Raw genomic sequence first — 54,338 nt, forward strand, 5'->3', positions numbered from 1 at the left:
TATTAGTGTTTAATCCAGTGTCACCAAACTGATATTACCACTCTGCAGTGCAAATTGCTGTGGTTTAAACAACGACTTTGAGCCCAATGAGGTTCAACAATTAGATGTTGTTAACAAGCATATTGATCAGGGAATTCCTGAAGAAGGGCTTATGCCTGAAACGTCGATTCTCCTGCTCCTTGGATGCTGCCTGACCTGCTGCGCTTTTCCAGCAACACATTTTTCAGCTCATATTGGTCAGGGAATTGAGTACATGAGTCAGGATGTTATGCTGCAGTTTTACAAGACTTTGGTTAGGCTACACTTAGAATATTGCATTTATTTATGCTTTCTACATTATAGGAAAGATGTGGAGGCTTTGGAGAGAGTGCACAAGAGATATACCTGGATGCTGCCTAGCTTAGAGGGCATAATCAATATGGAGAGGCTAGGAAAAACTCTGGTTGTTTTCTTTGGAGCAGCAAAAGCTGAGGGGAGACTTGCTAGAAGCCTATAAAATTACGAAATGCATGGATTGAGTTGATGGTCAGAATTTGTTTTACCATTGATAAGATGTCAAATACTAGATGGCATGCATTTAAAGTTGGGGGCGGGAGGTTCAAAGGAGATGAGGGGCAAGTTATTTTACACAAATGGAGAGAAACACATAGCAACATCAAGATCTCTCCCTGATACAAAATGGTCATTTATAGTCTTAGTTCTTGCATTTCATCACAATGTTTGTTTTTACAATAAGCTTCAATCTGCAATTTGAAAAGGAGAGGGTACAATCAGTAGTGACAATATTTCACTTGAATAAAGAGAACTATGGAGCTATGAGGGAGGAGCTGGCCAAAGTTCAATGGTGTAATACCTTAGCAGTGGAGGAACAATGGCAGATATTTCTGGGTATAATGCAGAAGATGCAGGATCAGTTCATTCCAAAAAAGAAGAAAGATCCTATGAGGAGGCAGGGGTGGCCGTGGCTGACGAGGGAAGTTAAGAAACATAAAGTCAAAAGAGAAAAAGTATAACGTAGCAAAGATCAGTGGGAAAACTGAGGACTGGGAAGCTTTTAAAGAACAACAGAGGATTACTAAGAAGGAAATGCGCAGAGAAATAAATGAGATACGAAGGTAAACTGGCCAAAAATATAAAGGAGCATAGTAAAAGCTTTTTTAGGTATGTGAAAGGGGAAAAAAAATGGTTAAGACTAAAATTAGGCCCTTGAAGACAAAAACAGGGGAATATATTACATGGAACAAAGAAATGGCAGAAGAGTTGAATTGGTACTTCAGATCTGTGTTCACTGGGGAAGACACAAGCAATCTCCCAGAGGTAACAGTGGCTGAAGGACCTGAACTGAAGGGAATTTATATTTGCCAGGAATTGGTGTTGGAGACTGTTAGGTCTGAAGGTTAATAAGTCCCTGGGGCCTGATGGTCTACATCCCAGGGTACTGAAGGAGGTGGCTCTAGAAATCGTGGATGCGTTGGGGATTATTTTCCAGGGTTCGATAGATTCAGGATCAGTTCCTGCAGATTGAAGGGTTGCTAATGGTGTACCACTTTTTAAGAAAGGAGCGAGAGAGAAAGCAGGAAATTATAGACCGGTTAGTCTGACCTCAGCGGTGGGAAAGATGCTGGAGTCTATTGTAAAGGATGAAATTATGACACATCTGGATAGTAGTAACAAGTTAGGTCAGAGTCAGCCTGAATTTATGAAGGGGAAATCATGCTTGACTAATCTTCTGGAATTTTTTGAGGATATAACTCTGAAGATGGACAAGGGAGATCCAGTGGATGTAGTGTATCTGGACTTTCAGAAAGCCTTTGATAAAGTCCCACATAGGAGGTTAGTGAGCAAAATTAGGGCGCATGGTATTGGGGGCAAAGTATTGACTTGGATGGAAAATTGGTTGACTGACAGGAAACAGAGTAGTGATAAACGGCTCCCTTTCGGAATGGCAGGCGGTGACCAGTGGGGTACCGCAGGGATCAGTGCTGGGACTGCAGCTTTTTACAATATATAAATGATATAGAAGATGGTATTAATAGTAACATTAGCAAATTTGCTGATGATACAAAGCTGGATGGCAGGGTGAAATGTGAGGAGGATGTTAGGAGATTACAGGGTGACCTGGACAGGTTAGGTGAGTGGACAGATGCATGGCAGGTGCAGTTTTAATGTGGATAAATGTATGGTTAGCCACTTTGGTGGGAAGAACAGGAAGGCAGATTACTACCTAAATGGAGTAAAAAGTGAGGTCTGCAGATGCTGGATATCAGAGCTGAAAATGTGTTGCTGGTTAAAGCACAGCAGGTTAGGCAGCATCCAAGGAACAGGAAATTCGACGTTTCAGGCCAGAGCCCTTCATCAGGATGAAGAAGGGCTCTGGCCCGAAACGTCGAATTTCCTGTTCCTTGGATGCTGCCTAACCTGCTGTGCTGTAACTACCTAATTGGAGTCAAGTTAGGTAAAAGGGCAGTACAAAGAGATCTGGGTGTTCTTGTACACCAGTCAATGAAGGCAAGCATGCAGGTAGTGAAGAAAGCTAATAGCAACAAGAGAGATTGAATATAGAAGCAAAGAGGTTCTTCTGCAACTGTACAGGGCCTTGGTGAGACCGCACCTGGAATATTGTGTGCAGTTCTGGTCTCCAAATTTGAGGAAAGACGTTCTGGCTATTGAGGGAGTTTAGGTTCATGAGGTCAATTCCTGGAATGGCGGGACTATCTTATGTTGAAAGAATGGAGCAACTGGGCTTGTATACCCTTGAGTTTAGAAGACTGTAAGGGGATCTGATTGAGATATATAAGATTATTAAAGGATTGGACACTCTGGAGGCAGAAAACATGTTTCCGCTGATGGGGGAGTCCCGAACCAGAGGACACAGCTTAAAAATAAGGGGTAGGCCATTTAGGACAGAGATGAGGAGAAACTTCTTCACCCAGAGTGGTGGGTGTGGGGAATGCTCTGCCCAAGAAGGCAGTAGAGGCCCAGTCCCTGGATTTGTTTAAGAAAGAGTTGGATAGAGCTCTCAAGGATAGTGGAATCAAGGGTTATGGAGATAAGGCAGGAACAGGATACTGATTGAGGATGATCAGCCATGATCATATTGAATGGTGCAGGCTCGAAGGGCAGAATGGCCTACTCCTGCACCTATTGTCTACTTCTAGCCACAATCCAATTGTCATTTTTTTAGCATTTGTATTATATATCTTTAGCAATAAACACATTTGCAAGTGTTCCTTTCATCTCAATCTTGGAATGTGTGTTAACAATGTGAGATTGTTCTGTTCTCTTATTGCCCTAAGATAATTGTAAGCCATGAAGGTCATTAAGTTCGCTTGTCATTTGCTCCTCAGGACTGTAATGTTGTCAGGAGCTGAGTGGCTCTGATAGAATACAAACTAGGCGTCAGTGAGCAGGGTGTTGCTAAGCAGTACTATTAATAACAATTTCCATCAGTAGTCTGATGGGCCAGTAATTGGCTGTGTGAACTTATCCTGCTTTGTACAGGACATAGCTGGGCAATTTTCTATATTGTCAGGTAGATGCCAATGTTGTAACTGTATTGGAGCACCTTGGCTAGGGCACTGCTGATTTTTTGAAGCACAAGTCTTCAGTATTATTGTCAGTGTGTTATCAGAATCCATATCTCTTGTAGTTTCCAGTTCTCCATCCATGTGTTGACATCATTTAGAGTGAATTTAAATAGATGAACACTGGTATCTTTGATGCTGGGAACCACTGGAGGAGGCAAAGTTCTGGCTGAAGACCGGCACTGCTAGCTGAAAGTTGTGGAGAATCCTTCAGCCCCTAGAGTTTGCACTTGTGTTGGGCTCTTCCATCATTTAGGAAAGGGAACTTTGTGCAATCTCCTCTTCTGTGGCATAGCTTAGATCTGATCCATTGTTTGTGGGATCACTTAGCTCTCGTCTTTCACTTGATGCTTTTGCTGCTTGGCATGCAAAGAGTCCTGTTTAACATGCCATTCTGCACTCTTTTTGAACCAGGGTTGATCCCCTGATTTGAAGATTACGGTTGAATGGAGGATTAGGTTGTAGATTGTGCTGGAGTACAAATCAGCTGCTGTTGATTGTCCGTAATGTCTCCTGGTGCCCAGTGAGTTGCTAGATCTGTTCAAAATCTAGATTTTGATAGTGTCATATATCACAATGGTGACTCTTCTCACTGTGAAGGCAAGACTTCATACCTTCAAGACAGTGACCACTGCATTGTCCTTGGATACATCATCTGCAAGGGCAGATTAGTAAGGATGAGGTCAAGCATATTTTTTCCCTCTCTTGTTGGTTTGCTCATCACCTGCTGCAGACCCAGTCTAGTAGCTATGTCTTTTGAACCCAATTAGCTCAATCAGTAATGCTGCTGCTGAGCCACTCTTGGTGATAAACATTGAAATCCCTCACCCAGAATACATTTTGTGCCCTTGCCACTCTTGGTACTTCCTCCAAGCGTTGTTCAAAATGGAGGAATACTAATTTATCAGCTGAGGGAGGACTGAGGTTTCCTTGCCCATGTTTAACGTGAAGCCATTAGACTTCATGGGGTCCTGAGCCTATATTGAAGACTCCTAGGGCAATTCCTCAATGGATGCCACTGTGTTGCTACCTCAGCTGGGTCTGTCGTCCTGGTGGGACAGGACATTTTCAGGTCTAGTGATGTCTGGGGCATTGTTAGTAAGATATAATTTTAAGAGTATAACTGTCAGTCTGTTGCTTGATTAAACAGTAAAACAACTTTCTCAATTTTGGCACTAGCCCTCATATTAGTAAGGAGGAATTTGCAGGGTTTATGGGTCTGTTTATGTTGTCTTTTCTAGTGCCTAAGTCTAACTTCATTTCTTTGGGACTTTGTAGCAATTGATCCAACTAAGTGGCTGGCTAGGCCATCTCAGAGGGCTGTTGAAAGGCCAAGCAGTCTGTGAGGAACTACAGATAGTCACCTTTCCCACAGATGTAGATGTCAGGGACATTTAACTTCTCCTTGATCTCTTACATCTCATAGGAAGAGCATAACACTCCACTAATTGCCCTCTTGTAACCATTAGATTGAAAGAAGACCTTATTTTGCCACATCTTAATGCTATAAACTGTTCTTTGATACCAGGTCCTCAGCGATCCTCTTTTCAGTTGTGATGAGTGAGTCGATATCTCCGAGAATCCTCCAGTCACCTGCCCTCATTCACAAATTTGATTCAGTTGTCTCACAAATGTAATTAGGTTTTTTTGACAGAGAGGTGACAAAAATGATTGAGGGTAGGGTAGTGAACGTTGTCCATATGGACTTCATAAAGCATTTGACAAGGCCCCTCAAAGTAGGCTGGTCCAGAATCTTAAGTCACATGGGACTGGTGGTGAGATGCACACAATTTATTGGTCATAGAAGGCAGAAGGTAGTTGTGGAGGGGTGTTTTTCTACTGGAGGTCTGTAACAAGCAGTGTTCTGCAAAGATCAGACGTTTTGTTTTGTAACATATGTAAATGATTTGGACAAAAATGTAGGTGGTATGATTAGTAAGATTGTAGATATAATAATGAGGGAGGTTGTCAAAAAGATACAGTAGGTTATAGATCAGTTGGGCAGAGGATTGGGCAGTTGTGAGGAAGGATCACTCGACCTGAAATGTTAATTCCGATTCTCTTCTCAGATGTTGCCAAATCTGAACTTTTCTAGCAATTTCTATTTTGTCTCTGATTTACAGCATCCAGAGTTCATTGAACATAAAATTTGGCAAGTCATGTCACTGTATAAAACTTCAGTTAGGCTATATTTGAATTATTGTGTGCAGTTATGCTCACCACATTATAGGATGTAAAGACTTGATTTACCAGGAAGTTGTCTGGATTGGAGTGTAGTAGCTATAAGGAATGGTTGGACATATTGGGATTGCTTTTGCTATAGTACAGCAGCTAAGGGATGACTTGATTAAAGTATATAAAATTATGAGGGGCATATATAAAGTGGATAGTCAGTCCTTTTCCCAGGATGGAAATGTCAAATGTGAGGGGGCATAGGTTTAAGTTGAGGTGGAAAGTTTAAAGAAAATGAGACAAGTTTTTTTTTAAACACAGGATAGTGATGCCTGGAATATGCTGCCAGGGGAAACACGATTACAGCATTTAAGAGGCATTTAGACACATACAGGCAGGGAATAGAGATATGGACCATGTGTAGGCATTAGTTTAAATGCTTTCATTTAGAATGGTATCATGGTCAGCACAGACACGGTGGGCTAAAGGGCATGTTGCTGTACTTTATTGATCAATGAGAGTCAACTATATTAGTGTGACTGTGGAGTCACATGTAGTCTTGACCAGGTGATGATGGCACATTTCCTTCCCTGGAGGGCATTAGTGAACTAGATGGACTTAGAAGAGGCTACTTGATTGAAACTACAAAACATGCTGAAGAATCTTGACCGGGTAGCTGGGGAGATAATATTTCCCCTCACGGAAAATTAGAACTGGAAGTTGCTGTTTAAAAATCAGAGATCATCTATTTAAAACAGTTGAGGCAGAAGTTCTTCTCAGAGGGTCATGTCTTTTTGGATCACTCTTCCTGAAAAGATGGTGGAAACAAAGGCCTTGGATATTTTTAAGGCAGAGGTAGATTGATTCTGAAAGTTCAGGATAGTTGGGAATGTAGATTTGAGGTTACAATCAGATCAGGCATGATGACCCAGTTGTGCTCTTGATTTACATCTGTATTTGAATGTGCCAAACTGGTCTGTTCACAACATTGGTTTCATGTTGACCCAGAGATGATCTCAATCTCAGATATGTGCCAACATTGTAATGACCTATTTCCACCTCTAATATTTCCCAGCTTTGCGCATCTCAGGTGAAATCCTCATTTCATACTTTTATTACCTGTAGAACTAACTGATCCAATGCACAGCTGACTGATGTTTCACTTTCTAACCTCCATAAACATGAACTCATCCAAACTTCATCAATCTATATCTTAATTCCAAGTCCTGTTCACTTATCATCCATGTTAGCTGACATTCACTGGCTCCTCAACAAGTAACATCTTGTTTCTAATCACTCCATGGGCACACAGTTTCATTTCTTTGTAATCTTTTTCCACCTAGCATTTTTAATTGTTTTATTATTGGTGCTCTTGCCATCAATTGCTATGCTTCTTACCTCTGCAATACACTTCTCTTTCCAACCTTAAGAATATGCCCTAAACCTACTCCTTTGATCAAGGTTGTGGTCATGTGATTTAATTGCTGCATTGTTGGTTCTGAATCAGATTTGGTTTCGTGGTGCTCTTTTGAAGCATCTTGGGGGCACAGATTTAATTTGCTGTGTGGAATCATTGTGAACAAGCCCAATATTCCCAAATTCTTATGCTGAGAACGCTTTTACTTGTATGAAATGTTTAATTTAAAAGCTGTGTAAAAATACCTCTCCGTTAACATGCTGGGCTGGGAAAGGAGGTGTGAACTAATGCAGGTTCACAAACAGATTTTCAGTAATTTTAATTCCAATCAACTTGAAAGGATGAACAAGGAGTATAATATTCAGCTCTTCTCACCTTCTCCTTTTGAATAAAGAGCATGCTGATCTATATCTTAACTCCATTCACATAAATGGTCTCTCAATTCTTTACCAGGAGAACTGGATTCACAAGGTTTGCAAAGAATTTAAGGTAGAACCTATTTGGCAGAATACTTGTATCATTGGTGACATAAAAGGAATGGTAGATATATAAAAAATGAACAGTAAACAGAATGGGAGAAAGTTGGAGGAGATCACAAAAAGATTGAGTGTGGATTTAACTTGTGTAAGTGAATAAAGAGGTCAGTAATGGGACAAGGTACCTGATGACATTAAAAGCAAAAAAGTACAAAATATGCAGTATTTGGTTATAATCATATGATCAAATCCTTTGTGTTCAATGCCATTCATTTTATACGTTTATTCACAAAAATTCTGTATTCTGGAAGTTTAATATAAATACGCTCAAATTACAAATGTGAGAATAATCTTAAATTATGCATTAATTTATAATTCAGTTTATTTTAAGAGAAAAGCATTTAATCAGGCAGTGAGAATATATCATTAATTAGAATAACAATATAAACAATATAAATTAGTTTTAAAGGTCTAAAATAGACTAGATTTTTACTTGTTATCTGAAAACTGAAAAGAAAGAGGATCTGAATGGACTGTTGACAAGGTGAGTTGGGGTCCTTTGGGGGAGATAAGCTTTACTTTTAGGTCCATTTGGGTTAAACAAAGTTCCCCCTCCCCCGCCCAAGGTCCTGAACAGACCTAGATAATAGTTAGATGCAGTCATCACAGGAGGTAATAACCATTATTTAACTGTTTCATTAAGCAAGGTGACAAAAATTTCCTAACACAATTAGCAGAATTCAACAGATCCCAAACATTTGAGATTTTACTTTAACCCTATTTGCTGAGTTAGAACAAGTGATCAAAACTGTGCAAATCTATTTAAACCTTATATTCAAAAATAAAAATATCCTTTGTCTGAAAAACAGTTGGTCCCAAGGTTTTCAGATAAAAGATACCTGACCAGTACTAAATCTAGAGAACTTTATATTATGATATTTCTAATATCTTATTAGAATTCCAATATTAGTGATTCAGGGAAGAACACACTACGTGGCATTTTCACTTCTGTGCTCTCTGACCCACATTTTTCCTTACATTCACTAATAGATGAAAACTTGCAAGCTGAAATATGTTGAAGAATAAAATTTAAGCCAGTGGTTAATAGTTGGGCATTGTAACCTGCACAGACCAGCACTCGAAGTGCACTTATTATTCACAGGAAATTTCTAATTTTAACAGAAATCTTGCTGACAGGGTCACCATGCTATTGTATGACTCTACAATGATTTGAAAGTATACCACAACACTAACTTAGGGAAGACATTTAAAATCACAGAAACATAGAAAATAGGTGGAGTATGCCATTCAGCCCTTTGAGCCTGTACTAACATCCAATACATGATCAGACATGATTATAATTTCAGTATCCCTTTCCCACTTGCTCTCCATGCCCCTTGATCCCTTTGCCTGCAATGGCAACGTCCATATCCCTCTTGAATATATCTATTGAAATGGCCCCAAATGCTGCTTGTCAGAAAGAATTCCACAAGTTCACGACTGAGTTAGGAAATTCTTCCACAACTCAATCATCAAGCTTAACCCTAGTTTTGGGGGTCAGGAACGTTCTTCCCGCATCTAGCCTGTCCAGTCCCATCAGGTTTTTATATGTTTCTAAGACTCCCCCTGCCTTATTCTTCTAAATTCTAGCGAGTACAAGCTAGAATTAGGGGCAGCACGGTGCCACAGTGGTTAGCACTGTTGCCTGTCAGCGCCAGAGACCCGGGTTCAATTCCCGCCTCAGGCGACTGTGTGTGGAGTTTGCACATTCTCCCTGTGTCTGTGTGAATTTGCTCCGGTTTCCTCCCACAGTCCAAAAATGTGCAGGTTAGGTAAATTGGCCATGCTAAATTGCCCGTAGTGTTAGGTGAAAGGATAAATGTAGGGAAATGGGTCTGGGTGGGTTGTGCTTCGGCGGGTCGGTGTGGATTTGTTGGGCCAAAGGGCCTGTTTCCACACTAATCTAATCTACATGCTCAGTCCTGCCTTCTCAGGAATCAGTTTGGCCAGAGTAGGGAAACTGCAACAATACCAGTGAATGAAATGTGTATAAGCTGATAATACTGCAAATTGTTTTAATGGACAAATAGTTTAGGTAATTTTTTCAAGTACTAAATCTGAAACAGTATATCTAATGTGCAGGAAGTCACATGTCCAATATTTTGTAGAACCCAAATATTTGTACTATGTGGTCAATACTAAAATAAAAGCATCACAGTGAGTGAACACTTTTATCCATAGGCTGTGATTGTTACTCAGTAGCTCAGCATTTGTTATCATCCCTAATTACCCATAGAGCAGTTAAGAGTCCACCATATTATTGTTGGTCTGGAATCACACATAGGCCTGACCTGGTAAGGATTGTAGCATTTCCTTACTAAAGGACATTAGTGAATCAAATGTATTTTTGACAATCATTTTGTTTTATATGAAATCAAATTTCACCATCTGCCATGGAGAGATATGAACCCATGTCATAAGAATATTAGACTGGGCTCTGGATTACTAGTCTACGCTACTATCACTAATCACAACTCAGAATTTCCTCGAAGCAAAAAAAGTAACATGCAGCAGTTTACGCACTGAAAGAAACTGCATCCCTTCGGTTAATGTTCTGCACTATTATTCTGACGTCAGACAAATTAGGAGAAAAACAATGACATCAGTGAACAGTAACCCAAGTTCCAGTTTTGTTTTAAAATTATGAAAAATGCAGCCATCAGGAGGTCACAACATAAGTGGAACAGAATCAGACCTTTACAATTCAGTGAACTGTGTAATATGGTGTATTGAAAGTACAAACTGAATTTAAATGTCATTCTCATTGCCTTCAATAACATCAAAGCAGCAGGAGATTGATTGGCTCTTTGTCCGTTACTGTGTGCAGAGATGCTGACTCTTTGAAGTAGCGTCCAGTTCTGAGGCAGCTTTTGTTCTTGCTCCTGTACATCAAGCACATCGCCAGTCAGCTTTAAGCAGAATTGCTTATTTACAATGACGAGCCCTGTCACATTTTATTAGTGCCACGAGGGTCAGGCTTTGTGATGTGCAAATTGTCGAGTGAATGTTTACAGATTGACTCTCTTCTGATTATATTTTCCTACTGTTTTCAAGCAGGCATTTGTGAAGAATTTGGTGTTGGTTTCTTACCTTTGCATTACTGAGGTATAAGAGACCTTAATGAAAGGAGAGAGAGTTATTGCTACTAATAATTTGTAATCATGTTCAGTAATATTACATGGTGCTATAGTATTAAAAATATAACTTGAGATACTAAACAGGTATGCAAGCAATAACATGATGAATTTTAATCTTTGGACACCTGCAAATGTAAAAATAATCCAACTATAAAATACAGTGCCACTTCATTTCAAACTTGAATTTGTTATATCCAAGTGATTAAAATGTGCAAAAACATATCATGTTTAAAAATGTATATTAATAATGTGAACAAAACTAATATTTTTAGAGAAGTACTGTTAGCTCTTCATTTTCTTTCAGACATAATTCCTTCCCTTGATTTAAAAAGTTTTACCTGAGGAAATAAATATTCTGCTGAACTCAGTTCATAAGTAAATATATTTCTCCCCTAACTACACCTCTGCCACCCCAAATGAATCATAGTTGTTGTGTTGAGAGATTAACAGCTTTACTTTGATCGTATCTCTTCTACTAGTCAGATTTATAACAAGTTTTCAACTATATGAGAGTGATGGAATGGATTTTAATCAGGAACTAATTTGTGTAATTCTGACAGCAACTTCTGACATTCATACATGTACAGCTAAACGTAGAAATTTGGAAGCTGTAGTCAATGATAGCCCACACCATCTGAGAATTTACCACTGCAATGTTTATAAACTCAATCAGCAGTAAATAAATTATTTGATGTGAACTTTAACATGAGAATCATGCATAAAACGTTTCAGCCATTAATAAAGTGAATGAGTTTTTCTGAGTTTTTCAATGGTGTTCTAAATTGTAATTACAATTGGACAAACAGATTATTAATTTTTTTTCACAGCTTACTTTCAATATTTCAACTTCAGACTTAATTACATAGTCATAGAGATGTACAGCATGGAAACAGACCCTTCAATCCAACTCATTCCTGCCGACCAGATATCTCAATTAAATCTAATCCCATTTGGCACATATCCCTCCAAACCCTTCCTATTCATGCCTTTTAAATGTTGTAATTGTACCAATCTCCACCACTACTTCTGGCAGCTCATTCCTTACATGTACCACCCTCTTTGCCCTGTAGGTCCCTTTTAGTCTTTCCCCTTTCACATGTGCCCTCTGATTTTGGACTCCCCCACTCCAGGGAAAAGACTTTGGCTATTTACCCTATTTGTGCCCCTCATAATTTATAAACCTCTATAAAGTACTCCCTCAGCCTCAGGTGGTCCAGGGAAATCAGCTTATTCAGCCTTTCCCTATAGCTCAAATCTTCCAAATCCTGGCAAAAATCCTTGTAAATCTTTTCTGAAACCTTTCAAGTTTCACAACATCTTTCATGTAAGAGTTGCATCCAATATTCCAAAAAAGTGGCCTAACCAATGTCCTGTACAGCCGCAACATGACCTCACAACTCCTATAATTCAATACACTGTGCAATAAAGGCAAGCATACCAAACGCCGCTTTCACTATCCTGTCCACCTACAACTCCACTTTCAAGGAACTATGAACCTGCATTCCGAGGTCCCTTAGTTCAGTACACCCCCGAAGACCTGCCCTAATATGCCTTTCCAAAATGCAGTACTTCACACTTACCTAAGCCCTGATTTTTATTTCACACTGAAATAATTAAACAGTGAAGAGCAACTAGGAATAGACGAGAAATACTGGCCTCGCTAGTGATACCCATTTCCCATGAAGGAATCTTTTTTTTTATAAATCAGTACCATTGTTGGTGAGAATTCTTCAATGCGATTAAAATTATTGTGGAGGATGAGCAGCTAGTATTCCACTTTTTAAAATTAATTGATCCAAAGTTAAGTAGATTTTTTTCCACTCCAATCTCAAGCTCATGTGAGCACACAAACATAGGAGTCCAGTACTGCATTTAAAACAAAGTTAAACGACTTGTGACAAACCCTTATGTCAAATGGCAGACTCCTAACTGCCACATTGAGAATGGTCCTTACTGAACAGGTCATGTCAAATCCAGGCCCCTGTGCAGCCAGCCTCCATGGCTGGGCCTCTTATGCACTTGAGGAGACACACAAACAATGCCCAACTTATATGCCATCCCAGCATCCACTGAAAGAGTGGAAGCAGATGTACCTCAATCTCAAGCAAATGTCCAAGAAGAACAGCACTTTCAGAGAAACTCACTCTGTATGCCGGTTTAATATTTTGTTGACTGCCCCCTCTCTATAGGTACCATCTGCCTCTCTATTATCAATTTATTCTTCAGAAACAAAACAAACCCTGAATCCTTTTAAGTCCTATACCATCTTAGGCCTCCTCTCCAGTCCTTCAGCATTTGACACCTTCCCCCAATTCAGGAGATTGATAAATTATTGCTCCTTCTCCTTCTCTATCTCAACCTCTTTGAAACTTTTGATATTGTTGACCACACCATTCTGTCCTAATACCATAATTCTACTAACAACAAGGGTGGAACTACACTCTCTTGGTTCTATTCCTATCCATTGACACAGCCAAAGAATCGCATGAAACAGCTTTTGCACCATTACCACTGGAATGCTCCATGAATCTATCTTGGCACCCTCTCTTTCTCACCACTCAAGCATATCAGAGTTCACATCTCTGCTGATGACAGCCGTTCTACCTCATTCCCAACTGCCTCAACCCCTTCACCATCTCTGCTTTTTCCCGTCCAGTATTGGTTGAGATTAAATTCCCTTTAGTACTGGGAAAACCTAATTCATTATCTTCTACCCCATCACAAGTTCTGTTCTATAACCACTGATTCCATGTCTGTCCCTGGCCGCCACCTGTGGCTGCGTCAGACTATTTGCAACCATAGTAACTTGTAAGATGCTAAGCTCAGCTTCTGGTCCGATAGACTCTCATTGCAGTATTTTACTTCACCCCTATAATATCTCAAAACAACCTCGATTATCCAAATGAGACAGGTGGGGAGTATTTTGTTCAGATAACTGATAACGTTTTTATGGTACCTTTTGAGATCTTGTTTGGATAATTGACATTCGGATAACTGAGGTTGTTCTTACTACTATTTTCAGTTCATCTGCTGCAGGAAAACTTCACCTCCTTTTCTAGATTCAACTGCTTAAAAGCCACCTTTTACCCTCTTCAATTCTAGGTTATCCAAAATTCTGCTGCTCCTACCCACACACTCACCAGTCCACTTTCCTGCTGTCATGGATCACAGTCCTCAAAATCATTCCTTTCATCAAATCATTGTTCACCAGTGCAAATATCTACTTATGTGGCTTGGTGTCAAATTCTGTTTGATAATTGCTCCCGTGAAATGTCTGAGATGTTTTACTCTTATAGGTGCAGTACAAATGCAAGTTACTATATGGTTGTGAAACAGAAACTGGTCAAAAACAATTTTAAACCATGCAACTTAGATAGTAATTTCAAGTCTAATCTCATGAGAAAATTGAAACTAAAGCAAGAAGCATATACAACATATTCTATTTGAACAAAATGCAAACTGTGTTGTGAAGATTTTGACTAAATTAAAATTTTGAGCTACAGTGAGCCCTTCAGGTGGAAGTGTGTTATTACCAGCACAGGCAAACACATGGAATTTGGGAAAAGTGGCATCAAAATCAAAGCTAGCTCTTGGTTTTCATTTCAACTACCCATGTCAAAATATAGATGAGAATTTTGTTTTTCTAACCATTTTTCTTCAATTTTACATGTTGAAAATGAGTTTTGAACAATATTTGTGGTTTTAATTTGAGGTAAGTCACACTGGGGAAGAAAAAGTTATTAATTTAAAACCCAACAGAATTATGATCAACAGTTTATCAAAATAATAAGACCTGACTGTGTAACATAAATGAATTGCACAAACCTAGCCTTCAATGAATGATCTGCAATATAGGAGTCTGGCTTTAGTTATTTCTCTATAGCATTTAATGATAACATAGGTTCATGATACTGAAGGGTGGAAAGAGAGTGGAGCTGGAAAAAGCACAACAGGTCAAACAGCATCAGAGGAGAAGGGGAGTGGACATTTCAGGTCGGAGCCTTTCATCCTGATGAAAGATTCTGACCCGAAATATTGATTTCCCTCTTCTTTGCTGCTGTGCTTTTTCTAGCTCAATTCTCTATCCACTCTGACTCTCCAACATTTGCAGTACCTTCATGCTAATGAATACTTTTAATTAACATGTGATTTCGTTGAACAGGGACACTGTGGACCAGCATACATTGAAGTACGTGCTTTCTGTTAAGTTTAAATGAACAACCACTGGTCTGTGTTCTATTAATTTTCTTTTACCATAATGAGCGCTTTGTTAGAGCACAATTTTACTTCCCAGATTGCCAATGCAGAAATTTATCAGGAGCAAAACTACTATTGGAAAGCTATGTCAGATATTGGCCTGGTCAAGTCCAAAATGTAGTTCGGCAACCTTCACACTTTTACACCTTCCCTAATATGTATATTTGGCTTAAGAAAAGATTTATCATTACCTCATTGATTGTTTGTCCTAAGTTCTCCTGAGACTGGAATGGCTTCCTAAATAGAACAACAAACATTATTTAATGTGGGATCATTTGTTCTTTAATGTTCTTTCATATACTGATATGATTCAAATAAAGATTTAATAACGTATGCACTGATTTTAAATTAACCCCACCAGCAAATCTTTCTCAGCCTTCCTTAGTCAATTAAATACGTATTTGTTCCACATTATGAATTATTTCCTTAATATCTTTCGTAAGGGGTAAGATTCTTTTAGCAAACTGCAATTCTCTTTATTTAAGTTTAAAAAAAACTAGTTTCAGACCCATGTTCCTCATTCTGAAACTGATGTGATATGTGTTATGAATACTGGAAGATCCTGTACTGTGACATTAATAAATTCAATTTCATTATTACAATATCTAAAGTAACCTGTTCCCTTGCTCATTCCAGTTCATTGGTCTAAAATTCTCCCAAATATATGCGATATATTCATTCTCAAGGCAAACTTTGCCAATTTGATTTGTTCAAACTATATAATGATTAAAATTACGCACCATTATTGCAGAACCTTTCTATAACCATGTTATTTGTTGATTCACACTTTGTACGACGATAACCAATGGAGATGGGGAGCAGTGGAGAATGTCTGTCTATAATTAACTCCTACCAGTGACTTCTTTACTTAGTATTTATTATTGCCACCCAAAGTGATGCTATATCTATATCTTCATCTTACAAACCAATATCATTTTTACTAGTGCAATGAACTATCCCAATGGTTTTTCCTTATCTTCCTAAAATATTAAATATCCTCAAATAGATGGCACTATGTCTAGTAGAACCCAAAATTCAATGTTTGAATCTTGTTAACCCACTGACAATCAACAGCACTGATTATAATTAACAAATTGTGTCAACAATGAAAGAAAATACAAAGAAATGTAATTGCCAATCATAAATTTATATAGTGTTGTTACATTTTAATGGTATTTTTGTAACATTTATTAAAATATGTATTTCAATCTAAAACAAGGCTTTAAGGCACTTGGGTACACTTGTTTTAGATTGTGCTTGTCAGAAACCAAAAACTGATCAGTTAATGACACTGCAAATCAAATCAAAAAATTTGTATCTAATAAAGTTAATAAGTAGCTCTTTCCCCACCTGTCTATTTTGGTTTCTACAGTGACTGTAAATTGTGCCTCACTGTTGGGCAGGTATGTAGAAGGAATGATCTCATAATTTCCTGTTGGGAGAGTGCAAAGTTGAGTCATTTCTTGTATGTAACGATGAGGCACACAAGCCACCACAGGCTCTAGAAGTTGGGGGGATGCCTGATTCAAATTTTTACCATGTACCTGTGTGAAACAAGTAAAATATCCATGAATAGTTAAGTTCAAGAATTCAGTAAGGTACAGCTTCTTAGAACAGAGAGAGCAGAGATGAATTCTTCCCTAGCTATCAAGATACCATCACCGTGATGGGGATCAGTGGTACATAATTCTATTGGAAATAAGTGATAATGCTGCAAGTTGTCGTTATGAGTTACTGGACCTTTGTACTTCCATTGTAAATTCTGGTCTTACCAGTTAGTTGGTTTTTAGTTTATGACTTTAGATTATTGCTCCTGTTAGAAAATTCACCAGTTAGCACTTAGAGTTGAATGATTTGGTACATTTCAAATTCAACATTTTCAATCCAGGTCAACCAAAAGTACTCCAATTCAGGACCAAGACTCTTATTCAGAGATTTTCAGCATCACTAAACACTTTAGATTACCTGATAAATATGGAATCCTATTGGAAGGAACTGTCCATCAACACTTTCCTGGCACAGAGTGATCCGAACATTGCCGATACCAGTTTCAGAGAGGATTGAGAATGGCAAATGTGGATTAGTACTGTATGTTGGAAAGTTCCTGCTTCCACCTGCACTTTTTCCATTGATCCATGAATCTGTAAACTGCATTATCTCCCATTCCCCTTCAGAATTTTCCTCCAACTGTGTAAATGGATGAGTTGCTTTCACTACACTGAGGGCATAAGAATATTTAATATTTATAGAATCCATCATGAACAATGTTTCATAATACTTGGCGCAAAACATTAAAGGAGGAAAGTGACTGGATTAATTACAAATCCTATATTGATTTTAATATTTTATTTTAAAAGATCTTATTTAAATAGTCACTTATAGAAGCATTTAACCATTGTGTGCTGCAGCATAACAGTCTGTTGAAACTTGTGAAAGCTAAGGTCATACTTGTTTCTCATTAACTATACTAAATGGAGCTATTAAAATGCTTGATAAATTTTGCACACTAATTCCAATAAAACAGCATTAATCCCTAAAATTTTCTAGTGCTAAATTAGATTCCTCATCTTTGTGCATTTATGTTTCTGAAATTTACTCAAAAGCAATTTCTTGACCTCATTTATTTCACATCTTCAAGTCAGATTCGCTCTGTTCATGTTGTCCAAGCCAATAGTTTTGAAAGGGTTATGCTAGAGACTGCAAACTCCATCTAACTTGATGTCATGCAGCCTTGAGTGGGCATATGGGAGAACAGCTTAGGATCTTAGAGTGAAGACCTACATCCTAGCGCTCCCAAAAATATTAGCACCAATATCTATATTACTAATATAACTTGCACCTCTTAAACAAGATGTAGCTTATTGCTTGGTACTAACAGCTTCTTCTTGTTATGACTTGGTAGCAGTACACGACTCCTATCACGTGCTCGAACAGCTGCCAATGCAACAGGTGAGTGGTCAGCATCAATACTTAATGTAACAAGGGAAAATAAGTAAGAATTCTAGTCAACCCAGGAGCAGTACACCCAACAGGCTATGGACTGTAGCAGTTAAGAAGGCAGCTCACCATCACCTACTCAAGGGCAGCTTGGGATGGGCAATAAATGCTGATCCAGCGAGTGAAACCTCTATCCTTTTGAATGAATAAAAGTACTGGATGTTTGCAGATTTAAACATGTACATTTTTAAGAAACTACTCATAGTCGGTTAGCAGCTGAACTGTGAAACTTCTGGAGAAACAGTCTTTTACTTGAGCCATGGGAGGAGGTGCAGAAGCAAGGTTGAATTGAAAGCTCATCACACCTAGCAGTTCAGATTTCACTGGGAAGTGACAATCTGTAGCAGTCCTGATTAGAGTTTCAACTAAGAATAAAACAGGCATCAGAGATTCATATGTAAAGTTAAAAATTCCTGATGGGCAAGGAGACAACTTTAACTTAATGGTGCAGATTGGACTGAGAAAGCTAGAAGACAAAAAAAGGGAGTACTTTCAACTCTGTGAATGTTGCTGCTATAACTAGTGCCCATCACAGGCCTTAGCTACAATAAGCAAATCCAGGGCAACAGAAGTAATTTAAACTGAGGTCACAGCCCCGGAGACATTGCAAAGCCAGAATTGAGATTACAAAAGGGCAATTTAAAAGCTTAAGCAGAGAGTCTAATAAACAAAATCAGTAAGACACTATTGGTGCTCCTGAAGAGCAGAAGATCCATAAATTAAGTTGTGGTTCAGATGGGAAGAATTTATCAAGGCAACCAGGTTTGATTTGGGTAAGTCATGGAAAAGGGTGGGCATTGTTAATTAGGTTGTGATAGGTGGAAAATTGTCCAATCTGCCTCCAAAAAAAGGAAAATCTCTATTTGCTAGTGAAAAAGCTGGAAATGTCTATTTTGGTTGCAGAAGATTGGAATGCTCCCTTTTGACTGCAAAAACCCCTTAGTAAACAGTAAGTACTAAGACATGTCATTGCTACGTTACACAATTTAAAGCTTTAAAAGGAAAATAAGCAAGCATTGCTACTAAGTAAATTTAAAGTCCATCAGACAAAGAGAGTAAAGCAATAATCCTCAAGTAACATAACTGAGGATGAGAGCACAACTGGCTTCTTAGAGACAAATGTATGTCATTTTAAGTTTCAAACAGATGAACTCCAGTGGTGAGTAAGAAAAGTTAATGTTCTTCCAGCTTTTTATTTAAGTGATCAATTCTTCCCAAGTAGTTGTTGACTTTTAGACAGCAAAAGGTCAAAAAGGGAAAGGGATAAAGTGATGACTGTAAATAAAACCATTGTAAATCTCAAGTCTTTTACTTCCTAATTCCACATATGAATTTCAGTGTGTGAAATATGGTTCACTAGTAAGGCAACTACTGATGGTGAACATTTAACCTAATTACAAGTTACATTCTTCAACACTGATTTCATTCACAGAATAGAGAATAAAGATTTGGATAAACAGATTAAATGTGATCCATATACAGTTCAAGGGGAACTAACACTGAGGTGGGATGAACAACATCCATAGATTCTGGACAGGATCAAAAATAAATTGTCTGTCTCAGAAATCAAGGATACTTTAAAAAAAAGCTTTGCTTCACAGACTATTTGCTCCCAATGTTCAGAACTCATGAAATTAAGGTCCCTTGGAGTGTCAAGGGGCAACTAACTGATTTAGCAGGGTAGACATCCACTGTGATAAAATTCAGGAGATTAAGGGTCCACCCAAAGAAGGTAATAAAACTATCTAACTGGTTTAGTAGAAACCTATCCAGAGTAAATGACATGCAAGAGATAAAAGGTTCTCCACTATAAGGAGACTTTACAGATCACACAGGGCCAATAACAGAATCAAAGTCAACAGTTCTCAAGCAAAAGACCAACCAATCTTCTAAGGCCCAAAAGAAATGCAATCTAGAAGAAATATGAAACCTCCAGATTGCCTGAATGTTTGAAGTCAGAAACTTTGTAGATGGAGTAATGGTAAATATGCTTATACACATGAATACATAAAATGCTAACCATGGAAAAAAATGCTTAGTAGGTGAAGTTGTTGCAGAAGGTAATAATTCTGAAAGGAGTCAGACTGCATCATGCTCCACTTAATCTGATGATGCCATGCAAACTCCGGTGAAGATAAGGTAGAACAGCTTAGGACCTTGTTAGGTAGACAGTCTTAGTAATAAGGTAGATTTTACTCAAGTAACTTGTACCAGATTACTATCATGCAATAAATGACATCTTTTAAATGAGCCTCTTCTCGTTAAGACTCCTCAGGTGGAAGTGAACTACTCACATCACAAGCAGGGTGGTGGTGATGGGCACCTCAAAACAAATACAACAGTCCTTACCTCAATGATATTTTAGATGTTGAAAAAGCACGTAGTAGAAAATGTCCATCTTCGTCTTTCATGAATGTACTGGGGATGACAAGATAGTAGCCAGGTGTTAGATCACAGTGCAGTTTCACTTCCCTGTCATATGTATGGCATTCTGTTGAAATGGTTGGTGTTTTGGCAACAGTTTTCTGCAAATTAAATCGTTTCTTCTCTACCTAAAATTTCATACAGGAAACAGAAGGTGGATTGGTTTAAAGGCAAAATCTAAACTGAATTATTCATTCTCTTTTTTAAAAAGAGGTAATAATCAAGGCCCAAAACAACATCATACTACATATCTGAAGGTCATCTTTTAACTGGATCAGATTTACTTTTTTCTAGTTTCAGGAAGTAATGGAAGATGTTTCTATTCATAAGACTAAATTCTACATGCAAGTATTTCCAATTTACAAGATTACAAGTTTAGGGTCTTAGATATTTTCTCAAGTACAGAGGTGTTTTTCACTCCAATTGCAAGTAAAATGACACATAGAAACAAATTAATAGACTTGATGTTATTATACTTCAACACACACTAAATATTTAATTCCTGCCTAAGCCATTTGATTTGAGCTAACTGTACCTTCCATACATGTAGTCCTATTGCTCGATAGCGTTTCTGTTGGCGGACATCAGTGGTGAGGTCTTCTTCAATATTTTGACAATGCATAACAGCTTTCTCTGACCAACAAGCCTGGTCATTTCTGTTGCTGGAATCATGTTTTTTTTGTAATATTGTGAGAACTACTTCACCTGGATCCAGAATTCTCAACCAGAATTTAGGATTGGCACAGAAACTACTGTTGTTGCGGCAACCACCTGCAGATAGACCTTTAACCCATTGTCCTGAAAGTTGTAATGTATTTCGCAAACTTTTACCTAAACGATAAATGCAAAAATTCTAAATACTAACATTATTACCTGCACATTACATAACAAATAAAGAGAAACCTTTCATAATTTTACCAGTTGGGTTCATCATGACACAATACATACAGTCTGTTCTGCTGTAACGCAGTGGTTCTGTTCTTGTGCAACCCCATATTATAAGAAATTTGCGTAATAGCAGCACCATTTAAAGTAATGGAGTTAGAATCATGTTATAATCAATACATGCTTTAAAAGTTCATGTTATAAAAACTGCGTCCCCCAATTCTTCAATCTTGTTATAGCAACTTCACATTAATGAAATCCATGTTATAGCAGAATGATCTGTAGTTTGTTCAGTAGCAGCCACTGCTGACCAGACATCACTACTGGCGATCTCAATTGCTGAGTACAACAATGGACATTTAGAAAGTGCATTATAGTATCTACACAGACAATGCATGACTAACTATTTGGTGATGATTTAAAATTTCGTAACACTAACACAAACTTCTGGGAAAAAAAGTACTTATGCAGAAAACAATATAAGTAAATTGAGAACTTGCATTTTATGTAAGGATTTAGTTTACATTATATATTAAATCAAAAATCACTTCCTTAAAAATGTGCAAAGCATTTTGCATATAATGGTTTACTTCTGAAATACACTCACATATGCAGGCAAGCATAAAAAAAAATCAAGCAGCAAATGGAAGAATGACTAAATAATATGTTTTGATGTTGATATTGGACAAATGAATGTCAGTCAACCGTCCCAGTTTCTTAATTCACTCTTTCCTCAAAGTCTATATGGCATTACTGGATTAAATTAAATAGCCAGGATGCTAGGACTATGGTGGCTACTGGCCAAATCTGGTGCAGTTCCAAAAGCTGGCAATGGGGATGGTAAAAGTTGCAGGTTACCACTCTGTGGCTGTGTGTGTGTGTGTGTTGGGGGGGGGGGGGGGGGCGAAGGAGGAAGAGTTTACTGTCACAGGGCAGACACGTGGCTCCCCACTGTTTTGACTTATGAGTTGCTCTTGCTACTGTTTTTCTATCTGACAAGCAATGGTCTACCACTTTGGGGAGATTTGTAGCTCGGGTGCTCGTTGTTGTGGTTCTGTTCGCCGAGCTGGGAGTTTTTCTTGCAAACGTTTCGTCCCCTTTCTAGGTGACATCTTCAATGCTTGGGAGCCTCCTGTGATGCGCTTCTTTGCTGATTCATCCAACATTTATACTGGTTTGAATCTGCCGCTTCCGGTTGTCAGTAGCTGTCCGCTGCAGTGGCCGCTACATAGGGTCTAGGTCGATGTGTCTGTTGATCAAATTTGTGGATGAGTGCCATGCTTCTAGGAAATTCCTGGCTGTTCTCTGTTTGGCCTGTCCTATAATAGTGGTGTTGTCCCAATCGAATTCATGTTGGTTGTCATCTGCGTGTGTGGCTACTAGGGATAGCTGGTCGTGTTATTTCGTGGCCAGTTGGTGTTCATGGATGCGGGTTGTTAGCTGTTTCCTGTTTGTCCTATGTAGTGTTTTGTGCAGTCCTTGCATGGGATTTTGTACACTACATTGGTTTTGCTCATGCTGGGTATCGGGTTCTTTGTCCTGGTGAGTTGTTGTCTGAGAGTGGCTGTTGGTTTGTGTGCTGTTATGAGTCCTAGTGGTCGTAGCAGTCTGGTTGTCAGTTCAGAAATGCTTCCTGTTTGTCCTATGTAGTGTTTTGTGCAGTCCTTGCATGGGATTTTGTACACTTTGGGGAATTTGGCTCCTTAAGATAACTTTTTGTTTACTTATGTCATTAGTGTCAATTGAGTATGGAGTCAATGCTTCATTGGTTCAGCATGCTTTACCCTATGCTACATTACAGCAGAGGACTACTCAGCTCATTACACCTGTGCTACTTTTTGAATCAGCTATACAATTAGATCACTTCCTTGATCTATGCCCACAGCTCTGCAAATGTATCCTTTTCAAGTATCCATTCAATTCCCTTTAAAAGTTATAACTGAATTCTCTTCCATCACCTTTTTCAGGTAGTGGTTTCCAAATCATCATAATTTATAATGGTGTCAAAAAGAAAATTCTCATCTCATTCACTTTTTTTTTGGTTACCTATACTCCTGTTAGTGGTAATTTGTTTCTCCTATTTAGTCCATCCTGCTTTGAACATTAGCAGCAAATCCACAACCTCAAACACCTCCATTAAATCTCCAATTATCATCCTGTGCTGCAAGGACAATAACCAGAGCTTCTCCGATCAGTCCATGCAACTGAAGTACTTCAGCCTGGGTATCACTGTAACAATTGCAGAGGATCCTCTGCACCTTCTCCAAGGTCTTAACATAATTTGCTTGTTTAGCTGTATTTTCTTAGCTTACGTTGATATCCCATGGGAAATCTCATGTGGATGCCCACATATTTTCCCAGCATTCCCCCCAGTACAGTCATTTCTCCCTGGATGCAAAACAGGAAACCAGGCTTTCTAAATGCATTTAAAGATTGTCCTGGTATGATTTAAAATATTACTTAAGATTATATATTTTCTAGTGCTTAATTCTGCCACCACTGCCCAGGAGGATAATGCCAAGTTTGCTAGTATTTCATTTTTAAATTGAGATAATTGGCTTTGTCCCGTCTCCTTCACTTGCTCAAAATATATTATATTTCTACCAGACCTGAAAAAGTAAAATATATCCTGTCTCCGCACAGATGCTGTTAGACCTGCTGAGTACTTTCAGAATTTTGTTTTATTTCAAAGTTCAGGATTCCAGTGTATTTTGCTTTAGTGTTCTGCAGTCTTCATTGTTTTTATCCATTACAGCCTTTTGGTCCAACTCACTACAGAAATACCTCTGATCCCATTTAAAGTTTCACTTTAAAGTGGTTTCACCCTTTAAATGGAATACTATGCATGTCATTATTCTGCAGTGTATAGGCTCTGACCAGTAATCCAAGGCTAACATAAATCACAAAGCAAAATGCTGAAATATGCATTATCTATAAACTTGTCTAAGATTTAAGTATCTAAACCTACCTGTTAAAAGACTGAGGACGTGTCCCTCCATATTTATTGGATAGCCCACTGTTAACTCATCAAAATCCTGAAAAAACTCAAGCTCCTCCACCCAGAACTCCCCATCCTCTGCTGCAGACTGCAGTGCTGTAGCGATGGCTGGATCCAATGTTTTCCAACCATCACCCCTGTAAAATAGATCGCTGTTCAAAAATTAGGAATTAATTCATTATTAATAACTAATCATGTTCACGTGACATCGAGGACAAGTGTAGACTTCAGGTCCATGAATAATTTGAAATTTGGTGGGGGAAAACCGGAGAGCGAAGATGATGCTGAGTTACAGATGATGAGGATAAAAAAAGGAGAGGAGTGGAAAGAAGCTTAAAGGGTGAGACAGAATTTGGAAGAGGGAGTTATTAGCTATTGCATATTGAACCTGCTGCTTAGGTGAGAGTTGGTCGGTCTGAAAGATGTGCTGTGTTGGTGCAGGATAACACGTGACTCAATAAAGGTTGATTATGTTAGAATCCCTACAGTGTGGAAACAGGCCCTTCGGCCCAACAAGTCCACATTGACCCTCCGAAGAGCAACCCACCTAGACCCATTCTCCTACACCTAACACTATGGGCAATTTAGCATAGCCAATTTACCTAACCTGCACATCTTTGGTGCTGTGGGAGGAAACTGGAACACCTGGAAGAAACCCACACAGACACGGGAAGAATGTGCAAACTCCACACAGACAGTTGCCGAGGTGGGAATTGAACCTGGGTCCCTGGCGCTGTGAGGCAGCAGTGCTAACCACTGAGCCACCGTACCGACAGTTTGTTTTGAGTTCAAATGGAATGGGCTGAGTATGGATTATGGTGGAAGGGATAGTCCCTCCCTGGTCGTGGGCCTGCTCAGTAAGGGGGAGAATAGCTCATGTTATCAAGACCGTGTTTAGTGGTAAGAAGAAGAAATTTTGTATGCATACTACCCAGACGAGGAAGATGGGTGGTCATGCCACAGAATCAAATAAGTGTAATGATGCAGGAGGAATAAGTTATTTTTATCTCACATCATATTTGCTTATTTTGCAAATTACTTCATATTTGTGCCTAAATGTCTTGATTCTTTTACAGATGGGAGCAGTAACTCCCCCATCTATAATAATACAAAGAACTACAGTTCACAAAATCTGAAACAAAAACAGAAATTGCTGGAGAGACAATTGGAGAGAAAACAGAATTATTGCTTCAAGTCGAGTGACCCTTCTTCAGAACTGGTGATAGCCAGGAAAAGGTGATATTTATACTGATGATATTGGAAGGGATGGAGAAAAACAGGAGTGAGTGGGTAGATGGACACCGTGTCTAGAGAGAGAGAGAGAGAAAGAGAATTAGGCAGAAAAACTGATAATGGGGACAGTTAGTCAGAGTCATACAGCATGGAAACAGACCCTTCAGTCCAACTCTTACATGCTGAACCGAGTTTCACAAACAAATCTAGTCCAACTTGCCTGCGTTTGGCTAATATCCCTCTAAACCTTTCCTTTTCACGTACCTGTCCAAATGTATTTTAAATATTGTAACTATACCTGCACCCATCGCTTCCTCTGGCAGTTCATTCCACATATGCACCACCCTCTGTGTGGGAAAAAATTGCCCCTCTCGCCCCTTTTAAAGCTTTCTTCTCTCACCTTGAAAATATGCCCCCTAGTTTTGAACTCCCCAATCAGAGGGAAAAGACCTTTGCTATTCACATTATCTATACCTCTCATGATTTCATAAACCTCGATTAGGTCATCTCTCAAGCTCCTATACTCCAGTGAAAATCGTTTAATTCAGCATCTCCTTATAACTCAAACCCTCTAGTCCCAGCAACATCATGCAAAATCTTTTCAGAACTCTCTCCAATTTAATAATATCCTTCCTAGGACAGGGCAACCAGAACTGTACACAGTACTCCAAAAGTGGCCTCACCAATCTGTACAACCTCAACATGTCCCAACTTTTATACTTAAATTGATTTGATTTATTATTGCCACATAGATACAGTGAAAAGTTTTGTTGTGCATGCAATACAGGCAGCTCATATCAAAGTGCATTACAGTAATAGAACAGAACGCAGCATACAATGTTACAGCACAGAGAAGGTGCACAGAAAGCGAGATCAACATTACATTTAAAATTTGAGAGGTCTCTTCACAAGTTTAATAACAGCAGGAAGAAGCTGTTCTTGAATCTATTCACACGTGTGTGCAAACTTTTACATCTTCTGCCTGATGGAAGAAGGTGGAAGAGAGTATAACTGTGGTGGGAAGAGTTTTTGATTATGTTAGTTGCTTTCCTGAGGCAGTGGGAAATACAGATGAAATTAATGGATAGGAGGCTGGTTTGGGAAGAGCAGTTGCCAAAAAACACTGTACTGCAATGGGCTGAGCAATGAAAGCAAGTGTGCTAGCACATTCTTTACCACCCTGTCCATGTGCTATGCACCATTCAAAGAACTACATACCTGACCCTCTAGATCTCTCTGTTCAACAACCCTACCAACAGCCGTACCATTAACTGTGTAAGGGAAAATTGGTTGGCTGTGCAGAAAGCAGTCCATGTCATGACAGACCCTGGAGTGTGGAGGGTGGATAAAGGATATGCAAGGTGGAGTTTCAGGCCCCAAAATTATTGAACTTGATACTGAGTCCTCAAGGTTGCATGGTTCTCAAGTGGAAGTCAAGTCACTGGAGCAGTACAGTGAGGCCCGAAATAGAAATGTAGGTCAGGGAGCATGGTGATGTATTTAAGCGGCAGGCAACTGTAAGTTCAGAGTCATTTTTGCAGACAGAATGTAGGCATTCTGCAAAGTGGTCACCCAGTCTGTGTTTCATCTATGTAGAGCAGATCAGATTGAGTGAAGTGTAGGTAAATTGCTGCTTCACCGAAAAGGTATGTCTGGGGCCTTGACTAGTGAGGAGTGAGGAGGTAAATGGTCAAATAATACATGTTCTGTGATTGCACGGGAAGGCGCCATGGGGTGTAATGACTACCTATCTACTCTATCCAGCGTTCTGATTTTGAAAAGTTCTCTCAGATCGCCTCTAAGCCTTCCTCCCTCCAAGCTATGCACATAACAGAAGTTTCTCATCCTTGGATTCATTCTTGTCAATTTATTTTGCATTTTCTTCAATGCATTCATGTCCTGCCTACAGTGTGGCAACTGTAAACAACATTCTCGCTGAGGTCTAATGAGTGTCTTGTACAAGTTCAACATAACCTTCTTGTTCTTGCACTCTATGCCCCTATTAACAAAGCAGAAGACACCATAAACTTTATTTATATTTTCTCCACCTGTCCTTCCACCCTCAATGATCTGTATACATATCTACCCAGGTTCCTCTGTTCCTGCATCTCTTTAGAATTGTGCCCCACCCGCCCAGCCATTTTACGTTTGTTCTCCGTGTCTTTCCTACCAAAATGCATCACCTCATTATTTCTCTGCATTGAACTTCATCAATCGCCTATCTGCCTACACCACTGACTTGCCTATGTTGCTTTGGATTTTCATACTGTTCTCCTTGCAGTTTACAATGTTATGAGTTCTGTATCTCACAAAAACATCAAAATTGTCCCCTGCACCACCAAGCTCTAGATCACTAATAGTAATCTAGAAAAGCACGAGTCTAAATACCAACACCTGGAAAATTCCATACCAACCTTCTTCCAGCCCAAAAATATCCATTGACCATTACTCTGTTTCCTGTCACTGAGCCAATTCTGTATCCACGTTACTACTGTCCTTTTTATTCCATGACCTATGATGTGTGAGAAAAGTTATTTGTATGACAGTATCGAATGCCTTTTGAAAATGCATGTAGATAATATCAACAACGTAACAGTCACTGACACTTTCTGTTACCTCTTTAAATATCTCCACTAACTTAATTAAAATGATTACCCCTTCAGAAATTATGTTGACTCTTGCGAATCAACCCAGCTTATTTCATGTGACAACAAATTCAATCCTAATTAAATGTTTCTAGAAATTTCCCCACCACTGAAATTAAACCAATTGCTGGGCTTATCCTAGCAATGTTTTTTAAATGAAAGTACGATGTTTGTAATTCTCCAGTCTTATGGCACCTTTCCTGAATCAAGGGAAGGCGGAAAGATTGTGGCCAGTGCCCCTTCATTTGCAATCACAGTTCCCTAAATACCCTTGGGTGCATCTCATCCAGTCCCAGTGCCTTGTCAATCTTAACTGTTCCTGCTTCAACTTCATGCCAACAATAATCAAACAAATCAGCACTCTCTTCTCATGTTGTATAAATCGACATCCCTTTCTTCCCTCCAAGTCTATTTTTTGTGTTCCAGCACCGATGGGTACAAGATGTAAAGTTTTGACTTGGTGTCTTTTTTGCAATTCTTAAGAACAAACTTATAGCTGAAAGGCTTTGCACTTTAACATAGGCCTAAGGTTTTGTAACAATAAAAATAAAACAAAACATCAGTTGAAAATTCTGAACATTTATGGAGAGGTTCAGACTAGGTACAAACCTATCAAATGGCCAGATCTGTAACTACAACATGACAATGTCATGTGGGTAAAGCAGATTACAAATGTGAACATGAGAATTTGCAATATGTAAAAAAAGATATGCCTACAGTAAAATATGAAACCAAGGAAATGGACATAGATATAGAATGTTTAAAATACAGGTGAACATTTTTTAAATAGAGGGTTAGGGACTGAACCAGTTCATAGCAGGATAGATTTTTGTAGGACAAAACAGGAAATATAGGATATAGCAAGAAGGTGAGAAGATCCAAGTGGACAAAGAATCAAATATGCTTACAGCAAAGAAAGAGGCCATTCACTCTTTCAAATCTGCACCAGATCTTTGAGAGACCAGTCAGCTAGTTCCAGTCCCTTAACCTTTCACATAACATAAATTTTAAAAAAGCTTTGGCACTTATTCAATTCTTCTGAAAATTACAACTGAATCTATCACCTTCACTTGGTGAACTACTTGATGCATTTTTATTTCTTAAGTTGTCTTTGGTGCTTTTGCTAATCAGCTAAAATCTGGTTCTTGGTTCTACCGAATGGAACAGTCTCAATTTATCTGTTCTATTTACTTGTATTTAAATACAGCTCTCAGATCTCCTCTATATAACAACCACCTCAGCTTCTCTAATCTTGCACAGGGTTATTGGTAATCCAAGATGGAGATGGGAAAAGATTGAGCTCCAAGAACTGCTCCTTTATTAAGGTATTTTCAGTGTTGGAGCTGATTTCTTCAAATTCTAAGAGCAGTAATTGCTGTTTTTATAAGCTGTTGCATTGTTTTAGAACTTTGAGGAACAAAGATTAAAACAGCAGCACTTTAAAGAGGAGGAAGGAAGACAAAGACAGTGACCAAATAGGAAGTGATTCAAAGGGAGAAAGAGACCTACCCAGCTGTCTGACCCAGTAACGATTCTGCACAGCTGCTGCCTTTGCTGGATGTTTGGGTTTGTTCTAGACAAATAGGGAAATTCACAGCTAAACTTGGGAATCCTGTGTGGGGGAGCTCACAGCACAGGAGCTGTTAAGTGGCGAGTTTTAAAGTGTAACCTTACTGGTTTTTGTAAATACCCAATAGTGAGTCAAGTGGGCTCCTCTTTGATTATATGTTTTTTATTGAGATCTGTCTTTTGATCAAACTTTAAAAACATAAAAAAAAATACTAAGCTTGCCTGGTGCAGTAGGTCTGTGCTATTTTCTGGGTCTACTAGATGGCCCTTAGTAGAGTGATGTGGGAGATACAAAAAGAGTTTCCATGTTATTGATGATTAAGTCTGCAGGAAGGGTGTTTGGTTGCAAATCCTACCAGATCGGTTGGAGCGGCAGTTAGAGGCAATGAGAAATTTACAGGAGCTAGAGGATGTGATGGATGGCAGTTGCAGGGAGGCACATAAACCAAAGGTATAGTCAGGTAGACGGGTGACCTCCAGGAAAGGTAGGGGAGGGAAGCAGGTAGATCAGGAGTTTCCCCATCTCCCTATCAGTTTGAGGCTTGTACAGTTGGGAAAAGGAGTAAGTCAAACAGTCAGGGCAGGCAAGAACAAAGCAGCAAACAAGGTAGGATTGATACATTAATTTAGTTCAATGCAAAAGGCCTAACAGCTAAGGCAAATGAACTCAGGGCATGGTTAGGAACATGGGAGTGGGATATCATAGCTATAATAGACACGTTGCTCAGGGATGGACAGGACTGGGAGCTTAATGTTCCAGGGTATGGATGCTATATGAAGGATTGAAAGAGGTGCAAGAGAGGACGAGAAGTGACGTTTATGATTAGGGGGAACTTTACAGCTGTACTTCAGGAGAATATTCCTGAGAATACGTCCAGGGAAGTTATTTGAGTGGAACTGAGAAATAAGAAAGGAATGATCACCTTATTGGGATTGTACTATAGACGACCCCCCCCCCCCCCCCCTCATTAGTCAGAGGAACCTGAGAAACAAATTTGTAAGGAGATCTCAGGTTTTCTGTAATAATAATAAGATTGTATGGTAGAGGATTTTAATTTTCCAAACGTAGACTGGGACTGCCATAGTGTTAAGGGCTGGAATGGAGAGGAATTTATCAAGTGTGTACAAGAAAATTTTCTGATTCAGCATGTGGTTGCACCTACTAGAGAAGGTGCAAAACTTGACCTACTCTTGGGAAATAAGGCAGAGCAGGTGACTGAGGTGTCTTGGGGAAGCACTTTGGGACCAGCGACCATAATTCTATTAGTTTTAAAACACAGTGATGGAAAAGAATAGATCATATCTAAAAGTTGAAGTTCAAAATTATAGAAGGCCAATTTTGATGGTTTTAGGCGAGAACTTTCAAAAGTTGATTGGGGGTGCATGTTCACCGATAAAGGGAAGGCTGGAAAATGTGAAGCCTTCAAAAATGAGATAATCAGAGTCCAGACACAGTACATTCCTGTTAGGATGAAAGGAAAGGCTAACAGGTACAGGATATACTGGATGACTAAAGAAATTGAGGTTTTTGTTAAGAAGAAGGAACCATATGTGACGTATAGACAGCAAAGATTGAGTGAATCCCTAGAAGAGTATAAAGGCAACAGGAGTATACTTAGGAGGGAAATCAGAGGGGCAAAGAGGGACATGAGATAGCTTTGGCAACTAGGGTTAAGGAGAATCTAAAGGGATTCTATACATATGTTAAGGACAAAAAGGTAACTAGAGAGAGAATAGGACTCCTCAAACATCAGCAAAGCCACTTATTTGTGGAAATGTGAGATACTATTTTGCATCAGTGTATCCCTGTGGAGAAGGAAATAGAAGATAGAGAACGTGAGGAAATAAATAGCGACATGTTGAAAAATGTTCACATTACAGAGAAGGTGGTGCTATATGTTTTAAAAAAGGTAAAAGGTGGATAAAGCCTGGGACCCCAGAACTCCGTGGGAAGCAAGAGAAGTGATGCTGAGATATTTGTATCATCGACAGCCACAGATGAGGTGCCAGAAGACTGTAGGTTGGCAACACGGTGCCACTATTTGAGTAAGGTGACAAGGAAAAGCCAGGGAACTATAGACTGGTGAGCCTGATATTAGTGATAGGCAAGTTGGTGTAGGAAATCCTGATGGACAGGATTTACATGTATTTGGAAAGGCAAGGACTGATTACGGCTTGTCAACGTGTATGGGAAATCGAGTCTCACTAACTTGATTGAGATTTTTAAAGAAATAACGAAGAGGATTGATGTCAGCAGAGCGGTGGATATGATCTATATGGATTTCAGTAAGGGGTTCCTCATGGTAGGCTGGTTAGCAAGACTCAATCACATGGAGTAGAGGGAAAACTAGATATCTGGATACAAAAGGTGGACGTGGAGGGTTGTTTTTCAGACTGAAGGCCTGTTTCCAGAGGTGTGCCACAAGAATAGGTGCTGGGTTCACTGCCTTTTGTTATTAGCATAAATGATTTGGATGTGAACACAGGAGGCATAATTAGTAAATTTATAGATGACACCAAAATTGGAGGTGTAATGGACAGCAAAAAAGGTTACCTCAGAGTACAATGGGCTCTTGATCAAATGGGCCAATAGGCTGAGAAGTGGCAGATGGAGTTTAATTTTGATAAATGTGCTGAATCTTGGAAAGACAAAACAGGGCAGGCCTTATACGCTTAATGGTAAGGTCCTGGGGAGTACTGCTGAACAAAGAGACTTTGGAGTGTATGGAAAATAAAATGCATGAAAGCATGGAAAGGGTTAAAGCATGAAGACCACTGGCAATCTGTGGAAGGCAAGATAGAATAAGAATAGTGAAATGTTCTTACACTAATTAGCAGAGTAAGGTCAAGGCTGAAAGGTCACTATAGCGAGATGAGATAACAGGGAAACTAGCTCTACTAACTGTTAAGTGTCATTATGATAGGATTGGGACCATAAATATTTGGGACATGACATTAAAATATCTAATTAATAGTAGAGTCAGCTTGAGAGAGGAGACTATTGTAATAGATGGAATAGCTAAATATCTATCATCACAGGTTAGTCTGGGATGGAAGATCACTGTAGCAGAGGTGATAATAAATATCTAACCGTGACATTGGAATAACATATAAGTAGAATATACAACTAAAGAGATCATGGGAACTAACATCACTGGTTTATTGTGTAGCTAGAGTTAGGTACTTTGATTAATATCGTTGGACATGCGGATAAGCTAACAGAAACATGATAAAAAAAATATAAAAATCCACGGACCGTGAGGTTCATGGGCATTCGAGAATCTGCTTTCTCAGTGTCATGGATTTTTGTTTGCAAATAAAAGACCTACTTCTTGAAGAACTCTCTGCGTCTCCAAATGATTCTCTACATTTTCTCCACGACAAGTGCAGGATCATAGTTCCTTGAAAGTGGAGTCACATGTAAACAGGATAGTGAAGGTGGCGTTTGGTAAGCTTTCCTTTATTGGTCAGAGCATTGAGTATAGGAGTTGGGAGGTCATATTGCAGGACATTGGTTAGGCCACATTTGGAATACTGCATGCAATTCTGCTCTCCCTCCTACAGGAAGGATGTTGTGAAACTTGAAAGGGTTTAGAAAAGATTTACAAGGGTGTTGCCAGGGTTGGAGGTTTTGAACTAAAGGGAGTGGCTGAATAGGCTGGGGCTATTTTCCCTGGAGCATTGAAGGCTGAGGGAGTGACCTTAGACATTTTGTAAAATCATGAGGGGCATGGATAGTTAAATAAACAAGATCTTTTCCCAGGGGGAGCCCAGAACTAGAGGGCATAGATTAGGATAAGAGGGGAAAGATATAAAAGGGACTTAAGTGGCAATGTTTTCATGCAGAGGGGTGGTACATGGTTGGAATGAGCTAAGAGAAGTAGTGGTGGAGGATGGTACAATTACAACATTTCAACGGCATCTGGATGGGTATATGGAAGGGTTTAGAGGGATATGGGAAAATGGGAATAGGATATCTGGTCGGCATGGATGAGTTGGCCTGAAGGATATTTTTCTGTGTTGTACATCTCTATGACTCTTAACTCAGCTCCCCATTCCTGAAACCATTTTTGTAAAAAATTTCCATTTTCTCTAAAGCCTACACATTATTCCTCAGTTTAGTACCAGAATTCAATTAAGGCTGAGCCAGTGTTTTATAAAGGTCTTCACAACTTCTTTGATTTCGGCCCCTATTTACAAGACCCAGAACTTACCTATGACTGTGAATCCAAAATAATGAGTACTTTTTGACAGTGTGTTTCATTTTTCCCCCTTCTGAAGGGCCTAGTCTGATGTCTAACCACTTAAGTTAAGAAAAGTACTCAAAATTTTTCAATTAGATTAATGTAATACAATCTTTGTTGAAGTCAAAAAGTATGGTTCTGGAAAAGCACACACAATCAGGCAGCATCCAAGAAGCAGGAGAATCTCCAGCATCGGCAGTCCTCACTTTCTCCTACAATCTTTGTTGACATTGCTAAAGAACCTTTGGCAGGTTAACTAATTATGTAATGATAATAATAAAATGATATGGAAAGTAATTGCAGTGAGTACTAATTATTTGAACCTGTTTGATTGCATTAATATTAAATGAATGGATTACCCGGCCTGCCAGGAGCCATTCCAACATTGTCTATCCCACATGTTTCTTATCTTCAGCAAATTGACGTAAGTGCCATTGAGTCCATTAACTTGCTTCACATCAGTAACGCTGAAGGCATGAAATTCTGCACATTCACTGGATCCTGAAGAACAAATTGTATAAAACTTAAGAATAACCTTAGTTTGAATTTATTTAATCAAATATATTACTGATTGATCATAATCTATTTGCTGTGATTTTTCACATTTTGGAATTATTAACTTTACCTTTGGCTGATCCATGGACAGAGCAACTAATGAAGCTTTTATCATTTAAATCCTTCATCAACTCGAATTTTGATTTTTCAGAAAGGCAGGAGTGAGAATTCTTTTCATTGTTTTCTCTGTAACACCTCAGAGTCCATCTGTCAGCCAGACCTCCTGTGATGTCCACTAGAGCTTCACACACTTGTCCAGCCCATAACTTTTCATAGCAACCGTGCAGCCTTTTAAAAATAAATAATTATCTTTAACAATAGTCATAACGCTACACAATTCAAATATATCTTCCAGCTTAGATGTCTTACAACTAAACACTAGTACAGGTCATTTTGCTATAATGCATGTTTCGTCAACGTGAATTCGCAATCGACGAACAGGGGGCACAGTTTCTACAAATGAACTTTTAAAACATGTTGGCTGTAAAGTGATTACAGTGCCAACTTAAAGCAACCATCACATTATAGCAGAACTGACTGTAAAAGTTTTAAGTTGCTTTCATATTACACAGTCATAGAGCGATACAGTTCAGAAACAGAATCCAACTTACTGGTTCTGACCAGATGTCCCAATCTGACCTCGTCTCATTTGTCAGCGTATGGCTCATATCCCTTTAAATCCTTCCTATTCATACAGCCATCCAAATGTTTTTTTTAAATGTTGTAATTGTACCAGCCTCCAACATTTCCTTTGGCATCTCATTCCACATAAGCACCCCCCTAAGGTTTAAAGTGAGGGGTAACTTTTTCACACAATGTCCTTTAGTTTTGGACTCACCACCCTAGGGAAAAGACCTTGGCTATTCAGTCTATCCTTGCCGCTCATGATTTTATAAATCTCTATAAAGGTAGCCCTCAACCTCAAATGCTCCAGGGAAGCCCTAGTCTGTTCAACCTCTCCCTATAACTCAACCCTTCAGTCCCTGCACCATCTAAGGGCAAAGTTGCCAATACTTTCAATTTAAAGTAGTCCTTCAATTAAAATATAATCATATTTGAAACTGTACCAACATAATAGTGACAGCACGTATCTAAAATGCTTTGTTCCTGTACAATTGTGATCATGTAAGCTTAATAAAATGTTGAATTATTTTCTCCACCCTGATTTATTTGCATTTTTAAAATGTAATTAAATATAAGTAATTCTTGTCATCTAGCTGATCATACACAAAATTACAAAGTCACCAATAATCATCTGCATAAAACTATTGATGCCCTGAGCAGATGACAATGGACAGGATCAGCAGAAATTCAGCTGGCAGGCATAAACTAGTGCAACCTGGTACTTGACTACCCTGGGCAGCCAGGATCTGATGTTTGACTACTACTGGAGAGAGAAACTGACATTCCACCACATTCACGATTCTCTGGGGTCCTTGTACAAGAAGGCAATGCAAGATTTTGTTGTTAAATATACAATCTTTATAAGACTACAGGCTACTTGCATCACAGACAACTGCTTCTATTGAAGAAACAGAAATCAGATGTCTACCTCAATTAAGATTTTTTACTTGCATTAGCAATTATCATTCACAATTATTTTAAAATAATATCACGTTGTAAAGATCCAGAACAGAAGTGTGTTGACCTTCCACAAATTTAGACTCAGATTTTCAAAACAAGGATTAGATCAGCAAACTGAAACAATCGTGAATCAGGTACTTTAAAAGGTACATCCAAAGGTGACTTGAGAAATGGACAATTATTTCTTGCACTTATGTAAATATAATGGAGGTGGTCAGCATTTTATAATTTATGTATAGGAAAAAAAATTACAGAATAGTAAATTGTTATGGGATTTTGAAAGCTTTTAATTGAACATAAAAAACGAGAGTTAAAATATCACATTGGAATTTTGCTGTTTGATCACCAAAATATCCTTACTTGGCATAAGCTTTTTCCAATAATGGCAACCAAAACACTTCTTCAGAGCGACAACGAGAAAAGCAAAGCCTGCGACTAATACATGGTAATCGATCATCTATTATGACTTCGACCCACTGTCCAAACTTCCAAAATCTGCATTTCAAATATCCAGATTGAGTCCACAAGTCCTGGTCTGGAGGTATTACCTGGAATAAATGGCAAACAAGCTAAGGTGTAGAATGATTAGAAGGTTTTGATTTGAATTTTAACAATATCAACTTTGCATTAATACAGGCAGTGCCTGGAGTCTGATCGCAAGTTGATTCCCAAGTCAGACACAATGCAGGGCAATATAAAGGAGCCTTTTATAAGCACAGAAAATGTTTGTATGCCAGTCATTTAAAATTACACCGATGTTTGAGATTGCATTTGTAAACCATACTATGAAAGGACTCGGGTAGTCTTTTAATGGTTAGGTATTTCCAATTGTACATTTGCTGATGTTGTCAGTCTTTCCTTATCCTCCAAATTTCTCTCACATTCTTACTAAATTCTACTTCTCCACTGACAAAGAATTTAACAGTTCTCGAGAGAAGTTTCTTTTTGCCATCAAACTACTACCTGTCATCAAAAATACTGCACAGAACCACCCCATTGTATGACATTATAAAGTTTCTCTCCAATGATTTACAGGTAAGGAATGTTTCCTACATTCAGTTTGTCTTATTGGAATCACTAAAACAAACTTCACATCATATGAAATCACAAAACGTCTGTGTTCTAACTGCAGCTAGCCAGGTCCTTGGCCATACATCAGGGTTACTGACAACAACCAGGACATTGCACTATTTCATCACATCCTGATATCACATCACCCAACCAAAATTAAAAAGATGTCAGCAGTATATGTTACATTTGCTATTTTCATAAGTAGCAATTATCTTCTGTAACTACAGTAAATTTGGACTGACTGATGATATTCCAGGATTATTTTAAGCATTAAACATTTAGAAAATGTCAGCCCCAATGCAAACTAGGGCCTGACTGAAAGATACAGCAGTTTCCAAAACTAAAATGGAGGAATTGCAAAATCTATTTGGACAGGTGAGTTGGCTGGCCACCCAAATGAGGTCAGATGCTGGTTTTGTGGTCTTAGAGTTAAGTACAACTGTAAAAGATCCCAAGTGGGAAAATATTATTTAGATAAAAAAAAGGAAAAATTTTAAAAAGGAGTCATGTGTTTTGATACCTGCATTATAATGAGATGCCAAGAGCATGAAACATTTTTAGTGATGCTTCTTGAATGATGCTTTCCCTGGTGGGAAATCTAGAAACGATGGGGAAGGGATGTCACAATCTCAACATGATAAATCATTTCAAACTGAGATGCGCAACATTTCTTCACTCAAAGAGTTATGAACCTGTGGAATTCTCCCACAGAAGGTTGTGGAGACCAAATCACTGAATAATACATATTCAAGAAAGCAATTGATACGTTTTTAGATATTGAAGGCATCAAGGAATATGGGGAGAAAGCAGGAACATGCAGTCAGCCATGATCATACTGAATGGCAAGCAGCCTCAAAAGCTGATTGACTTAATCCTGCTCAGAGTTTCTATGTTTCTGTGTTGCATATGCAGACTTTTGTGATGAGTTCTCAAGAAAAAGAGTTTATAATCTTTTTCCTGAGAAAGGAAGACAAATGTTGACTTTTAATTTGGGAAGCTAAAAAACATCAGGACTTTTTTTTAACTTTAGAAAAGTACTTTAGTGGCAGATACCCTGTTGAGGCAGTAGATATAGAATTCTTTATAGGAAATGTTTGGAAGAATTGTTAATAAAGGATACAACAGCAACCCCACTGAACACTACATTAATAATAAGTTATTAAGGGTAAGGCAACATCCAACAAAATGGTTGAATTAACGAGTGACTTTGCAGTTTTAAAACAAATGCTGCAGAACAGAGAAATTTTCAAATTGAAACAGTTGAACAACAGCAGTCAGCTATCTGATAGTTTTATGAAGGAATGATCAAGCTCTAAGAAACTATTAGAAATGTTGGAGACAGAACATTTGCAAATCGATTGAACTCTAAAATTACCATACTATAATTCATCAATTTGATCTTATGAATTCACAGCAACTGATAAAATTTCTTCCTTCTTTTCACTTTGTTAATTGTTATTCAAAACATTATTGCTTGACAGTTTTCTTTAGATTTAGATACTTCCTGTCATGTAAATCCTTTACCCCAAATGCTTTCAGCTTAAATCCTACTTATATGATTTGCTCATACATTGGCCCTGACGTGTAAATGCAACTCATTTAAATGGAACAGTTTCGTCTTTCCTCAGTACAAGTACCGTGTATCCTGGACTAAAATCCACGTTTCTGGAATCACTCCGAGTTATGCATTCAACTCCCTGAGCCATGTGATCAAATGTCAGTTTGTGTACAGCTTGATTAATAAACCAGTGAATTTTTAATTTAAGATTCAGTTTCTTTAATTTGGACCTAAACTCCTCAAACTTCTTCAGCAGAATCTTATCCCTTGTTGTCTATGTGAACTCTTTGTGAACTATAATTAATGTATCTTTCCCCACACACACCCAATTCTTATCCAGCCATAAGATGTCTTTAATCCTGGATCCAGGTAAGCAACAAGTCTGTCAGAACTCCCAGTCATGGCAGGAGAGAACATCATCGACTCCCCTGATTTTACTGTCACCAATCGTGACTAAATTTCTCTTTATACCTCTAAAACCCCCACCCTCCCTACTTAAACGCTCTTCTGTACTGTGGAACTGAGGTCAGTTTACTCTTCCAGCCTGTAGACTTTGCCAATGTCCACACAACTGAAAAAAAATCTCAATATTGTTGGATAAGGGCAAAGACTGGAATTCATGTAAAAGTGTGAGACTCCTGTAGCACTGGACATGGATTCTCTTATCTGTCTGACCCATAATTATACAGTCCTGTCCTCGACCAGAAGACATACAAGCAGAAGTTGGCCACTCTTGTTAAATCTATTCTGCCATTTAACAAGATCATGGCTGATCTGATAATCCTCAATTCCGTTTGCTTCCCTTGTCCCCATGACCATGATTTCCTTATGGATTAAATATCTGCCCATCCCAAACTTGAATATCCTTAATGGCTCAGCCTCAACAATCCTCTTAGGTAAAGAACTCCACAGATTCACAATCTTCTAAGAGAAGAAATTCATCCTCATTCTTGACTTAAATGTGCAACCTCTTATTCTGCCCTCTGGTCCTAGACTGTCCTACAAAAGGAATAACCTTTTCATTCTTACCCTGTCAAGTTCTCTAAGAATCTTGAATATTTGCCTCTTGTTCTTCTATATTCCATGAGTACAAGTCTCATCTGTCCAACCTCTCCTCATAAGATCATTCCTCCCTATCTGCTATCAGCCTAGTGAATCTTCTCTGGACTGTTTCCAATGCTAGGATATTCTTCCTAAGATAAAGGGTTCAAAACTCTATTCAGTCGTGGTGTGACCAGTGCCTTGAATAATGTTAGGAAAACCTTTGTTTTAAAAACATTTTATTCTCTTCGAAATAAAGCCTAACATTCCATTTAGCCATTGCGGAGAGGCAATGGCCTATTATCACGAGACCATTAATCCAGAAACTCAGCTAATGTTCTGGGGATCCGGGTTTGAATCCCACCTTGGCAAAGGAAAAATTAAGTCTGGAGTTAAGAATCTACTGATGACTCTGAAACCACTACCAATAGCCAGAAAATCTCATTTAGTTTACTCAAATCTGCCATCCTCACCTGGTCTGGCATATATGTGACTCTCAACTGCTCTCAGAAATGGGCTAGCAAGCCACTCAGTTCAACAGCAGCTAGGGATAGGCAATAAATACTTACCAACCAGTGATGCCCACATCCCACAAGTGAATAAAACAAAAATTGCCTTCTCTATTACCCACTGAACATGGATGCTAGCTTTTTGTGATTCATGCATGAGGACTCCTAAATCCCTCTGATCTGTAGCTTTCTGCAGCCTTACTCAACTTAAATAATATTGAGATCTTATATTTTTCCTGCCAAAATGCATAACCTCACATTTTCCCACATTATATTCCATCTGCTAAGTGTTTCACTCTGCAGACTCTTCGTGTCATCCTCACCACTTGCTTTCCCATTTTTTTTTGTTATCCACAAACTTGGCTATCATTCATACAATCTTCCCATCCAAGTCATTACCTTATATTGTAAATAATTGTGGCCCCAGCACTCATTCCTGTGGCACACTAGTTATAGGCTGCCATCCTGAAAATGCTCTCGTCATCCCAATTCTCTGTCTTTTATTAGTTAGCCAATCCTCTATCCATGCGAATATAGTACCTCCAACACCACAGGCCCTCCTCTTATTAAGTAGCCTAATGTATAGTTCCTTATCATACTCATGAAAATGTAAATACATTATCTCCACAGTGTCCCCTTTATCTATCCTGCTTGTATCTCCTCAAAGAATTCCAGTAAATTTGTTCAGCATGATGTCCTCTTCATGAAACCATGCTGACTTTTCTTGATCATAGTGTGGATTTCTACGTGCTCTGCGAGTATACCCTTTACAACAGACTTTAAATACTGTCCCAGTAATGGATATTGAGCTAAGCGGCCTATTGTTGCCTGTTTTTGTCTCATTTCCTTTTCAAAAAAAAAGTATCACATTGGCACTTTTCCAATTTCTGGGATTTTTCCAGAATTTAAGGAGTCCTGAAAGGTTATTACCAGTGTATATTTTAATAGCTATTTATTTTAATATCCTAGGATGCATCCCATGACGTCCACAGCACTTATCGGTCTTTAGCCCCATTAGTTTCCCTAATACTTTTTCTCTAGTGATGGTTATGGCATTTACTTCTTATACTTTTGTCCCTTTAATATTTAGCCATTTGGGATGTTATTAGTGTCTTCTGCTATGAATAAAGATGTAAAACATTTATTCAACTCCTCTGTCATTTCCTGGTTCCTTATTATCATTTCCAGAGCCTCATTCTCTAAGGGGTCTATGTCACTTTGGCTCCTTTATATATATTTAAAGTATTTTTCCTGCCACCAAACATGTATCATAATCTAAGTACAGTATGCTTTGTGCAAGTTTACATCATTGTCAGGTGACGTAAACCACATGGAGGCTCCAAACTTAGCTTATTTTTATAAATAGTAACAAAAGTAGGGGTATCATAAAGTTAAAGTTAGAAAACAAAATTATATGATTGCTGTGACGAGTTTAAAGTGATCTCAAAGGAAAACATTATCACCCAGAATTCTATTTTTAAAATGTATAATAATTCTACTTAAGTTAAAATGTTATGCTGGGGATGTAGGATAATCTCTAAATTTGGCTGCATATATGTTCTTTATCAATTTATTTTAAACATTGTTCATCAGTTTATTACAGGAAAATCACGTATGTTCTTTATCATGGATGCTAAGTGAAAGACACGATGGAAGAAATTAATATCACAGACTTCATGGCTTCAGGTCATCCAAAGCCAATAATTTATAATTAATGCCATAATGGTACTGTCACTTGGATTAATAATCCACAGCCAGGTAATGCCCTGGGTTTGAATGCTAACACAGAGATGGTGGAATTTAAATTCAACAGAATCCGTAATTAAAATTCTAATGATGGCTATAAAATTGTCCCTTCTTATTTAGCTTAACATGTTTGATTTACTAAAGGGAAGGAAAACTGCCATCTTTATGGGTCTCCAGACAACAGTGATAGAAACATAGAAAACAGCAGGAGTAGGCTTTTCAGCCCTTTGAGCCAACTCCGCTATTAAATACGACAATGCCTGATAATTCAACTCAGCACCGTGTTCCCATTTCCTCCCAATATCCTTTGATCTTTCCTGCCCCAAGAGCTATATAAAACTTCTCAAAAAAATTGAATGTTTTGATCTTTTTCTGTGGCACAGAATTCCACAGGCTCACCACTTTCTGGGTGATAAAATATTCTCATCTCAGTCCTTCACTGCCTGCCCTATATCCATAGATTGTGACTCCTGGTTCTGGGTTCCCCAGTCATCAGGGACATCCATCCTGGTTTACTCTGTACAGTTATGTTAGAATTGTATAGGTTTCTGTGAGAATCCCCCCATATTCTTCTAAACTGCTGTGAATAGAGTACGAACTAATCCAGTCTCTCTTCATTAGTCAATTCTGTCATCCCAGGAAGCAGTCTGGTAATCAGTTATTGCATTCCCTCCATAGCAAGAACATCCTTCCTCAGATAAAGAGATCAAAACTGCTAACACTACTCCGGGTGTGGTCTCACTAAGGGCCTGTACTTGCCAGAAGATATCCCTGCTCCTATACTTGAATCCTCTCGCTATGAAGGCCAACATACTATTTATCTTCTTCACTGCCTGCAGCATCTGTATGTTTACTTTCAGTAACTGGGTGTACACAAACATCCAATTCTTGTCAACCTTCCCTTTTGTAGTCTGTCACCATTCAAATATAAATCACACAACATCAGGTTATAATCCAATAGGTTTAATTGGAAGCACACTAGCTTTCAGAGTGTTGCTCCTTCATCAGGTGGTAGTGGAGGGCTCAATCCTAACACAGAATTTATAGCAAAAATTTACAATGTGATGTAACTGAAATTATACATTGAAAAATTGATTATCTGTTAAGCCTTTCATCTGTTAGAATAGCATGACAGTTTCACTTCTTTCATGTGTAAATCACAAAACCTTGTTTTTGAAAAAATTGCATTCTCAGGTTAGCTGTTAACAATGGTGATAGCTAGACAATATGTTGAAGGTGCTAGCCCCCAGTGTTCTCTGTCTATGCCATGATGCTTAGATTGATTCTAATCTAAAAAGTGAGATAACAGAGTTTTACATGAATTCATGCAGTTTTTGAGCAAAATACAATGTAACTTTGCAAGTACAAATTTACCCCACAAAATGTGTGTGTGCATGTGGGTCTTTGTCTGTCTGCCTGGGTTGTGGGTTGTGAGTTTGAGAAAGTATGTGTGTGTGTAGTGGGTGCTGAGTGTCTTATGTCTGTGAGGGGGTGTATGTGTGAGTGTGTGTGTCTGTAAGGGTGTGTGTGGGTATGTGTGCGTGCATCTGTGTATATATGTGTCCATGTGTATAGGAGTGCCTGTGTGTGTGTAGGAGTATCTGTGTGTGTGTATAGTGAAATGGTGGTCACCTGCAATGTGACATGAACCCAAGGTCCCAGTTGAGGCCCTCCCTATGGGTACCGAACTTAGCTATCAATCTCTGCTCGGCCATTTTTCGCTACTGCCTGTCCTGAAGTCCGCCTTGGAGGATGGTCACCCGAAGGTCCAAGATTGAATGTCCTGGACCACTGAAGTGTTCCCCAACTGGGAGGGAACACTCCTGTCTGTTGTGCGGTGCCCATTCATCTGTTGTCATAGTCTTTGCACGGTTTCTCCAATGTACCATGTCTCCGGGCATCCTTGCCTGCAACGTATAAGCTAAACATCATGGCTTGGACAAAGAACACAAGGGGCTAACACTTTCACCATATTGTCTAGCTATCATCATTGTTAACAGCTAACCTGAGAATGCAACTTTTAAAAAACAAGGTTTTGTGATTTACACATGAAAGAAGTGAAACTGTCATGCTATTCTAACAGATGAAAGGCTTAACAGACAATCAATTTTTCAATGTATAATTTCAGTTACATCACACTGTAAATTTTTGCTGTAAATTCTGTGTTAGGATTGAGCCCTCCACTACCACCTGATGAAGGAGCAACGCTCCGAAAGCTAGTGTGCTTCCAATTAAACCTGTTGGACTATAACCTGGTGTCGTATGATTTTTAACTTTGTACACCCCAGTCCAACACTGGCATCTCCAAATCATAACCATTCAAATAGTAATACTCCTTGCTACCAAAGTGAACCATCTCACGTGTATCAACATTATCATCTGCTGTGCCTTTGCCCACTCATTCAATTCATCTGAATCACACTGAAGCATTTCTCCATCCTCTTCAAAAGATCACCTTCCCACTCAGCTTTGTGTCATTTGCAATGTTGTTCACTCTTAACTGCCCTCAGCAATGACTGAGTAAGTCAATCAGTTGTATCAGTTGCTAACAAGTCTTAAAGAACTGTGGACACCGCTTGGCAATGCAGATGTTGCTCTGTCAACCCTGTCAATGCTGCAAAGTCCTCTTTACCCACATCTGGGGGACAATGCCAAAATTGGGCGGGAGAGTTGAGCACAACACCTCAGGGCAGAAGTAACAGCACTGGGTATGCTCTGGAATCCTCAACATTGATCTGGATCCCATAAAATATAATGGCATCAGGTCAAACCTGGGCAAGGAAAGCTTTAGCTGATTTCTATATATTGCACTCCCACTAGGCTGATGAATTGATACTCCAAAGTGAACAGCACTGGGAGGAAGCACTGAGGGTGGTAAGGGCACAGAGTATATTCTGGGTGGGGGATTTGTTGTTCGTCACCAAGACTGGCTTGGCAGCATCACTACTGACTGAACTGGTCAGGCTCTAGACAGTTGTCAGACTTGGTCTGCAGCAGGTAGTGAGGGAACCAAGAGGCAGAAACATGCTTGACCTCATTCTCACCAGTCTGCTGCAGATCTGTCCGTCCTTGACAGTATCAGTCAGAATGTTCGCCACCCAGTCCTTGTAGAGGCAAAATCCTGCCTTTACAGTGACAAAATCTTTTAGCATGTTGCGTGGCACTATCATGGTGCTAAATGTCTTTGAACAATTCTAGGAACTCCAGACTAAGCATCAGTAAGGCACTGTATGTCATCAACAGCAGCAAATTGTATTCCAACTAAATCTCCAAACACATATCCTCGACTCTACTATTACTCAGGCCAAGGGATCAACTCAAGTTCAAGAGAGATTGCAGGAATGCTTGTCAGGAGCAGTTCTAGGCATACCTAAAAATGAGGTGCCAATCTAGTGAAGCTACAATACAGAGTTACTTATATGCCAAGCAGCAAGTGATGGACAGAGCCAAATGATTCTACAATCAGATCAGACTCTACAGTCCAGCCACATTCAGTCTTGAATATTATCGGACAATCAAGTAATTTACAGGATATGGATCCACAAACCTTCCCATCTTTCTGAAGCATTTGCAGTAACCTTCAGTCAGGAGTGCTGAGTGGATGATCCATCTCATCAGAAGTCCTCACCATCACAGAGTGAATCAAAATAGCTAAAACTATGTGAAATCAAAAAACAGCTGAAGCCACTGGATGCTGTAAAGCCTCTAAGGTCTGAAAGCATTCTGGCAACAGTAATGAAGAGATGTGCTCCAAACCTTTCCGTGACCCTAGCCAAACTGTCCCAGACCGACTACTGGAAAATTGATAGTTAAATGCCAAACTTTGTTTAAACTTTAAACCAGATTAATTCTACCAAGGCATTATCCTGAGAAGTGCATCAGAGAAAGTAAATATTTTGCATTCACTGGAATAAATTTCAGAATTAGATCTGTCTTCTTTCCATTGAAATACCTTATCTAAGAGTTGTCTGTTTTTACGCAAAGCTTCACATGCACACAAGAACCAGCAATCTCCCAAGAGGCCTTGTTTTATCTTTCCATCCTGAGGGTTTTCTGGAAACAACCGAGGTGATCTCGAAATTTCCTGTAAATTCAAAACAATTTCAGTCAAATGAAAGAGCACACAATATCAGTGAAACTTGACATTATAGGAACAGGAGTATGCCATTCAGCCTCTCAAACCTGTTCTGCTATTCAATGAGACCACCTGTGGCCTAACTTCATATACATGCCTTTGGCCTGTATCACTTAACATGTTTGCTTAACAAAAATTTATATAGCTCAGATTTAAAATGAACAATTATACTCAAGCAGGAACAATCACCTCTTCAGCTGTAGTTTAAAAATATGTCAAAGACAATAAATCAGGTTCTAGATTAGAAATTGAAGCCCACATTTAATACTTTTATTTTGTTCAGTTTTTTTATGTCAGCATGTGAAATTACTTTATTACATCAGGAAATTTCCCACATCATAAAACACAGGTGTATTTGGCCATCATGTCTGTGCCAGTTCCAAGAAGGACATAACACTCCAGTCAAGGCCAAATTAAAGATTATTTATTTATTTCCATAACTTCCTCAGTTGTGTGTTATGTGCTTCTTTTTATAATAAATCCAAAAGCATGCCCCCCTCAAAAAAACTACATAAACTTGGCCTTCCAACTTCAATGATTTGTGCATGCAAGATAGCAAATATTTTTCACTGCTTTTTTCTGGATTATAAACTGAAATGAAAATTTGACTGCTTAGGTCCTTAACATCCAGTCCATCTAGACCACTCATAGTTTGCACACCTCATTAAAATCTCCCCTCAGCTCCCTCTCAGGAAAACCAACTCCAATCTGTCCAATTTTTCCTTGTAACTTCAATTTGCCAGTCCTGACTACAACTTTCTTCAATCTTCTTTGTTATTGAGGAACTCAGTTTAGTACATTAGGCACAATTTAGTGTCGTTTATTAGCCTATGTTTTTCCAAGTGAAACTTTGCCCCAGATTATGGTATCTAGAAACGTCCTTATCACTGATATCAGGTTGACTAGCCTGTAGCTAACCGAGTTTATCCATCTCACCTTTTTAGAAGAGCACAACACTTGTAACTCTATATTCATCTGACACCACTTCCGAATCAGAGGAGAATTGAAAGATTGTGGCTAGCGTCTTCCTTACTTCCCTTACCTATTTGCAATAGAAATTATTTCAACAGACGAGGCATCAACACATCCTATCAGCTTCTGTACAAACCAGTATGTGACAGTTTCCCCAAGACAAGAAAGATTATTGAAGATTCTTAGCTGTAACAATGGCTAAATTAAAATACTCTACACTTTATAGTAGTTCCAGGGCAATGGCATCAGTGCATTTTAAGTATGAAACATAACATTTCATCTAAATGGACTTTACAGGTCTCTCACAGTCTTAACCAGATTTTAGTGATGCCTCTGCTAATGATAATCCCTAACTGTCTGCTCTCAAGTGCAATAAAATCCCTACCAATCTCATGAATACCTATCACCTGCTCCCACAATGAGATAGGTAACTTGATTTGATCAACTCTCAATGCCACAGATTATATCTGATTTAACATAATTACTGACCAGCCGTGTAAAACACAGTAAATTTTAAAATATAAGTTATGCAAATATTGCATAAAATTATGCAAGTAAACTACTGTAAACCTTGTGGTAAACTATATATTTAAAACCTGTGTGAGCACTTGAGATACTTTCCAACCAAACAGATAAATTCTCACCTGTGGTCGTAGCCATGTGATTTTACTTCTGAATTTAGCAATGGGTGTAGAATAACTTGAAAAAAGAGATGTGTTAGAAGCAGGGAAGCCAGGATCTTCAAAAAGTTTCTTCTTTGGGATCTCCATATCCAAAATGGTCATTGTCACAATACACTTCACATATGCTCAAAGAAAGCCCTGCATGATCACATTTTAATTTCCATCAGATTTTTCTTTAGACTGAGAAAGTAATTGTTAAAGCAAAATTAATACGTAAGCAACAGAAATACATTTATTTTCCAATTATGAATAAATGATCATGAAAGTGCATAAAATTCACTTAGTTCTTACAGCATTTCAAGATAATTAGAGATGGAAAAGTAATTTGGCTTAATTCACCTGTTCAGAAAGAGTCTACAATTCCCCCTCTGCTCCTGAACATTGAATAATTCCAGTTTCCATCTTTGACCTGGACATCTGGAAGTCCATTCTATGTATTAACTATAATTGCCTTTTTTTTCTAAACCTCTTATTCTAGAATATATTGACTCTTGTATTTTAGGCATTTGACCTTTTCTCACCATCCCTTCAAGACAATGTCCGTCCAGTCCTTCAGTTAGGAGTCGGTAAGGTGCAAGCATCTGTAAAGTGTCTAACGTAATGAACTGTGAAAACTGTACCGTAAGTTATATTGTATCTCCATAGCATTTGTTCTGGTCATCAAAAGTGGAACACATATCAAGTCGAATTCTACCTTTATTACAATTTACAATAAAAAATGCAAAAAAAATGTGCACTAACATGTTTATAGCAGTGAGGCTATTATCTGCAAATGAAAACAAAAGTAATACAATGAAATCTAATACTACCATCTTTTATTTGGAAAACTATGAGTAGTCATTACTTTCTTTTAATTTTGTGACTGCTCAAACTCATTAGTCTATCTTATTTTTCCCGTGAGGCTTACAGTTTTGTTCGATTATCAACTAGCTCAGCTCAATGTAGGTCCAGAACCTTCAAGACACCTTTCACTATTTGGATTCCAAGCTTTGGAATTACTTTCCTCCCACCATGTCTCTCTTCACTTTCCTTAATTCCTTTTCAGACTACCTTTAAAAAAACATATTTTGTTTCAAAATTTTAGTTGCTGCTTCGAATTAGAGTTGTCACAGGTTGCAAGTAATTCGACAACTCTTTTAGTTACAGCACAGGGTTTTAGAAAGAGAAATTTCAATTAAGTGCAAAACTCTGTCCTTGAAACATTTTTCCATGACTAATCAGTCCTATTTATTTGGACAAGAATAAAGTGTATTTAATCTGCAGGTTATGGTTCCAATATTTTAAATTTTAATTGCTATCATTTAGTGTGAATAAATCATGTAGTACCTGCAGGTTTCTTTTTGTTTTGAGTCACTGGGAAATGTTCTGAAGACTCATTTTCCTGGATACCCGCCTTTGCTGGGCTCCCAGCCCGGCTCAGATTTACTCGAGTGCCGGGGACTTGAGGCCCAGAGATCCTCTCTCTCAGTCGGAGCGGAATATTTCAGTTAGGACAATAGTACACACAACAAGAAACAAACGAGCGAGACCGTAAAATGTATAGATTTTACCTAGAGAACAGACGATCTTTCTTTCATCTTGCAAGAAGCTAATGGGGGCTGCTTCAATTCACATTGTCCTCAATTCCACTCGCAGATCCGCCTCTTTGAGTGGTTTCGACAACACCAAATACTCAGCTTCACGTCACTGTCAAAATAGGATGTGGACTGTCATCAAGAGAATTGTTGACATGGAAGCAAACATCTGCATTTCTGTAGCGCCTCTTGCAACCTTAAGATTCCCAAAGAGCTGCACAGTCCCACATTTAATTTTTAAAAGCATAGCCGCTGTTGTAATGTAGTGAAGTGCTCGAAAATCGACAATCGTGATCACGGTGCTGTATATATTACGCAAATGTTTACTTACGTACAGCAAATCCCCATAAACACAAATGTAATAATGACCAAATAATAGTGAATCGAAAGAAGCTATGGTATCAGCTGGCGACCTTAAAGTGCGTTTGCAAGGAGCGGAATCACCATTTATGGAACATTATGGTGCAATAAAATATATGCAATTTACAAATCAAATCATAATGTTCAAAATCCTTCACGGCTTCACCTCTCCTCATCTACTACATTAATATTTACACTCAATTCTGGCCTCAAGTATCGCAGATGTTACCATCAGTGGCTGTGCCTTCAGTTGTCAAGTCAGTAAGCTTTAGAATTCCCCTCCTTGCACTACACCACCACACCTCCTTCAGGTCACTTGTCAGTAAACATGCTTCTTCTGATCAGTTGACTTAATATCTCATGTGCCCTGGGTTGTTTTACTGAAGCTGAGCATCCAAATATGATATAAAAACTGAGTCCAATTCAATTAAATATTTATTGATACATTGAAAGACATGGCACTATTATTTTATATTCTGCATTGAATTAATAAAGGACATAACCTTTGTCATAATAATGAAAAGTGTTTTGCGGATCAGGCAGCACCTTTCAAGACAGAAACCAATTTAACATTTCAGGTCAATTGCCTTTCATTAGAACAGCTCAAATGACCTTTGTTTCTGTCTTTACGGTGCTGCCTAACCTACTGAATACTTCCAGCATCTTCCCATTTGTATCTGAGATTTCCAGCAGAGACAGCATTCAAAATGCAATATCCAAAATATCAAAATCATTTATAATTTAAGCCTCAATTATTTTAAGCAAGTTTGAAACATATTTTAAAAATAAATTCATATCTATATGATCAAATGTGCTTACAACACTCTGTAGGATACTAATTAATTCCTGTGTGTACAATAACCTGGTAACCCAAATGAAGTTTTAATTTTTTTTATTAAATCACAAGCACAAAATATCCAAAATTGGTTCCTAGTCTAGTGAGTTCTCAGCGAGTTTTGAAAAGATTTGTAGCTCAGCTTGAGGTTCTGGATGTCAGTTTGCTTGCTGAGCTGGAAGGTTCATTTCCAGACATTTCGTCACCGTACTAGGTAACATCTTTAGTGGGCCTCAGGCGAAGCACTGCTGATAAGTCCTGCTATTTATTTGTTTGGGTTGGTGAGGTCATTTCCTGTGGCAAAGTCACTTCCTGTTCTTTTTCTCAGAGGGTGGTAGGTGGGGTCTAACTCAATGTGTATGTTGATAGAGTTCCGGTTAGAATGCCATGCTTCAAAGAATTCTCATGCATGCCTTTGTTTGGCTTGTCGAGGATGGATGTGTTGTCCCAGTCGAAGTGGTGTCCTTCCTCATCCGTATGTGAGGATACCAGTGAGAGAGGGTCATATCTTTTTGTGGCTAGTTGGTGTTCATGTATCTTGGTGGCTAGTTTTCTGCCTGTTTGTCCAATGTAGTGTTTGTTACAGTCCTTGCACGGTATTTTGTATATTTTCTTCATATGGAAAATGATTCTGGGAAAGAATCATTTATAACTAAGGGGATAAAGAAGTTAAACATTGAGTTTAATAATTATATATATCTTGTTCATATACATTATTGCATCAATGGAAATAACAATTAGTTCACCCCTCTGAGTTCAAATGTATTCACACTGACAGTAATTTCTCAAAAGAATTTCCAAAGAGTAGACCATTATAGCAATACTGAAAAATGTATTGCTGGAAAAACGCAGCAGGTCAGACAGCATCCAAGGAGCAGGAGAATCGACGTTTCGGGCATAAGTCCTGAAGAAGGGCTTAAGCCCAAAACGTCGATTCTCCTGCTCCTTGGATGCTGCCTGACCTGCTGCACTTTTCCAGTAACACATTTTTCAGCTCTGATCTCCAGCATCTGCAGTCCTCACTTCCTCCATTATAGCAATAGAATACATTGTTCAAGTAGCATGGCAGAAACAAAGTAAATTATAATAACATGCTACTACAAAGGACATGATTTGAAATTTTAAGATATACATCAAATGTGTGTGTGAAACAAGACAAGGAGGGACCTCACAAAGTGATCATGCAGCATCAAAGTCCTCTTTCAGGAAGAAATAAAAGTTTACCAACAAACATCTTAGGTAGAGAATTAGCAGTATAAATTAATTGGATTAAATATATTCCCAACTCTCATGATGCAGTGCATATTTTTAATGCAACACTAAGAATGTAATTTAAACATTCAGTATAAAAAACAAGTTAATTGTAATGATCACAATCTATTCAGCTAAATTATGTGAGTACATTATTAACAATCCACAGTTATCCTGATTTAGGCATATACAATTATCAATGGCATGGAAGAGTGGATATGAAGCTTCCCCGTTGTTGAAGGTGTATAATAAGGAGAAAAAAAAAGCAAAGCCAGCAGAAAACAGTTGAAGGAGCATGCTGCCACACCAATTTTCCACCCACCTCTTTCCACAACCCCCTTTTGCCACAAGTGTCTACAGAAGCCATAGTGGACTGTACAGCCACTCAAGCACTCACTGAGAGTGGAAGAGAGTCATCTTTGTCTGCGAGGGACCGCCAATGACAAATGATGGTAATGCGAGGGCATCATTTTAAAGGGTGGAAATTTAGATGGGATTTGAAAACTCAGAGGACGATGGGAATCCGGAATGTAGTAGAGGTAGGAAATCTCACACCATTTACAAAGTAGGTGGGTGAGTACTTGAAATGTTGTATGACTCTATGTCCTTTTGCCTCCACAATACTGTTATACTGATCAAAAAGCGTCAATCCACCTTGACCTACATGTTCGAAAATACCTGATATCCATACATGTTGAGAATGTGACTTGAATTACACTGCATTTACCCAAATTGGAGATCATGTACCAGAAATATGCTTGTTCACCAAACATTTTCGATTTCAATCTTAAAGTAAGATCTACCTAATATTTTTCTGTCGCATTTACTTGTCACATGATATAAACTGTGCCCACATTCATCACCTGAGTGATTTATACAAGTTGAAACAATGACAAAACTACACAAAGCTTTTAACATTTCGCTCTTGCATCAAACCTTTTTCTGAAAAAGAATGGCTGGATAATTTTCTTTTGAATGCTATTCTGAAAGGTTAGCAAGTATCCATGCCTTACTTTGGTTCACAATTAGAGTCATAGAGATGTACAACACGGAAACAGACCCTTTGGTCCAACTCTTCCATGCCGACCAGATATCCTAGATAAATCTAGTCCCATTTGGCAAGTCACCAATGCAAACTCCGCTCCCTATGTGAAATTGATAGGAGACACATAAATCACCCTTAGAGCACTATGACTACAACATTACATTTTATTTGATTATAGGATCTATTGAATTTTTAAAAATATACCAGGAATTGGAGAACCTGTACACTTTGCTGAACTTAAGTGGCAAGTTCTGTCTTCAGACTGAAGGATCTGCATAACACAGCATGTAAAAATTGAAAACACCAGAACAGATTGAATCCGACATGAATAAAAATTCACCCAATTGTAAAGAAAGGTGATACCCAAGCTTTCCAACCTGATATTGACAAATTATAGAGTATTTTCAGATCTTTCTCCACAATGAAAGCTCAAAGTATCCTGCACTATGTTTTTCATAGATTACATAACTTTAGTTTTATAAATATCAATGGGAATTGGATTAGTCCTTTCTACATAGTCACTATAGGCCTAAAGTAAAGCATGTGCAGATAAGAAATAAACAAAAATGTTGATATTTATCAACAGGAAGTACAAAGCAATCCACATCAAAAGTGGAAAATTAAAAATTTTAAAATCAATTATTTTAAATTCTGGATGTAGGTTTGCTCGCTGAGCTGGAAGTTCATTTTCAGACATTTCATTACCATACTAGATAACATCTTCAGTGAGCCTCCGGCCAAAGCATTGCTGATGATTCCTGCTTTCTATTTATATGTTTAGGTTTCATTTGGTGATGTCATTTCCTATGGTGATGTCATTTCCTGTTCTTTTTCTTAGGGGGTGGTAAATCTCAGTACATCCAGAACCTCAACCTGAGCTACAAATCTTCTCAATTATTTTAAATTGCCTAATATACAGAACTTACACATTTGATGTATACAAAATATGTCTACGGTATCCATTACCGAGAAGTATTATCCATTTTATAATTGCTTATTCCTTCTTAAGTACATTTTCAAATGCAGAGTTCTGGTGATAAGCCAACTGAAATGTCTGAGGCTACAGTCATGCACTCAATCCAATGTACTCAGATTTTCTCCAGAAAATACTTTTCAAGTATTCAGTTTTAGGCTTTTCCACACATATGCCTCACAACATATCAGTTCAGGTGTCTGCATTGTTCTTTCTTGACAGAAAAATCTCTTTACAGTCTGCTCTACTTTATGTCCCCATCACAAACATACAATTCCAGTAATGTTTCAAATGTTACTGGAGATGTAACAAACCTGTCTGTTCTTACATTGTTGAAACAATGGCACT

General features: G+C 38.5%; 1 protein-coding gene across 7 annotated transcripts; it reads right to left on the reverse strand.

The window, feature by feature from the left end:
- Positions 1 to 7,968: 7,968 nt before the first annotated feature.
- On the reverse strand, positions 7,969 to 50,137 carry capn10 (calpain 10). Of its 7 annotated transcripts, none has more exons than XM_060834719.1 (14): positions 50,116 to 50,137; positions 49,503 to 49,638; positions 47,914 to 48,132; positions 46,115 to 46,246; positions 36,598 to 36,785; positions 34,724 to 34,941; positions 34,458 to 34,599; positions 24,378 to 24,559; positions 21,060 to 21,355; positions 20,450 to 20,652; positions 17,069 to 17,321; positions 16,454 to 16,647; positions 15,295 to 15,340; positions 7,970 to 10,825 (listed from the first exon to the last, which is right to left on the reverse strand). In XM_060834719.1, the coding sequence occupies exons 3-14, from the start codon at positions 48,052 to 48,054 to the stop codon at positions 10,796 to 10,798; spliced, it is 2,025 nt and encodes a 674-aa protein (XP_060690702.1). In that variant the 5' UTR covers positions 48,055 to 48,132; positions 49,503 to 49,638; positions 50,116 to 50,137; the 3' UTR covers positions 7,970 to 10,795. The 7 variants fall into 7 exon arrangements, 6 of the variants coding, with proteins under 6 accessions (XP_060690707.1, XP_060690702.1, XP_060690703.1 ...); XM_060834720.1 differs by having other exon boundaries at positions 47,914 to 48,090; positions 50,082 to 50,117; XM_060834718.1 differs by having other exon boundaries at positions 50,082 to 50,117.
- Between the last annotated feature and the right edge of the window lie 4,201 nt (positions 50,138 to 54,338).

The sequence above is a fragment of the Hemiscyllium ocellatum genome, chromosome 13 (genome assembly GCF_020745735.1).
Source record: "Hemiscyllium ocellatum isolate sHemOce1 chromosome 13, sHemOce1.pat.X.cur, whole genome shotgun sequence".
In the NCBI taxonomy this organism is placed as follows: Eukaryota; Metazoa; Chordata; class Chondrichthyes; order Orectolobiformes; family Hemiscylliidae; genus Hemiscyllium; species Hemiscyllium ocellatum.

Coding starts and splice junctions, on each gene's coding strand:
- capn10 (XM_060834719.1), bottom strand. CDS start 48,054: ATGACCATTTTGGATATGGAGATCCCAAAGAAGAAACTTTTTGAAGAT. Junction 21,356..24,377: donor CGTCCTCAGTCTTTTAACAG/GTAGGTTTAGAT, acceptor TTTATCGTTTAG/GTAAAAGTTTGCGAAATACA. Junction 20,653..21,059: donor TAGGACTACATGTATGGAAG/GTACAGTTAGCT, acceptor ATGAAATTTTAG/GTAGAGAAGAAACGATTTAA.